Source organism: Sturnira hondurensis, unplaced genomic scaffold, assembly GCF_014824575.4.
Source record: "Sturnira hondurensis isolate 20B ecotype Veracruz unplaced genomic scaffold, ASM1482457v3 Scaffold0015596, whole genome shotgun sequence".
Classification (NCBI taxonomy): domain Eukaryota; kingdom Metazoa; phylum Chordata; class Mammalia; order Chiroptera; family Phyllostomidae; genus Sturnira; species Sturnira hondurensis.
In genome coordinates this window covers 22,025,635-22,097,723 of record NW_028088227.1, presented here as the reverse complement: position 1 = coordinate 22,097,723, position 72,089 = coordinate 22,025,635, and the positions used below count along the sequence as shown (strand labels likewise).

General features: G+C 42.0%; 1 protein-coding gene across 1 annotated transcript; it reads left to right on the top strand.

The window, feature by feature from the left end:
• The first annotated feature begins 15,947 nt into the window (after positions 1–15,947).
• On the top strand, positions 15,948–62,464 carry ADAMTS5 (ADAM metallopeptidase with thrombospondin type 1 motif 5). Its single transcript, XM_037065138.1, has 8 exons — positions 15,948–17,430; positions 28,694–28,826; positions 38,031–38,198; positions 46,570–46,853; positions 48,209–48,392; positions 48,758–48,933; positions 50,826–51,001; positions 55,782–62,464. Exons 1-8 carry the CDS (start codon positions 16,327–16,329, stop codon positions 56,347–56,349), a joined length of 2,793 nt encoding a protein of 930 aa, XP_036921033.1. The 5' UTR covers positions 15,948–16,326; the 3' UTR covers positions 56,350–62,464.
• The last annotated feature ends 9,625 nt before the right edge of the window (positions 62,465–72,089 follow it).

The window sequence follows — 72,089 nt, the reverse complement described above, 5'->3', positions numbered from 1 at the left end:
AAACTCAGGGAAAGAGTAAACTCTTTGATGCAAAATATGCAGTCCTCACCCCTGACTTGCAGCACTTTCTAGGAATTCCCTCTTCCCACATCCATATCTGGTCAGAGCATCTTCTCTAAGCTCCCTTTTTGGAGGAAACAGGGATCTGGGGCCCATGTGGCAAATCTACCTGCTATGGCCTCCCCTTCTTTACAATACTGTGCACGACTCTAAAAAACCAAAAGGAGCATTCTTTCCATTTAGCTTCATGCATGACCCTCCCTAGAACGCCTGTCTTAGCCGCTTAGTCTGAGATCTGGGCCGTGTAAACACCCTGGAACTTCAATTCCTTTTCCTAAACCAACGTACTATCACCATTCACAAAATCTGCTTTATTTCCTCTTTCCGTTCAGCTTTGCCTGGGCAATTTTCTCTTTTTAACATTAGAGTTAAATGCTACCTGGATATTGCCACACCTTTCCCGACAATCTTCTCTCTCTTCTGTCTTCACTATTAAAGTTTCACAGCTTCACTAGTTCTCTTTGTCCCTCCGCCGGGGCCCAAATCCACCTCACCTTCTCTCACTATTTTTTTGTATTTACATTTCTGTGTCACTGCAAAGCCTTCTGGGCTTCTTTAAAACTTCCCTTTCTTTCTTCTCCTCTCCAAGTTCTCGGCAACATGAGTCTCCCATTTTCCCAGTGTGATTTTCTCATGGTGCACTGAGGTTGTAGGCACCTGGGAGGAATACAATGGGTGTGAAAGACGAAATGTCGCTCTTCTCACGTGACATCACATCACATCAAGGGGACGCATTATGAACATGGCTTATCACTGGTGTCGTTAACCTTGATCACCTGGTAAGGTAGTGTTTGTAGAATTTCTCTACTATAGATGTATTTGCCCCCTTTCCAAACTCTATTCATTGTATGTAAATCGTTAAGTACAGCATATGTATAATCAAAGCATAAAGAGCTAAGCTTCATTTCCTTAAGGGAGAAATTACTTCATTTCCTTAAGAGAGAAACTGACACATTATCTGGAATTCTGTATGAAAAGTTGCCCCACTGTATTCATTTATTCAATTATATATTATTTATATCAGTATATACTCTTGGATAATTATTATATGCTTTGGGTTATAATCCAGTAGCACATTATTGATAGTGTTGCTCAAATTATCCCTTCTTTGGCCCCTGAGAGTTCTTTCAGGCTGGCTCTTCAGTTAAACTTCATAATAATCTCCCTTGTTTTATTATTTTAGATAAACACTTTAACCAGTAGCATGCAAAATGTTTTTTTATTTATGTTGAAATTCAAAATATTAATTAACATGTCTCATGGATCTTGCATTCATTATTTTATCTTGTATCTCATGCCTTTCCTCTGTGCTGACTTGCCTTCTTGCTAATTTTTATCTTTTCACAGTTTCTATATAAAGGCTTACTGGTTGATGGGGAAATTTCTTAGTCTTGGAGATTTTAAAAAATGTCTTTTTTACCTCATTCTGTAAAGTACTATAAAAGGAATAAAACTCAAGGCTTACAATGATTTTCCCTGAGTCTTTTAAATATATTAATGCACTATTTTCTGTTATATGTTTGTTTTGCTGACAAAAAATTTACAAAGTGTTTATCTGGTTTTGCCCCACTCTGGTGACCATTAAGATAAACTTCATGTTAGAAAGTTTCATTCTAATTTGTCTAAGTAGAAATTATTTCTGTTAGTTTATCTTGGTACTCAGAGTAAACTTGTGATCTGATGAATTCTGAAAATCTATGAAATATTTTCTCTCCCTGGACTTGTTCTCTACCAATCTCTCTGTTCCCCACTCTGTTGGACCCTTCCCGACTAGTGCTAATGTCACTTACCTGCTTTTTCAGTTTGCTGCTCTGTGATGCTGCTGGAGTCTGCAGGAAGGTGTCCTCCCCAAATCTGTACGTTACAGTCACAATGCTCCAGGTGATGGTATTAGGAGATGGGACCTTTGGGAGGTGATTAGGCCATGAGTGTGAAATCCTAATAAATGGGATGTGCCCTTATAAAGTGTCTCACAGTGCTTCCTAGCCCCTTTCACCATATGAGGACAACAGGAAGGTAATGAACCAGAAGAGCATGCTTATTCAACTTCACTGGCACCCTGATCTTGGGTGCTAACCTGCAGAACTGAGGGAAATAAATGCTTGGTGTTTATAAGCTACCCATTTACGGTCTTCTGTCATAGCACTAAGTACTATGTACTAAGTACTCCACATGTACTAAGACAGATACACTCCAAAGGAATGCTTCAGTGCTTTCTTCCAAACCACTGTTTTCAACGGTGTGCAGTTTGTTGAGTACATTGTCTACATTTTTTATTTTCTGCATATTATGATGTTTCGACATCTTAATAAACCATTCTGGTTGGAAAGAGACTGCTCCTCCTAGGGCCAGCCAGTTCTTAGAGATAGGAAGGGCTTCAGCTGGGGAGCAAGCCTGTGACAGGCAAACACACCAGCCCGAGGTCTCACCTCCTCTGTCTGGCCTGTGCATCACAGGTGGCAATACTCCTTTGCCTTATTCATTGCAGGGCTGGGTACCAGGCACCTAGGGACCACATCTGCGACCCTAAGTCCATCAGTATTATCCAAACTAGATAGTCCTAAACTGTTTACCCTGTACTGCCTTGTCCCTTTACTGTGAAAACCCCAATAAAAGCCATGACGTAAAGGCTCCCGGGCTTCTGCTCCCAGACTAACACCCACTACTCCTCCTGACGTCCTGTGAGGTTAGCTGTGACTGTCATTTCTAGGGGATCTGTGAGTGAGTGAATCAAATTTTTTTTCAATGCCATTGATCTTTCTGTGATATCACTCAGTCACCTCTACAAATTAAGACTTTAGCGTAGAACAACGGAATTCATTGAAATAGATATATGTTTTAAAAATAATTTGTTAAATCCGTAATAGTTCATTTCTAAAAAATATATTGCCTACATTAGCATGTAGAAGATTAATATTATTACTAAGTGAATAAATAAGTACTTCTTTGCTTGGGTTCTATTTGCTATTATGGCAGCTATCAACAGGTATGATCGCATTTTGAGGGCCCCCAGATAAACCAAATTTTTTTCTCATCCTCAATAATATTAAAGGAGTAAAGGGACCCTAAAATACTTGAGATTCACTGCTTTGTGGAGGGTGAAAGTTTATTTTTCCTGTTTCAGCAGAAACATGAAGAAGAAGTATAAAGCATTCTACCTTACCTAGGTGTCAAGAAAATATTGACAACCCACACATTTAAAAATATCATCTTAGTACAAAGTATTTGTGGACATTTTTGAAAGAAAAAAGGAATTTAACCACGTCTTATATTCTTGTTAACGGAATGTCAATAAACATTAATGGAGCTCTTATTCAAGTCCCTTAATGTTGGGAAACGACAGAACAGAAAAACAAGTGAGTCTTAATCCCAAAATATGTTCCGTTGCCACAAAAGTAGATGAGTCAGTTTGTCCTTGGCCTCCTTAAATCCTCGTGTTTGCTTACCCATCTCACGGATGAATGAATGTCCGGGAAGGTATTTTCTTCATTGAACATGTTATTGCTCTTCCACGAGCTTCTTTTCAAGGGAACACTTCGGAGCAATGAGTCCAGTGATGCCTGTGTTGACTTCCAATGTGTCAAAGAATAAAATGCTTCTGGAAGTTTCAAACCAACACTTACTCCAGGGAGCTTAGTCATCTGCCTGCCTCCTCTTGCCTTCAAAAATTGTAGAAAGGTTCACGGTGTTGACTTTCTTTTTGACCTAATTTTAACGGAAATTCACAGTCGGTGCTTTTGTGAATTTAACAACATAGCAACACATGTCATGGCCTCAAGATTCTTCCAAATCTTCATCTCTTTGGTGAGTAAACTATGCACCGCATGAATGAAGCACTTACGCCTCCATCCCTTTTCCCCCATTTTCTTAGACCTCTGGGTAGCAGAAGTGAGATTGTTCACCTGGTGGATCTGAGCCATCACTGAATTCCCTCTTCAAATACAGGAGATACCTAATTTATTTTCTGCCTTAAAATACAAATGGCATACACTCATTTACATTCTCTTTACTTCTCCCACCAACAAAATAGTTATCTCCTTTCAAGAAACATCCCTTTGGGGGAAAAAATAAACAAAAAGTGCTTTCGTTTTATGGGGTTTTGTTTTTGCCTTTTGGCTCAAAATAACAAAAATGTATTCTCTCATATCTTGAAGGCCAGAAGTCTAAAAGCCAAGTGTCGATAAGGTCACAGTCCTTCTAAGGGCATCAGGGAAGAATCCGTTCTTGTCTTCTAGCTTCTAGTGGCTGCCAGCAATCCTTGGCCTGCCTTGGTTTATAGCTGCTACACCACTCAGGTCTCCACCCTCACGTGGCCCTCTTCCCTCTGTGTGTGTGTGTCTTTATCTGTGTCTTGTAAGGTCACCATTCCCTGAATGTGGTGCCCACCCCAATGCTGTATGATCTCATCTTAACTAATTGTGTCCGAAACAACCCTCTTTCTAAATAAGGTCACATTCGTTGGTTTTGAATGGTATCTTTTAAAGCAACAAAGAATTGTGGTGTTGGTTTCTGTTGAACCTCTTGATCTTAGCTGCTTGCTATGTGATAATGAGTATGCAAAAGAAAACCAACAAAATCCAGAACCAGAAATGCCAAGTGATTGTACATGCTAACTGCATTATAAATTATGAATCGCTGTACACACCTAAGTGCTTCAGGAACCACCCACGATTGGAAGTGGGGATGTCATACTCACTATATTACATCGTGTGCTAGGGAAGATAAGAGTTATTGTGTTCCCTCAGGCACCAACAGCCACTATCTTATTGTCACTACTTGAATTCCCTTCTGGACACGGGCTCCAGACTGCAAAAGCCTCTATCAAACTGAGTTACCATCATGATTACTTTCATAAGCTAGAATTCCTCCTCTTTTTCTCCAACTAAGACCACCACAATCATAACAAATAAACAGAAATGGAGTGTGTTTGGCTTTGTCTCTCCTCACCCAACACTTCTGAAATTGGAGGAATTGATTTGATTGAAATTAATGTGTGCACATTTCTGTTGAGGGGCCATGAGGTCTGATGCTGTGCTAGAGAGGCACGGGGCACGTGCAGCTGCGGGTGGCAGTCCCCACACTCTGTGATGGCAGGAGGGAGGAAGACACGCACACAAATGACTCTAATTCTACCAGGGAGCATAAACACAAATGGAAGAGACACAGTGCTGTTTAACAGTCCTCTGTACAATTCTACCAGGGAGCATAAACACGAATGGAAGAGACACAGTGCTATTTAACAGGCCTCTGTGCAGTGCACACAGATGTCAGAGGTCATGATCATTAGCAGGTGCATCTCTCTCAGCCCTTTCGGAGCTTCTGCATCACCATCAGCCTTGCTTCCATCTTTAACACCTGGAATGTCTTAAACAGTTTGATTCTTCACAGCCATAGTGATTTTCTTTCAACGCCTCCTCTCAGAACAAAATCAGAGACACACTCTTTGAGCCAAAATATAAACGGGCATGCAGGAATTCAAACTAAATTCTCGACAGCTGAAGTGGAATCATCGTCATCATTGTGGTAATACATTTACTATATATTTACTGTGCACCAACCACTTCGCACATATTTGAACTGTTCATCGTCTGGGGCTGGGAGGCCAACTCTATTAACCTGATTAGTAAGGTATGTGTTACAATGGCCACACTTTAGCAGATGAGGAGATAGGTACCCAGAGAGTCTATGTAACTCCCCCAGGATCACAGATGCACGTAGGCTGGTATACAAACTTGGGTTTTATGGCTTTGTGGCTGCTGTTGTTCTTGGAGGAGTGTGGCCAATCAAACAGAAAGTTCGCACAAAGTACATCTTCTGCTACTCCCATGCCTCGCAATATGGTGGGGGTTTTGCTATAACGCTGGGCTCTGACAGTGCTCTAACCACTAAGAGCAGTGTGATCAGTGTCTGTCTGCACTGCAGGGGTAGGAACAGAGAGGGCGCTGACAAGCCACCTCTCTCTTCCCAGTACACACTGCAGGGGTGTTAGGTGTGCTTGTGTTCCAGAATTTCATGCACTGGTTTGAGATTAAACAGACTTGGAATAACAGAAATGCAACGGTGCCTCAGTGTTAACTAATCATAAATATAAATGCCTATAATTAGCGGATCAACCCAGGTAAAAGGTGTTGAACATTTTGATGCAGAGCAACACGAGACATGAACCAGTGAGCAACGCAGGATGGAACAGTGGAAAATGCAATAATTAAATAAATGGCGTGTATTTATTAGTTACTTGAGTAACTAATTTTCAGGAACAATGTATGATATAAGCTTGAGAGCTAGTTTCAGACCAACATATTAACGAGTATTTATTCTTATAATCTTTGATTCAAAAATTATTTAGACTGTCTACCACATACAAAGAATCCAGACATAACATGGAAAGCAAAACAGAGGTGCGTTCATCCAAATTCTATTTTAGGTAACAAAATTCCTGATAAACTAGCATAAACAAAAATAAGGATTTTATTGACAATGCTGGACTCAAGGGTTCTCATGGTATTATCTTTTCATTGTTTTTTCTTTTTTTTAAAGATTTTACTTATTTTTAGAGAGATGGAAAGGAGGGAGGAGGGCAGAGAGAGAAACATCGATGTGTGAGAGAAACGTTAATCCTTGCGCACTCCCCCAACTGGGGAGCAGGACCACAACCCGGGCATGTGTCCTGACCTGGAATCTGAGATGACCTTTTGTTTTGCAGGACAAAGCTCAACCCACTGAGGAACACCCATCAGGGCTGTTTGTTTGGGGGTTTTTTTCTTTCCTCTTTCTTACTTTCTCACTCACGTTCTCTTTCTCACCATTGTGTGGCTTTATTCTTAGTCTTTTGCTAGTTTGTGGCATCACTAAGATAAATGGCAAACAGCAGAGACTGAGTAGATGTTGTTTTTCCCCTTTCTTTTTGAGCTCACAGCTGCTCTATATTCCCCAGCTGCCCACGTCCACCTTATACCTGGATGGGGCCATACTGATTGTTTTGCCAACGGGCTGCAAGCAGAAATGAAGTATGCCACTTGTACACTGCAGCAACTAGAAGGTGACTTGTCTACCCTGTCTTTCTTCCCTTTCTAAGTCTGCCTTCAAGGTAACAGGTAGAGGATGGGGTAGCATCACAATGGAACAAGCCTGAATTCCTGATTGATTGCATAGACTGCTATCGACTACAAAGAACTGTGATATGAGCACAGAATAAAATTTGATCCTGTAAGACCACTGAGAATTTCAGGGTGTTCTTTTTTTTTCACAACCATCAAATAAACTTCACTTCCATGAGGTCACCGAGGATTTTGGGTGTTAGTTATAGCAGTAAGACTTCCATTTTAATATATAGTCTTTATATCAGCTGATCATGGAGTATAAGCACACTTGGCAAAGACTTGGGGAAATGTCCCAGGTGAGACTCCAGCGGGCAGAGCTTTTGGGGGGAACAACAGCTACAGCCAAGTGTATGGAGCGCTCGGAGCTGCCAGGTTGGTGTCAAATGCCCAGACCTGTGAGAAGGGGTCAGGAATGGAACCAGCTTTATTCAGACACATGGATTGGGTTTCCCCAGAAAGGTGTGGCTTTATTCTTAGAGGAAGAATGGTTACGAAGGGTGGCAGACAAATATCGATGAACTTTAAAATGAATTAACTTACATGCTTTGCCTTCTATATGTCAGCTGTTGCGGTGGAAACTGGAGTTACAAAGGTTGACAGAGACAAGTACGGTTCTGTTCTCAGGGAGCCTGCATTCTGGTGGGCAGGACAGACATAAAAAAAGAGGGAGGGAGGGTGAAGGGAAAGAGTGTAGAAAGAAGGAAGGGAAGGAGGCCAACGACAACTCTGAAGTGTTATTTTGAGCATGCCAAAAGTACTTGTGTAGGAGGGACCCAACCATTAGACTCGTCCATGGTCAATGGTCAAACCAAATCAAGGTTTATGATGGGGAGAGAGGAGGACACAAAAAAACTCGTCATCGTCTCAAGACGTTGTTTTGCATCTGGGGGAGGGGGAGTTGTTTGGCTGGGAGCTAGTAAAAGTCCATTGGGGATTGGTGGCCCCGTTATCCTCTGATCAGCAGCATTTTTTAAAAGTTCTTTTGGGACTCGGAAGATGCCGCCGAGTTTAGCTGTGATGTAGTGAGAGGCCATCTTTGTGTCGTGCTGCCCGGCTCCCTCTGCGGGTGCCTCCACCTTCTGCAGCATCTCCCTCGTTTGATTTTTTTTTTTTTTAGAGAAAGGGCATCGTATAAGCAGATAGAGGAATAAAATAATGACCGATCTGCTTCATGCTTTGGCATCAATAAGTCAGGATGTATTAAAAACAGGCTAAAGATGATAGAGTTCGTTGTGTTTAGTTATTCACAAGCAACTATCGGAGATTAACTCTAAAGTCATGAATCGAAAGAATTCTTTCAGATCTCATTCAGCAGTCACTTAAAACGTTGGGGCCCGGCTGGCTTGTGCCCTCGAGGCTCTGATTCCCTTTGTGGGCAGATGCCGTGAGGAAGGACACCTTTTAGAGGAGGATTTTGAACGTCAGTTTGAGTTTCAGGAGCAATACACAACCTCTGTTCTCAAAAGAAAGCGAAGCCACGCCCCCTTCCTATCCCATACCTGAACGAAAAGGAGACTCTTGTTTGATCGCTAACAAGGGTGTCGAAAAGAGAAAAAGAGAGGCATGAAATCAGTAACTGGGCTTAGGGGCAGAACCGAAGAAATTCTGGGTTATGATTAGTTCTTGGAACTGTAAATCAGTCAAGCCCCACTTTCTATTTGCTCCACTGCCTCAAGCTCATCTGTCCATGTCTTTAAAGATCAGAGGTGGCAACCCTGTTGGGACTCTGGGGCATGTTAGCCGGTGGTAAAAGGGGAGATTTCAGTCTGGCCAGCTGGCAAGGGAAAATGAGGCAGGGGTTCATTGTGATTGTCACATAGGGGCTCCTTCCTGAGATTTAGCACCTAATCTTCATTCATTCCATCGGTAAGGGGGCCTTCTCATTTGCTGTTTCCAAAGTGATTCAGGGGTTGGGAAGAGTGGCATCTCCTAAATAAGAGTGAAAACTGCAATGCCTTTACCCAAACCTCTGTCCTCATGTAGGATCATAACTTGAATGACTGCTTTCCTTCCTGCTAGTACCTGACTAGTAAGTTGTGTATTAGAAAGGTATGATATTCCATAGGCAGCCATGAATAAAAGGACACTATGTATCTTTATTAAACCATGCAAGCAACTTGCAGTGATCCCAGCATGGTGCACTGAGTAGGCCACTACTGTTTCTTATTGACTAGGCCACTACTGTTTCTCTTTTCTTACTGCCCGAGGTGAGTGAGGCAGTGACCAATGATGCTACTTTACCAATCAGAATAAGAGAGATACCATTCACAGGGAGAGATTGGATAGTTTCCAGGAAGACTGTGTTACTCCCGAGTTCAAAAGCCAATAGCAAGGCCATGGAACAGCTCTTACCTGATACAGTTACAACTAGAACGACCAGTCATCAGTAATCTGAAATCTTTCCTTGAATTTGCCATCACGTAGGAAAAAAATAAATACCTCAACTGTTTCAAATTACACTAAGCTGGAAATTCCTGATTTTCCATGTGTTTCCAGTAAGGTTTGATTTTGAGATGATTTCCGGAAAATAGGGGGAAAAGCAGGACTCGGGTAACTCATAAAAGCAGGTAATATGCGCATAATTGTGTAAGTAAAGCTAAAACAACATTTCACAGCTGGTCAACGTAAAACTGACTCATTGGTTTTACTCCACCAACAGCACCTGTACGTCTTAAATAATACACATGTACATTACTCATGTGAAGGCTTTTAGACAGTAGAAAATTCCCGTGTATATGAAAATGCAGCTTTTCCAAAAATTTATTTTCTTATAATACTAAGTAAAACTGATTCCGAAGCATATGTTATCCATCACCATGGATGGACTGATCTGTAATATGTCCTAAGCAGATAGCACGGAAAATGTTCTAGGTTTTATCAGGAATGCAAGAAATGTCCCTGAAAAAAAAAAATCTCCACGCTGCAGGTCCCAAGAAAACTTTTCTTTGCAAGGGGCAGGATGGGGTTGGTAAAACCCCCTCTCTTGTTACCTCGTGTGGGGGCAACTTTGCACACAAAGTCCCCCCATCCGCCAGGGATGAAAGTGAAACTACCAAGATATGATCTGCTTGGGGAGGAGAGGTGGCTGATCCCTCAAAGGAGAAGGGCCAAGAGTTCCTTCTTCAAGGGGTTTTTATTGGGTTTGTTTGCACAAGAATACAGGTAAGGATCAAACCATAGATAGCATTCAAAGAAGTATGAGGGCTTATTCTCAGTCAGGGTCAGATAGCTAAATAACCATAAGACTTTGAGGAACAAACTTTTTGCTTGGATCTTTATCATTTAAATGAGAGCATTCTAAACAAAGCAGGTTTCACAAGATTTTTACTTATTCTTCCTTATGCCTGATTTACCCCGATACCCGCCCTTTCCAGCACAGGGCTACACTGCCTCCTCCATCATAGGTTTTCAGGCCTAAGTGGATTAGAGCCAGGAAGTGCTTCTCCCGGAGGGAAATGGGGACTCGGGATATGTCACAATAGCCGGGGGACAAGGGTCCATCACTCCCTCTTTGTCACAGCTCCCCCCAGTCCTTCCATAATGGCCTCCCAAGTGATGGATCACGTCTGGCCTAGGTTGCCCCTCCCTGAGGGGCCATACCCGCCATGGACATCGACCATGCTTTGGGGGCAGGGCAAGAAGCAGAAGCAGCGCTTGCTGCCAGAGACGAGCTTTGTCTCCTGCGGCTCGCATTCTGGAGGTCGCTCACTTAGCCATGGGAGGCAGTTACAATTCCTAAAACCAGTCAGGGTGGTTCCCAACACCTTAGCTGTGACCAGGACTTTCTACCCACCAGTCAGGGTAATGTACAAGAGAAACTGAGTCAGGTGTGTGTGTGTGTGAGCACATGCACACTGATATGCCCTGTGTGTCTAATGTGTGTGAGACTGTGCATGTGTGCCAACACGTCAAGATGCATATTAGACCACTGTGGAACACAGAAGGAGACAGACAGAGAGGTACAGGGCTAGAAGAGGAGGGTAGGACTGTTCAGGCATCGTTATATCCTCTAAAAATTTAGAATTTATATCAAAGCTAGCATAGTTCATTCCTTTCCCTATTCCCAAAGTGTTATCTTGGGCTTTGTTTTGTGGTGAGAACATTTAACACGAAATCTACCCTCAGTCATGTTTGAAGTGTACAATACAGCATTGTTAACTGCAGGCATGGTGCTGTACAGAAGATCTCTACGAGTTAGTCTTCCAGCAAGATTGAGACGTTGGACTTATTCAACAACAGCTCCCCATTTCCCGGCCCCTAGCCAGGGCAACCATCCTTCTATCCTCTGCTTCTGTGAGTGTGACTGTTTTATGTGAGCTGACATGATGAACCTAAAAGATATTAGACTCTGTGAAATAAAGCCAGTCACAAAAAGAACAAATACTGCATATCGCATTTATACAAGGCAGCTGAAACAACCTTTGGCTTTAAAGAAAGTCTTAGGATAGTTAGAATTTGCAAAGCTAAGTGACGTTGGAGGGAAGGGCTGGCCCATGCTCCCTCAAGCAGCACACACGGCTCAAGTGGTAGCAGAGTGTTCGTCTCCCAGCATCCACCATCCTGCCATGGAGGAAGATGAGGTTCAGGGAGCTTCAAATACTGCGAGGCCAAAGGGAGAGATCTTGGTATGGGGAAGAAACACTACTACTGAGTCGAGAGCTGGAGATTCTCCTCCATGAGAGGTCAGGAGGACCTGTTTGTTTGAAGGACCTGTTTGTTTGTTTGTTTTACTGTCCTTTACTGCCTCGTTCTTACCATTCAAATCATCCATGGGGGAGAGGAAGGAACGACACTTTGGCAAATGGAAATTTGGGAAAAGACAACTGCAAGAATGCACAGATCCTATGGAGTGAAGCTGTGGTGGAAATACACATTTTGGAGAACGTGCAGTAGCTCTTCTCTTGCTTTTTTTGCTTCTATACTTGCATTTTCCAGCATGTACTCCAAGCATCTCTTAGTACTGTTGGCTCCATCTCCGAACTGTGAGCTTCTCTGAACATTAATCATGGCTTACTCGTCTTTATGTGCCTTCAGAGAACCTCACAGAGTACTTTGCCATGGCCCCTGGATGGGTATTTGTTAAACTGGTCAGATTTTAAGAGGTGTTGTAGATTGCATACCAATCAAGGGAGTAAAGGATTTCAGTTTTTCAGTTTGGGGAGAGCCGGCCACTCACTGGTGGACGTTTTAACCACAGGCAAGGTCACTTGGTCTCTATTCTGTTTCTCCTGAGTAGAGAGAAGGAGTTGCCTTAAATGACCTTTGAGATAACTTCGAACTGTAATAGTCTGCAGTAAACATCTCTCTTCCTTTTGGAAAATGCAAAATGTAAAATTGTATATCAGATGTGATCATACACTCTATAAGTGCAGTGGAAATTTCTCATTAAATATTCCCAAGTAAAACTTCTACTTGGAATGATGAAATAATAAAGTAGCAGCCAGTTTACCTAAACATGATTGCTAATATATTTTATCTTTCTACTGTAAAAAAATTTTTAAATAAAAACTACTTTCATTCAGTGCACATTTCTTCCTTGGATTGACAGTCATGAATTTTTTAGGAAAATAGAGGTTCATCTTAATCCACTAGGGTAATATTTTTAAAGTATCACCAAAGGTACTTTATAAAGTATCCAAATTACTTTCACAGAAATAGAAGCTATACCCAAGTAGAGATTTTCTGAATATGTAAAAATCTACTCACATGTTTAAGTAGTATCAATTCCTTTCCTTGTGAATATATGATTCTAATAAATATTTTGTACTTGATATTCACATTTGGAGTTCTGTTTCTCTCCTTTTCTCCAATGTATTTCTAAACATTGAAATAATTTATATGAGTATAAGTGTCCCTATTTAATTAAACTTAGAGTTAAGCATAAATTTCAGAGACATGATTTATGTGAGAAATATAGCATTTTAGAAAGAAGAGACAATTTTTTACTAAGAAGAATATTCGGTTGAAATTTCTTTTCATGCTAAATAAGAAATCTCTGGTCGGTGAATACAAATCATTGTAATCAATAACTTTAAAGTACTCCTCTAAAATCCCTATGAAAATGATCTTGAGATTAACAATTATGAAATGATTAAAAATACTGAATCAAGAGTGTTTTAGAGACAGTGTATAGTGCCAAATATTGGATTATTTTTCATTGAAATTGTTAGAGAAAAAAATGCTTTGTGTAGGCCCAAAGACCACGACACTTGAAGGCTATTGGGAAGGAGAAGACTGCTGGGACCCAGGTTCTCCCTTCTAGCCTGATCCTGAACACCTTTGGTCCTTCAAAATATTTAGCTGGCAGGAGTGAGGGTGAGCAACTAACCTACCACTGAGAGACTGAGGGGCTGGGGAATTAAAAGCCTTTAGCAGCAGCAACTTCCTCCCAGTCTGGACTCACTTCAGAATCCACTAGGGGCTGTTAGGTGGACCAGGACCCCAGGGACCACGTCCGTTATAAAAGTGAGCGAGATCTCAGGACGTGGGGTTTCACTCCCACGCCTCCCTGAGGACTCCAGGGCGTGCACCAGGCATAGGCAAAGGGAATCACTGCTGGGCAATTCTGGGATTTCTGCCTGGGGTTCATGATCCCTCTGAGGACCTCAAGTCAATCCAGGACCCTCCTGCCACCCCCTGGAAAAGTAATCAGATCTCTTAGCAAGGATCTGGGGAAAGCACCAGCAGCTTGGGGTCCACTGAGGCCTCCACATCCCTGTAAGTTAAACAAACACAGAAATACAGATTCATTGTTGTACCAGATTCTTTTTTTTCCCACTGATATATGCGTTAATTTGCCTAAAGACTAATGAGGGAGGAGGATGTTCCCGCCCCAACAGCAGACAAGACGTCCAGTCCCTGACCAGGTAATGCTTACAAAGTCAACAGGTTTTCTTTCGGATCCAATAAAGTTGTTGATTCGAACAACAGAGAAGGAGAAAACAAGGCACAGTGACAATGTCACTCAAATAAGCACAAACCTGCATCATCTTGTCCCTCACCCCAAATCTTGTTCTCCTAAACGGACATTCTGAGAATGATAGCAAGTCGGGGCCTGGGGAGGTGAGTGGTTGTTTTAAAAAAGATAAATACAAATACCAGTATCTATGATTTAATTATCACGTGGGCCGAAGGAAGAAAAGTGGGGACACAAATTTTTAGTATCTTCTTTAAAAAATGAATACAATTCCTTTCGAGAGTTAACTCCTTCAAGCCCAGCCTTCTTAAAGCAAAAGAAGTTCCAGTCATCCGGGATTAAGTGACAAATTGTGGGCGCCGATGCAAAGCCCTCTTCAGAAGGGACGGCGGGGGCGGGGCGGGGGGAGGGAGCGCGGCGGCGGCTCCCCCACAAAGGCTAGGAGTTCCCAGGCCGGGGACGGCTCAGCTGGGGGCACGACGGTGCTCCGGGCACAGTGACGCGCCAGGAAGCGCCTGCAGCCCTCTGGCCGCCCGGCCCCTCTGCTGGTGGCTGGGAGAAGTTAGTCACCGGGAGCCCTAACCCCGGGAGCATCGGAGCGCGCAAACCCGGGAATGGGGAGAGAGGAAACTCGGTACCGGGGCGGTTGGAAGGAGGCGAAAGGAGCGCGGGACCAGGGAGCGCCGAGGAAGCCGAAAGTGCTTTGCTGGTGCATGGAGTTGCTAGGTTTACGAGGCCGGCGAGCGCGGGTTTGGAGAGGGGAAAAACTTGCAGCAGGAACTTCCAACCGAGGGAAAGAAAAGCAGGAGAGGAGGAGGCAGGGAAAGACTTGAAATGTCTCAGTAACTTTAAAAACACACCAAACACCCCTTCAGAAGATGAGGTAAGCCGAGGTTGACCAACCCCGATTCGTTGTGAAATATCAAACAAATCCGGAGCGGCTGTGGCTTTAAATAGGCCAAGGAAATCTTCTGTTTTTCTTACCCAAATACTTTTTCCCCCTTGTCCTTACTCCCTCCCTCGTCCCTCCTTCCACCTCGCCGGGTCTTTTCCTCCTTCCCAGTCTCCTTTTCCTCGATCACCACCGCCCCCCCGCCCCCCCACACACACACCCCGCTCGCCCGCCCTCCCCCATCTGATTAGGCGCGGACTGCGAAGGGTGGGAGTGGTGGGGGAAGCTCTCCCTTTAAGAGGCAGCTTGCAGTGACGAATTGTTGAAATTGCCATTGCAGGATGGCATGCCGCTATAAATTCATTGTTCCACCTCCTCGCATCTTCACAGCGCTCGCGCTGCTCTCGGCGCTCGCAGCGGCTGACTGGGGATGACGGCCGGCAGGACGACGCTGCATCCGAAGGGACACGGACGCGCCGCTTCACTGGCTCGCTGCAGGCCGCCCCTTGCATTTTTGTTTTAATTTTTATGGCTTTTCTCTCCCTCTCTTTCCTCTCTTCCTCCTGGTTTCATCAGAGTTAAGGAAACCCACACAATAAAAAGAAAGTGGGCTCCGGAGCTTGGAATCCCCGCTGCCTAAGGGTCCCGGGCAGCGAGGGGGCGGGAGACAGCGCGCACTAGTTGCCCGCCTGGTGCGCGGCACCTTCCTTACTCTGCTTGGTGCAGCGATAGTGGCTGCATTTGGGAAGGATTTACTTTTTTCCCCCCCTTTTCTGGTATTTGCTGNGCATTTTTGTTTTAATTTTTATGGCTTTTCTCTCCCTCTCTTTCCTCTCTTCCTCCTGGTTTCATCAGAGTTAAGGAAACCCACACAATAAAAAGAAAGTGGGCTCCGGAGCTTGGAATCCCCGCCGCCTAAGGGTCCCGGGCAGCGAGGGGGCGGGAGACAGCGCGCACTAGTTGCCCGCCTGGTGCGCGGCACCTTCCTGACTCTGCTTGGTGCAGCGATAGTGGCTGCATTTGGGAAGGATTTACTTTTTTCCCCCCCTTTTCTGGTATTTGCTGAATCTCTCCAATCCGGCTCCTCTCTTTTTAATTTTTCCCCCTCTTTCCGGAGCACGAATCCAAACATTTTCCAAACCAACAAAGAAAAGTTCGCACGCTGGCACCGTGGCCCGGACAAGCTGGCGTTGCAGCTGGGTCCCCCTCCCTCCGACTCTTGACTCAACTTGCAAGCAAGTGTGTGTGTGTGTGTGTGTGTGTGTGTGCCCCTACCTCCCGCCCCGGTAACTTCCATAGCGAATAACAAATACCCATAAAGTCCCCGCAGCGCAGCCCCTCCCCGCGGGCAGCGCACTATGCTGCTCGGGTGGGCGTCCCTGCTGCTGTGCGCGCTCCGCCTGCCCCTGTTCGAGGCCGGCCCCGCCGCGGCACCTGCCCAGGATAAAGCCCGGCAGCCCCCGGCTGCCGCAGCGGCCGCCCAGCCCCACCGGCGGCGAGGGGAGGAGGTGCCGGAGCCGGCCGAGCCTCCTGGCCACCCGCACCCGCTGGCGCCGCAGCGCAAGAGCAGCGGTCTCGTGCGGAACATCGACCAGATCTACTCCGGTGGCGGCAAGGTGGGCTACCTCGTCTACGCGGGCGGCCGGAGGTTTCTCCTGGACCTGGAGAGGGATGATTTGGTGGGCGCCACTGGCTTTGTGCCCGCAGGAGGCGGGCCGAACGCGACCCGGCGCCACCGAGGCCACTGCTTCTACAGGGGGACGGTGGACGGCAGCCCCAGATCCCTGGCTGTCTTTGACCTCTGCGGCGGTCTGGACGGCTTCTTCGCCGTGAAGCACGCGCGCTACACCCTGAAGCCACTGCTGCGCGGGCCCTGGGCCGAGGCTGAGGCCGGGCGCGTGTACGGAGATGGATCCGCGAGGATCCTGCACGCCTACACCCGCGAGGGATTCACCTTTGAGGCCCTGCCACCGCGCACCAGCTGCGAGACCCCCGCATCCCCACCAGGGCCCCGCGAGCGCCACCCGCGACAGGGCAACCCTGACCGACGCTGGACGCTGGCTCCGCAGTTCCTGGACCAGTCGACTCCCTCCTCCGATGGGGCCCAGGGACCACAGACCTGGTGGCGGCGGCGGCGCCGCTCCATCTCCCGGGCCCGCCAGGTGGAGCTGCTCCTGGTGGCAGACACATCCATGGTGCAGATGTATGGCAGAGGCCTGCAGCATTACTTGCTGACCCTGGCCTCCATCGCCAACCGGTTGTACAGCCACGCAAGCATCGAGAATCACATACGCTTGGTCGTGGTGAAGGTGGTGGTGCTGGGGGACAAGGATAAGAGCCTGGAGGTGAGCAAGAACGCGGCCACCACACTCAAGAACTTTTGCAAGTGGCAGCACCAGCACAACCAGCTCGGGGATGACCATGAGGAGCACTATGATGCGGCCATCCTGTTTACTCGCGAGGTAGGTCCAGCCTGGACGGGTGGCGCGAACACTGATGGAGGCAGGTCAAGGGGACAGCTTTAATGACCTCCTTGTTTGTCCCGCAAACCGCCTGCCACTTTGGATGGGCTGAACTGCTTCTTGAAAGAAACCCAGTCAGTCTCCAACTCTGCTCTCCTCATGAGGGTAACCCCAGAAGCCAACTCTTGCCTTGAAGAGCCAGACCTGGTTAGATAATCAATCAATCAGGAAGCCAGGCAGGATGTCTTTGGTTGGAGATAATGGTGTCACAGACGCATATGACAGGAGGGGACTGAAATGCTTGGGGGGGATGTAGACAGCTAGGTGGGAAAAGGGGAAAGCAAGTTTGTCTTTGAAATCAGGGACCTGCTACTTTCCAGTGAACCCCAAACTAGAACTCTGCCCAACCCAATTGAATGGGCTTGATGGTTCATCCACGCGGTCACTTTTATCCATGGTCCTCCTTTGTAAGGCCCATCTACATTCGTAGATAAACCTTTTGCACATTAAGTTGAGGGAAGCACTCCCAAAGGAAGGACTCTTTTCCATCTGGTTTCCTAATGAAGTTCATACATGTCCCCCCTGGTGGAATTTCACTCCTGGGAAGGGAAGAATGTAGGAGGGTAAGAAGGATACAGAAACCCAATCCTGTGAGGTTCCTTAGAAACGCCTTTGCACTTGCCTGCTCCAGTGAAGGGTCACTTCCAGCTTACATTTTTGGGTTTTGGATGATGTTTCTGAAGCCCCAGTGTGAAATGATCTGGGCGAAGAGTCAAGACATGGGGAAGAATGCTTTCCCAGGATTCCCTCTTTTAAGGAAGACAGTTACAGGAAGGAAAAGAAATAGATCTTTACAGGCCCAGAGGTTCTGGGAAGAACACAATCTCTATTTGCACGGTCATTAGACCACCATGGCAGTGTGACATGCAGGCTCAAGTCTGGGCGCGTTTGGAGCCTGGGAGCTCTGAGTCTTAGTTTTCACAGCTTTACTCTGATTGGCAGTTATGCCTCTCAGATGACTGGTCAGAATCGCCTTCTAAAGCTCCTTCTTTAAGTGTCTGAGATGCAGGATAGATGAAAGATTAAGAACTCTGAAATATTATGCAAAACCATGGGATGAAGTGGCGCAACCAGAGCTAGGGTAGGAAATGCAATGATGGTTTGCAGGGGGTTTTAGACTCCACCACCAAATTCTTGGGTTTTTTTACGAAGGCACCCCCAATATGAAGGGAAAGTGTTGATAAATTTGGAGTGGAGAAATACTTGTGGTTTATGGGGTAGACATAGATGTAAACCACATGTAAACAAGAACAGCAGAGGGCAGTAGTTTAGGGGCAGCCCGGTGAGGACACCGCGCTATGCATGATGGAAAATCCTTCTCCTCCTTGCGTGATCTCCTGGAAATCGTCCTGTAGTTTCTCCGCACAACATTAATCTTTGGAGCGGAAGAACATTCGTTGTGTACGAGGTTCTCCTGTAAAACTATTTCTTTCTTGTTTCATTTCCAAGTTCTTTTTTTCCCCTTTGTGAGCAACTTTCCAGGTCTGGATTTCTTGCTTTGCTCCACCACATGAGGCTGCCAAGAAGGAGGCTTCACAGAGTTTGTGGAAGGAAGTCCTCTAAAGACAGAGGAAAAAAATACTTTTGTAGGCAAGCTGTTCCAAAGAGTAGGTCATTTTAGTGCTTTGCTTTCATTTTTTAATACACATGCACATTCTGTAATTTCCTAAATAAAAATTAATAGGCGACTTCATAACTTCTTACCACCTGCCTTACAACTTTCCTAATTGCTTCCCTGAAAAAGGGAGAACTCGTCAGTGATACTAAATGACCTGTCTGTTGCTTTTTCTGGATTTGTTTTCAGTTCGGGTAGCTACCATTTCCTATTTTCCAAGCTCTGAAACCTAGTAGCATACTTTAAGTAGATAAAAGCGAGGAAGAAATAAATCAGCAGTCTATGTTAATTTTAATAAGTATTATAATAATGTTTATTTCACAAACTAGGCTCTACCTGGGCTCTCCCTGGCCTTTTCACCAGGCAGGTGCACACTTTTAGGAAAGCAATTGTCACTGAGTTTGTGGCTAGCCTGCTGGTGTATACGTTGAACTCAGTGAGAACCAAATATTTGAAAAGCATGTGTGTTATGAATGCCTGCATTTAATTTAAAAGAGTGCTGTTAATTAGGGGACTGAAAAAATACTGTAAGACCCTTATGCAACTGGAGAGCAGTTCAGAAATGTAAAGTTAATCATCTCCACCTAATGTTTCAGAATATGGAGAACACTGCTAGACTGGAGGAGAAGTGATCTCAGCTCTCCTGTCCCATGGAAATCAGATATCTTAAGACCTAAAGAAAAATGTTCATGGCTATTACTTTTTCAATGAGAAATACCCAGAGTTGGCACCAGGATCCTACTTTTACAACTCTGTTTTGATGTCAGAAATCCGTTGCTTAGCAGCCAGACGCCAAGCCATGAAATCCATGTTTTGATGGGCTCTGAGCTCCGTTCAAATTGTGTGTCCAGATGTCTTCTCCTAAGTTACTTGTTTTCCAGGCATGAAGCAAATGTGTGAGGATGTGTTTTCCACCCCTGTTTACTAGTGGAGGCCACCTTGAGTGTTGTGTCTGGGAGTCAGCAGAACAGTGCTAGTAACTCATTTATCAAAGGAACACGCTTCCTTGTCAGGACTGGACCCTGGCACTCAGTACTGTTCTAATTAGGGAAACGTTCGCACCAGTCAGTTTTCTGGCATAAGCACCATTTTTTTTTCATTGTGGAATGGCACTTATGCTGGAATTCACACCACTTTTGCCACCAAACAGCAGAAATCCAGTCTCCCCAGGACTTAATGGTGCTTTCCAGAACCTTTTCCTTGCTCCTGGCTTCTTCTTTTAATGTAGTTTCCTTAAAGACAGACTTTTAAACCCATTTTGGAGACAATGAGCTCTACGTGGGAGCAAAAGCCTCGATAACAAAATTGACAACGTTTCGCATCCCCTAACTGATACAACACCAATGAAAGCCTCACTCGTTCGGGGATGGAAGACATTGGATGGAAACCAAACCAGCTACAAGACTAGGCAGTATAAACAATTCATTCACTTTCACTAATTATCAGTGGGGCAGTGAATGGGCAACTGTCTCTCCGCTAACACCTCTGTTTCTGTTCTGCCTTATGATACTGTGGTAGGGACTCCACAGGTAGCGTTTCTACACCACCATCTGGGGTCCTGTTAGGTTCAGACAATAGGGGCCCCTAGAGGGAGACTAGAAGCTTGGAGAAGGCAGAAGGGCGTGCTTTTTCTTGTTTGCTTGCTGGCTGGATTGACAAGATCAATCTCATATTTGAGTTCAAATCCCATTTAAAACCAAAAGGGAACCCTTAGCAAAGATTTATAGCCTATAAGTCAACCCCAATCAATAAAAGGCAAAATAACTAGGACATGGGAAGACCGGGGCAGATTAAGCAGCTCTGGTTGACATTTGCAAAATAAATGATGGACGAATTGAAAGTTGCTATGAGAGTAGACCTTGAGAGTTCTCACCACAAGAAAAACAACTGTAACTATGCCTGGTGGCGGATGTTAAGTAGACTTACTGTGTTCATCATTTCATGATATGCACATATATCAAATCACTATGTTGTACACTTGAAACTAATATAATGTTATATGTCAATTACATAAAAATTAAAAAGTAGATTGTGAAGAATACTCTGAGAAAACCTAAAATCCATTAGAGGTGATACAGCACAAAGCTCATAGCCCATTTTGTTGTTGTCTTGTGCCAGGAATGTTTTCTGTGGACGAGGCGTACTTTCAGCACCTGAAGGTGGCAAGATGGAAAATACTGGTCTCTCCCACCAGGGCCTATCCCTGGGGAGAGGGAACAGACACACAGATAGGTCACTCTAACGTTGGGGAAACCGATAAATACAACAACTAAGCCTTAAGCAAACCTGCAAAAGGAGAGCGGAGGGAATAATCTTTCTGCCTGTGGGTCTTTGTACAGGTTTCACTGCAAATGTAGGACTGAACTGACCCTGCAGGATGGTCAGATCTTATTTGGAATCAGAGAGCTTTAGGTAGCACTTTTTACATACTATCCATAATCATAAACACTTTTACAATTAATCCTTTCCACAGCCTACAAGCTTAGTATCATTGCTGTCATTTGGCAGGTAAGGACATTCACACAAAGAGATAGAGCTCATCTTTTCAGAGTTATAGCTGATGAATGACAGAGAAAGAAAGTAGTGTGGTCTACATCTAGTGCTCTCTAAACTAAAAATATTATAATTAATTTACTCAGATGTTTAATATGTTCCTAAGAGGCACAGAGGGACTCAGAGGCTTAAAAAGTGACCCCTTTCCTAAGAATCCATTTGAGGAAACAGACAAGGAAATGGGTCATTGTTGTACAACATGATGACTGTTCCAAAAGACGTGGTCATTAGAAATCATGCAAGTACATAAGAAGGTCACCTAGCCCATCTGGTTCAACTTGGAAGAAAGAATACACATTAGCCAGACTCATAAGGAGGAGACGGGTAATGCAGACACCCAGACTATCACGTGCCATGGTGGAGAGGCAGCATGGTGATCCTGTGAAATGGAGGGGTTTGGATATGATAAGACAGATACTATCAGAGTGGAAGGGGGGAGATTAATCTAGAGAAGGCAATACCAACCAAATTATAGAAGAAATTGTGTCATGTGTATTAGTCTGCTTGGGCTGCCGTAACAAAACAGTATAGACTGAGTGACTTAAACAACAGAGATATATTTGCTCATAGTTCTGGATGTTGGGAATCTCAATCAAGTTTTCAGACTGCTAGTGAGAGTTTCCTTCCTGGTTTGTAGACTGCTATCTTCTTGCTGTGTGTGTTCAAAGTCCTTGGATGGCTCTCCTCCAGGGACTCAGGGATGAGGGTGAAGGATGGATGGGGACAGAGAGAGAAAGAGGGAGAGATAGAGAAAGAGAATGAGAAAAAGAATTCTAATATCTCCTCCTTAAGGATACTAATCCTTATGGGCCCTGTCTCCAAATAAAGTTGCACTACGGCTCGAGGCTTCAACATAGGAATTTTTGGAGGGCACCCAAGTCAGTCCATAGCACTGGGCCCAAGAGTTTGAATTGGAAATGATATTCAAAGAATGTCTATAGAAGAAGACAGCACCCACCAGAGGTATGTTCTGGAGTGAGTCCTCTGGCCTGTGTAGTTGTGTGGATCTGGTGATCTTCAAGAGGACACTCAAGGTGGTCTACACCTTGGAAGCAGTGGCACCGGAAGTAGAGAAGTGGGGATCGAGGCAAGAAATGTTCAAATGAGGTGGATGTGATCTAATTCATCCTTTCTGGCAGAAGGAACATTGAGTCTGAGGTTGGGGCCAAAATGTTGATGAGATAACGCAGGATATAATGGACAAGGTGGACCATGAAGGCACAGTAGGGACTAACAGGAAGCTTGGGTTACACTGTGGTAAGTTGAATGGCAGGCAGGTTGTTGTGTCTTTTAAATGTTAGGGGAATGGAGGTCTCATAGGTCTGGGGCGTTTTTCATACAAGTACCACAATAGTTTAGCCACTCGTCTGTTGATGGGCACTGGGGTGCGTCCATATCTTGTCTGTGGTAAATAGCACTGCGATGAACACGGGGGTACATGTAGTCTTTGGAATTGGTGTTTTGGAAATATCGAGAGGGACATTTTGTAAAGTATATGATTGTCTAAGCACCATGCTGTATGTACACCTGAACTTACACAAAATAATATTGCGTGTAAACTGTACTGGAAAAATAAATTTCAATAAAAAAGGTCCAGGGTCCAAGAAGGTAACGCATTGCAGCATACAGGTAGGGATGTTCCAGGAAGCAATGGGACCAGCTTTGGGGGATGTCTAGTCAGGAAGAAATAGAGGGATGAATGAGAGAGAGAAGACAGCTACAGGAGACTTCTGGTGGCTGGAGAGAGTGACTTACAGTTACTGGTCAGATGTGGCAGGTGAGAGAGAGAGGCAATGTAATGATATCAGCGGCTTTCTTATCCAGCACTTTTGTGTTTTGTTTTCTGGAACATCTTTCTCAGTGCATTTCTTGTATTTAGGATGCCTCTGCATGATTGAGATTCACCAAACACACCATAAGGATAAAGACTATGCTGTGGGTTTTTTGTTGGAAACAAAAGGAATTTGCTTGACTGAGCACAATTTATCAGTGTAAAGGATAAGAGTAATATCGAGAATAACCTGTGTGATCATCTCATAGTACCACGACAAAATCAGCTCAGGAACTGGTGTTCAGTCACGGGTTTGAAGTTTAGCCGTGCTGGTCTCAAGCTTCCCACTCGGAATGCTTCTCGCCCCTGAGCTTTAATTTCTCCATCTATAAATTGGAGGGTTTTGATTTAACACCAACACCTGTATACCTGGAAAGCTATAGAGATCGCCTGGTCCAAATTTCTCACGTTAATGATTAAGGAACTTTGTCCCAAAGTGTATAAAAGACTTACGTAAGGATTCTTACTAATAGAGTTTGAATTAAAAAGGAATTTCCATTTGTTGTCTCTAGTCAGCGTTCCTTCCCGTTCTCCAAAATGACTGTTCAAGCGTCTACTCCCCTCAGACTCCAGCTTTCTCCATCCCTTCTTCCCCATCTTCTAACTGCACATTTATCAGAGAAAAGTTCCTGTCTTATAACCCTGGGCCCAGCCTATCTCTCCAGTTTCCCCTGTTGCCCTGCACTGGACAGTTGCCCTGCACCCAACAAACCCTGTGGACTCCAGCCCCAACAAACCTCTTTTCATTTCTGAAACAGACCCTGCCATTTACCAGCGCCTGATGGATCCACCACTCTTCCCTGCTTAGAGTGCCCTTCCTCCGAGACTGTCAGGCTTCTGCTCATCCCTCGAGATCCAATTACTTCCTTCCAGACACCATTATTGATTCCCCCCAAAAGCCGGTCGATTCCTCTGCTGCACACCCTCCACAATCTGTTCATAACAGCGCGTCACAATCTGTTCCCCTCATAGCATATCCGTGTCGCTCACGAGATCCTCATGTTTCTGAAAAGTCAGGATCAGCTTTTATTTTGGGTACCACAGTGTCAGCGCTTAGTACAGTGTCTGGCAGATTGTGGGCACACCATAACTGTTTGAGGAATACATGCACTTGGATCTCTTGGCCCCTAATCCAACCGTGCTCTGTGTGGTATGACTTGGTTGTATCCACAAGCATGGACAGAGATGGAATAACATGGATTATCGTAATGGTTAGACTAACAGACCCGATGCATGTAGTCTTGGCTGGGATCCAAATCAAGGCCTTTATCATTGGGGTAGCCAGAAAGCCAAATGACGCTTCCAGAATCGGATCCACAAGCACTGAGGATTGTGGTGTGTAAGGGTATAATACAATGACTAATACATGTTCCACCCCAGACTAATCCTTCTGTCACTAACCCCTCTTCACAGGAACTGGGTAGACAGGTGAATAGACATCGGAAGCTCGTTAGACCCTTTTCCATACCCTTCCCTTGAACTCCACACTTGCCCTTACCAGATGGTGATATCTATAGAAACAGACGCTGCTGTTATTTAACTCCAGAGTCTCTCATGCAAGGTAGCTTCCTTCATCCTCGCTGCTGTCACTGCAGTTGTGATGTACGGGCTCTGATCGGCGTGTGTTTTCTTTTAGCTCCTTTCCTTAGCACGTTTATGCTTCAGGAGAGACCTGTCTCCTGGGCAAGGCTAGAAATCCTACAACTTCGCACATTCACATCTCGGTGGATTTTCCCCAGCCAGCCCTGACCACTTCAAGTGGTACTATCTTCTCGGCACCTGCTTCTCAGGGTAGTACACTTTGCTGGCTCTCAGCTTGAACTGCAAGAATAGGTCTGGGGGAGCCTTAGTTCTTCTAAAATCAGTGATAAGTCACAGATCCTGCCGTATTCATAATGGTCATTCCTGCTGAATGGTTACTGTGCCTACGACCTCCCTGCCAAGCCTTCAGTGGTCTCGCTGATCATCTGGGTTGTATTTTTGAATTAGATACAATATCCCAGTCTTGTCTCCTTGCCAACACAACACCCCCAGCCCACTGGTTAAATTTCTGTGTACTCTTGCAAAACTCACTTTTCACCAGACCTCCCATGGCATCACTGTTTACACCACGATGATAAGATATTGACCCTGCATGAAAAGAACCATCTTTTACATAACTAAGGTATAGCTTACTTTCAGATCCGCACTAACCAGGCAAAAAACCCCTTGTCACCACTTTTAATTCATTTACCTCTTATGTGATTGCTGTATGTGACTCACATTTCTTCAGTATCCTCTGCCCCCAGATACAGATTAGGTAGGTAGGTAGGTAGGTAGATAGATAGATAGATAGATAGATAGATGCTATTGCCCCAATAGTATTATCACTCCTACTGTGAATAACAATAAAAATTCTTATAAATTTCAAATAAGGTTCTTACCTGTAAATATTGTTATAAATCACCACCAAAAAATAGGCATGAATGAAATGTGCCATATTCTTAACAATTTGATGCACAAGTTGAATTTTAGGACATTGGAATGAACATTGGATCACAAAGAAACACAGGCATCTATTGTAATCTTGCCCATAACTGGGCTTCCAAGGTTTGGGACTGTGTGAATGAAATGGAAAGTTTGCCAGTTTACATAACTATAGTTGCAGAAATATAGAGAGGGTGGCTATGTCATCAAGGGTTTCAAGCAGTGTGTGTTTTTTTTAAATAGCTGCTTCTGTTCATCATTTTGTCACATGCACACATTTCGATGGCAAAGGGCCAAATGCATCTAATGCCATTAAAGGATGACGAGGAGGACGGATGGCCTCTAATGAGCAACTGATGAGAAGATGTTAAGAAGCCCAGTGAAGACCTTGCTCAGAGCAGGAGGACCATGTCCCTTTGCTGTGGCTCCTTGAGCTTATTAATGAACTAGAATTGAGATGGGGAAATAATTCTTGGATTTGATTATTCTATTTGAAGATAGTGAACCCCGAATTGTGAAGATAGACATAAAGCTTGGTTTAAAAACCCATGTGTGTGCATACATGACTTGGAGTGTGTAGCAATTCACTTAAACCGTGAGCTGGAGCTTTGGTCTTCAAGTTACTAAACTGTTGGGGAAGGAATGGATTAAAAAATGTATTGTCCTGTATTATTATTGCAAAGACTGATTATTATGCAAAAGTGTGTTCCAATTTCAATTTTAAAAACTACTAATTTGTTCTCAACAGCTGTAATTTGAGGTCCCACAGAATGACATGTAAGGATACACAGGAAACTTTGGTAGGCTGTTGTTAGTTTGGTGACTTGATCCGCCAAGGCTGCTTGGCGGAGATTTCTCCTGAAACTATAATATAGTGTCAGCGACAGAGTGACCCCTCACAGCTGGGATCTCACAGTACACGGACCACAACCAGGACCTGAAAATGTACTAGAGAGATCATAGAATAACTTTTAACTATTTTTCACTTCTTTCACTTTGGTTGAATTTTTTAAGGTTTATATTTATTTATTTTTAGAGAGGAGCAGGGAAGGAGAAAGAGAGGGAGAGAAACATCAAGATGTGGTTACTTGTCGTGCGCCCCCTACTGGGTACCTGGTACCTGGGTACTGGGCATGTGCCCTGATTGGGAATTGAACCAGCGACCCTTTGGTTCACAGGCAGGTGCTCAATCCACTGAGTCACACCAGCCAGGGCTTGGTTGGATTTTTATGTAGCAAAATAGAGAAGAGTTAGAAGAATATGTTGACAATGGGCAGGTGGCATTAGTTATGTAGTATGAACACCCCATGCTGGCTTCTTGACAGCTGCTGAGGTCTTACTAGCATGCAGCATGTTAAGGTGTGTGAGGTCTACATTGCATCTGACTATACATCATTTCACTGTATTTAAACAAATGTTTGTTCAGTTCATATCATAATTCAGGCATTGTGGTAGTGGGGATACAAAGATGATAGCGGTGATAAAAACAGCACATTATTTAAACCAGTAAATTGTCATATTTCTTAGTAATTAGTACTTTTTAAGAAATCCTTTCATTCTACAGTTATTTACCTATGACACAGTAGGATACTATCTTGCTTTTTTGGGTGTAAACGTACACACTCTCAATTGATTTTTATTGAACACAGCAGTTAAGCACAAGAAATTCTAATGAACATTTTTAATGCATTTATTTTTTTCTGCATTTCCTCCACACCACTTCCCCTCAAGCCCAGCCACCCCCACCTCCCACCCCTGATCCCACCCGCCTTTGTTTTGTCCATGTGTCCTTTATAGATGTTCCTGAAAACCCTTCCACCCACCATTATCCCCTTCCATCTCCCCTCTAATGTCCATTTTATTCAAATGCATTTCAAGGGAAGTTTATCATGCTATATCATGTCAAAAATTCTGGCTTACATTTTCTCTTTCTGCTTCAAATTTTAATTTGTCTTCTTGCTGTCTCTTTCATCTAAATCTACAACTTGATAACCATTAGTGAGGGTATAGTCATGCTCCCATCTGAGAATCTGTTAAAGTACAGCTTCTCTCCAGAAAAATGCATACACTCACTTACATAAACACTACATTTAATGTGTATTTTCCCGAGGATTGATCAGCTTGAGAAACAGTACATTAAATACTATGAATAAGAGTGAACACTTTTCTGAAGACACAACCTGTGAAATTACAACTCCATTTTGAAACTGAGAAGATTTTTCAAGGTATTATGCCTTGGATTAAATTTAGTTTTCTACTTAAATTTCTGCTAAATATATATTTTGCCACAAAGATGTGGTTGCATTAGCACCTGTGATGGAAAATAAATTTTTTAGGCCAGGCGTCTGGTAACATTAGCATGCATTTAGATCAGAATGTTAGCCTCTCCTGAGTGTGACTGTGTGTAAAAGTGATCTGTGACCTGTGTCTGCATACATGGGGTACACCTTTATTAAGGCTCCAGCTGTTACTGTGATGGGTAAGCTACAATCCTCCAACATCGTTTTTAAATGTAGTTGTGTCCCCTCACTCCTTCTGTGCTTCTGATGCTCAGAAAAGCACAGAAAGAAGCTTAGAAAAGTCAATGTCATCAGTTTGTCTGGACCATTTCCTAAGCTGAACAGGTGACGCCATAAACAAACCCCAGTGGTGCCTTTTGCAGTGAGCAAGTGGCTCTCCAAGGTGGCTCCTTCTGGATGTAAATTGATTTTAATGATTTCTTTCTTTCTCCCGGGAAGGACTTATGTGGGCATCATTCATGCGACACCCTGGGAATGGCAGACGTTGGGACCATATGCTCCCCGGAGCGCAGCTGCGCTGTGATTGAAGACGATGGCCTCCACGCAGCTTTCACTGTGGCTCACGAAATTGGTATGCGGTGCCTTTTCTCTTCCCTCGCCAAATCAAACACTTGTAACAGCTGCAACAGGAACTGAAATGCTCCGCAATTAATTCCAGATTTCTCCTGGTTTGGATGTGCCCTTGGGGATTCCATGTGTTTATATTTGCACTTTTAGGGTTAACTAATAGGGGAGAGGGGAAGGCAAAGTCAGGCACACAGTAAATGTTTCCCGTCTGACAGTGTCATTTAAAAGCGGAAGAGAAATTTGCTACTGCTCCTGTCTTTTAAGCATCCTTAAGAGACTCTTAGGAGAAATTTGTCACAGCGGACTGTGGAATGTAGAGACGTTCCTCTCTGAAGTTACTCAAGACTCTCTTGGCAGTTTGCAGATGCATTTTCCTATGTTCTTCCATTGTGATGATAGTAGTCTGGTCCTGTCAACGGTAATTAATACCTGTTTCGCTTTACACAGCAGAGCAAACCAATCCAAGTTCAACAGTCAACTTCGTTTGTTTTACAATCTCACTTAACTGATTTGTTTGTCATGAGAAACACATCTAAATCCTAAAACCAGAAGTGTAGGACTGAGTTCATTGTTGAAAAATAGCCCAGCGATTAGGAATGGGTGGTTCCTAACACTGACCCAGGCTCCTAGGTATATGAGAGTCTAGTTTAGTACTCAGGATTCTGTGTTAGACTTAGACACATCCGTGCTTCAGTCTTGCTAAAGTGCCCTCTATCTGTGTCTTGTTATTTATATTCTCTAAGCTTCAGTTTTTATATCTGAAACAAATGAATAACAGTGCCTATTTCATGGAGTTATTCTCAGAACCAAACTGGGTGGATTACAGATACCATCTCTTAATTGACAGCCACATAGACATCTGCTTTGCTTTTTAGTTAAATAGCTCATTTACATTTTTTAAATGTATATGTCACCTTTTAGCATCATTTTTGGCAAGGGCAAAGTATGGTTGGATAATTATTGTAATTTTGCTATATTTTATTAAAGAGATCTGTTTTTTAAGCTAAAACATAATTTTTAAATAGACATTAACACTTTTGTCACATTGCTAGTAAACAGAGAATATTCCACAAGGTGTCAATTCCGAATGGCTATGTATTCTCTGGGGAGTTAAAATAACTTGAGATCAAGGGTGTAATTGCATGTTGGTGGATTGGAGAGTAAAATGGAGACCAGTAGTTAAATTTCAATTCTTATGTATAATCATGGCATGAATTTTCCTGGCAGCCTTCTTATCATCTAAGCAAAAAGAAGTATTTATTGCCTAAATAACCATTCAGGAGCACCACTGATAATAATTCTACATAACACCCCATGAACTGAGCCTCTTTAGCTCGAGGAGCCAAAGGTCCGTGATGGAATCTCAGCCTTGTTCTCTGTTTTATGCCAGGCCAGTGACGTAGACTCTCTGAAAATCCTTTCTTCCCTTACGAGGCTACTGATCACGGGTTGTGGCTCTGTGAGGCGCTGGACTGCAAGAGCTGAAAGAATTTTTAACATCCATACGCCATTTGAACTTCAGGGCTGAAATTGTGTCTTCGCCTGTCTCTCACTCATGCCTATTAAAGTAACCAGTTAAAGATACAGCCTCATATAGATCCTTACTCAATGCTCACGATGTCTCCATGTGTTCCTGAGTGAATAAGCAGAAGAAATACGTGAGAGCTGCCCAGGAATTGCCAGCCATTCAGTTCTGCATCAGAACCTCAAAGAGGTTAGGCCAAATGCTCCAGAGGATTCTAATTGAACAGAGAATATTTTTAAAGAGCACCAGTCATTAATCACTGCTCTTCAGATGAGAGAAGTCCCATAGGAAAGATTCTCAATCTTGGGGAAGGCAGAGGCTGGAGCTCCTCAGACTGGGTGGAGGGACAGCGAGGAGCAAGGAATAGAGTTGATTTGCGGCATCACCCTCCCATCAGCTTATGAGTCCAATTCTGTTCTTCCCAAGAAGAGGTTACACATTCCCTGAAGGAAGGGCTGTTTCTTCCTTCAGTCCAATAGTGACCCCCATTCACACATGGACAGCGTCTGGGAGTCTCCCCTGTAAGGAACCTGGGTCATGAATGCATCTTCTCTCGGGCTGCATTGACTCGAGCCACCTGGGCTGGAGGGAAGGACCTTCCAACATCACCTTTCCATGCACCTTTCCCTGGATTCCTACACCAGAGGTCTTGGGTCACACGGGCAGCTACAGTAGTCTGAGAGGCAAGAAGCCAGATACTGATGAGAACAAATGTTTTATTAAAACTAAATATGTACACTACAAACTTTTCTTAATAGTACAAGAATATCAGGCATAGTTTTACGAGTCAACAATGTAGGAGAAATGTAGGCTTCTATGTGAAGAATAGAACCTGAATCTTTGACATATGACTGCACCCTTGAGTCCCCTTTAATTTCTTGGTCGCATCACCTCTGTTTACTTCTTTAGAATTCTCTGTAATTCATTCTCCAATCAAACTCTGCCTACTTAATTTCCTTTTTTGGCATTACATATGGCCCATCAAGGGATCTGGCTTTCATTCATTTTCTTAATTGCTTGATTATTCTTCAATTTCACTTTTTGCCTAAAAATTGTGAACATGTGTTGTAAAATGTGAGCCTTACAAAATTTAGAGAAGATAACTTTACAAAATATTTCCTAATCATCTGTGTGTGATTACAGTCTTGCTTCTGTACCCAATGTGTTCTTGGGTAAAAGCACTCCCGGGTCTGTTTCCAGAGCTTTATTTTTAGGTTGTTGCATGAAGTCTTGCGACAAGCTATCCATGCCCTGGATTCTAATTCTACTCCATTCGTCTCCTGTAATTTCCTCCCTTCCCTTTTACTAGACATATACTATGTTCCAGAGTTGGAGGTTAAAGATACACGCTACATGTGGTAATGAAAGTGACCTTGGGAAACCTTGGTTTTGCTGGAGTGTTTTGAATTAACTTGAGCCTGTCTCAAAATGTGCTATTTGCTTCATGCAGAGAGGCTGGAAATATGTTACTATGTCCAAAACATAGGCGGTAGAGAAAATATCCAGGCTCTTTTCATATTTTTTCTTCTTTAATTCTTCTAGAATCTGTGAAGGATATATTTGGTAAAGAACAACACTCTCAATAACTGACCCAAAATTTTTCATAGAGTGCCCCACTTCATCCCCTCTTTATACGCAGTGGTTTAGACTACAAAGTCATTGTACTTGAATCAAACTTTTCCTTGTTACTTTACCTCCTCCACCTGAAAAAAACTGTGTTGAGAAATAACATATAAGATCATGGAGGCCTGAAGTCCTTTCTGGCACCTTTCAATCCATGGCGTTAGAGGCGGAATGAAGTGAATTAAGTGAACAATTTGGAAAATGACTCTTTTCATGTCCCGCATGTTAAGTAGGATGCTTCCCTTTTCCTGCTAATTCTTTCTAAGAAAGAGCTAGATTTTGGAGGTACAGACTCAACTAAGGCCAATGCAGGCTTCTGGAACATGGATTTTAACGATCTTAGCCTCTCCACAGACGGTAATTTTTGCCTTCCTCCTTTCTATGTTATGTGCGTGTAAACATCGACTAAATTGTTGGGACATTTATAAAATTCGCTTTAAACTCTCAGGAGCACAGTCCCCATCCCTGTTCCTTAGTGGAGGAAAGAATGTGGCTCCAGCCATTTTACAATCCAAATGTGAACTATAGAAAGTTTCAAGTGAATGTAAGCTTATATTTTGAGTTTATATTTTCAAGTTGTCAAACTTTTATTATTGGCTTGTAATAATAAAGATTTCACCTGCTGCACACATGGTTCTGCAACATAATAATTTTATTGATGTCGGGCCAGCTTCTAATACAGCAGGGGGAACCATCTGATTTCATTTAGACGGATAAAACCCATGATTTGCAAACTGGCCGAAGCTTTGCTTCATGGTCGTTAATTATAAAATACGCTAAGTGAATCTCTTCACCGTGAAAGATTCCAAAATGCTGCCTAAGCTCAAAGCAGGCAACTGCAAAACCTGAAGTCAAATATTCAGCTGGAAGTTCAGGAAGTGGTGGAGTCACAACAGCATGGCTGCCTGCGTGCTGCTGTGGTTGGAGTGAGTTCTCTGGTCGTGTTGATCTGCACATGACTGCGCTCCCATCGATCATTAGATTAAACAAACCTGTGTTTTGAAAAGCTTCAGAGGCCCTTGAAACACCCGAGACCAAAGCCAAGGACACAGAATCAGATGTCAGAACTGTCTGTGAGAAGGGCAGTGAAAGGAAGCTGGATTAAACTTGGTATTGACCCCCAAACCCATCGCTTTAATCAACACCAACTGAGCGTGTTTTCTGACCAGTTTGGAAGAGTGCCACACTGTGTCTTTCCTGGCCCCCAGATGAAAGGTGGGAATAGGTCTTTGCTACATGTCTGGCAGCATTGAGAGATTTAGTGTTTAGTGTCAATTTTTTAAATCAAATTCTAATTCATATTTCTTTAGGGGAGGCCTGTAGATTTTCTGCCACGTGTGGAAACCCAAGCAGCCGAAGGTGGCCGAAAAATAAAATACGTCACACACTTGATGTGTGACGTCTCTCTTTTCTTATGATTAGTAATGCCACCTTCCCTCCCAAATCAAGACTGTCCAGTCATGTCAAAATATATCAAAGCTACTGAATAACGGCAATACTCATAAGCAAAAGCAGAAAAAAGCCAAGGGATCAGTGAGAGCAACAAAGTAGTTAACAATCACCGGGCATCGGATGTTTGTGACGCCTATACTCTAGGCTCTTGGAATCTTTTATATCATTGAATCCCCACAAAATGTCCTAAGTACTTCCAATGTGTCACCCAAGAGAGGGAAAAACCAACACACAGAGAAATTCCTAAATGTGCCGAAGATCAACAACTAGTATACTGTTAAAATTCAAACCCATTTCATCTTGTCCCGGGTCCCAAGATGTTGATAGTATCTTTGATGGTTTCTTGGTGTTTATGTGGAAGGAGACAGTCCTGGATTTGATTCAAAAGGATATTGACACAGCTAGTTATAAAGTGAAATAGACAGTGTTCTTCCTTCCAACAATGCAACAATTACTACTTATGTTTAATGTTTTGGAACGGGAGTTTAAGAGTTGTATTATTTTTTACACGAGACTCTGCATTTGAGTAAACATGTGCCGTCCAGTTATTGGAGCTGTTGGCTCTCTTCTTCAGGGATTCTAGATTCAGACCCCATGTGAGCTATTGACTCACTTTTCAACCCTTGGCAAGACCTTCCTGCACCTCAATAATCCCAGCTGGAAAATTAGGTAAAATAAAAACATGATTTCATTAAGAGACAGATGCTTCAGCTGAGCAGTACTTTCTTAAGTAAACACATTACAGAGCTTCTTGTGACATTTTTAGGATGTGGCGCTGTGTCCCCCTGTCCATTGGTCAGTCTGGGGTCAGGAGACAAGAACTTGAAATCCTGTTTAATTGGCAGGCCAAAGTTTAGAAAAACAACCATTTCCTTCCCAAGGTTAATGTTATAAGGCAGCCCTGGTTGTACAGTAATACCTGAGTTGAACAAGAAGCTGAACTAACATTTTCCTTTAAAGTAACAGGTCTTCACCCAGGTGAACATTATCTCATATTTCCTAACACCAGGTTCACTTGTGAATTTAGGAAGGGAAGATGACTTTACAACTCTGTATTTGGGATATTAGAGATGAAATCTTTTTTACTAAAAATGACACTTTTGCCCATTAAAAAAACAGTGATCATACTAGAAAAGTATAAAGTGACTGTTTGCTATCTGAACTAACAATATAACTCGGACTCTTACCCTAATCTCTCCTTTTACCCTACAAAATTGCTTCGAGACCTTTGACCTTTCTTTTCTTACACTTTAACTTGAGAAAGATAGATCTCTCTCTCTTTGCAAGCGTAACAGTGGCTTTTCTGTGAGTTTCTGGAATCCATTCCCATGCTTCCTCCAACATCTCCCCCCTCAAATAACTTTGCTTGCATCGTTCTAAAAACTTACCATAAAATACACTTTTTTGGTGAAAAAAGACCATGAATCACTTTAGGAGTTGTAAACATGTCCCGCAACATTTTTTTTACATTCTTCGTGGGCTTATTCTCTGGGGCACATGTGACTCCCAGCCATGCCAAGCCTGCCGGAAGCAGCTCCTCAGAGAAAGGCTTAATGTCCCATCCACATCTGCAGTTTTAAATATCTCTGAGAGTGATTTATGAGCAAACTATCCCTAGAAAAATGTGATGTCCTAGGCAGTCCACAACATCATGATAAATTCTGATTCCCCTTCACAACATGTACTTGAAGATATTGTTGGCAGCTGGGACATCACATTTTAAATTTCCTAGATTCTGGATCTTTCTCTGTTATTCAGCTCTCAGTATTCTAGTGTGTGGTCTTTACTGGGCATCTCCCTTTAAAGTAGCATATGCATTTCTGTGCACCTTGCCATTTGAGGGCTCAAAGGCAACGGTAGCCTGCATGCCTCACATTAGACGTCTTCGTGTCGTGATTCGGGGGATTGCATTTGCAAATCGCCACGGCTCTTTCTGCTCACAGTCATCAGTATGTGTGTCACGTCCTTCCTGAAGAGCATCCAAGCCCCCCTCACTTTGACCTTCCATTTTTATTCCTGTCGGGCTCCTGCAGGGAAGTCACATGGGTCTCTCTCACTGTGCCCTGGCTCCAGCTACTGTGGACCGGGCTGCACGTTTCTTGGGGAGTTTAAATGTTCTTCAGTTTGCCACGGCCCTCGTTGCACTTGGGAGAACACGCCTGTCCCAACCAGCCAACACACGTTTTCACCAAGGACAGAAGATCCGTCTGCCCTCCGAAGCATCCGTCTCTCTCCATGGATGCTCATGCAGTCTGCTTCGGACTGACTCTTGGAGATCTCACGAAATTCACATCTCCTTTTAGCTCTTGCTGAAGTGGAACCAAGATTTGTTCATGCTCAGAATGGCAATCTTCTCTCATGGGCACATAAGAATTTCTTATATATATTTTCAGCGGAAATGAGGTTGCATTGATAAATTAGTAAATTTAGGGAACATAAAATCCGCAATATTATGCCAAATGGCATGCCAAAATATTCATAAAATTATACCAAAATCTATTTTTATAAACTGCTCTGCTCATATCATTGAAATCTTTTACCAGTTGCCACTCTGTAAAAGAAAAAAATCTCAGGCCCCTCAAAGTGAATTTGGTGTTTGCCAGGTGGCCTGCATTTTAAATCAGACATCAAAAACCTTCCCTCCGAATGAAGTGACAGGCCTTTAATGCAATAATAAAAATGCATTTGCTTGTATCATTTATTTAAGTAAATTTGGAGAAAAAAGGCTATTTATCCATCAAGTAAACATGACTATCTCATAAAGTAGAATTCAAAAATCACACTTTTTAAAATATAAAACCTAGACTTAAATAAATGTCATGTTGCAGAGGTCACCTAAGGCCACTTTCTGTCTCTTCTATGCCAGGGACAAATAATCAGGTGTGAATTTCCCCACACATCCCAAGGTCACTGATGAAGATTCTCCCTTAGAAACATTCAGGAAGCTGAGAGTGCATTCTCAACCTGCGTTTTATGTACTAAGTAACTTTAAGCCATTTAAAATTGGACATGAATGAAAGGTTCTGGTTTTCTGCAAGCCGCAGGTTCCCTGAAAAATTCAGCATGCAGTCCCGAAACTGAATGAGCCCCCTAATCTTCTCTCGCATGTTATCTGGGGTGTACTTTGCAGACCGTGATGCACTTCTGTGCTACTTACCAAATACATAAAAATGTGACTGCCGGTGGGAGGTTTTCCCAAAGAAAACTTGCTCGCCTGGCGAATGCTATTGAAGTAAATAACTGCCTAAGTAGCATAAAAATGTTGAGCCTCAGAAGGTCACCAAACCGTAGCCACTTAATTTTAGCCACAACAGCAAGCAGCTGCTTGGTGGACAACTTTGTTATGAGGTGTTTGTGATTTAACAAGTTGGCCAAAAGTCGTTGGAATGCAGTGTGAAAGATTTCATCTCTGTTGGGCTTTTACTGGTGCACACTGGACTTTCTTGGTGGAACGACCCAAGGTCTTGCCTTTGGCATTCAGAACCCCACAGAAAAATGTGGTGATCATTTTTCTATAGGATTTTCTACATTCTTGCGTAGTGATTTGCATATGATTCTATAAACTTTGGCAAAAATGCTACTAAGATAGCTGTTCTCTACTTCTCAGAGTTTCCACACTGCTGTCCCAGATTTATTTTTAACAGCATTTTAGATTTACTGGACCAAATATCTTTTTACCCTTAGACTACTTAAAATTTAAACTTATGTAATAAAAGCCAATTTAGTTGGATTACAAGGACGTGGTTATGAACTCTGGGATATAGTATCTACCTTGTACAATAGAGACGGCAGTAACTGGGAGCCCAGATGGCGAATGTGGTCGAGAGGCATAAACAACCGTACTACCTCACCGAGTGGTTTGGGATAATCACTTACCTTCCCAATGTTGTTTTTCTCTTTGAGCTCTAATCCTCCATGATGGGCACATTGATATTTTAGGAATTTCTTAAATGCAAATTAAAGTATGTCATTTATTTGTGAAACTAGTAAACATTCACAACTGACTAAATAACCTAAAGAAATGAAAGGGTGAAACGGGCTTACGTTTTCGTGGAACCGGAAGGTGACTAATTTCACTTTTCTTTCATTCCCACCCCACTCACAGTCACCTCTTACATATCTACCTATTTGCTCAGCTACCTGTTTCTTTTACTAAGTTTACAACATGCAGAAAACTGAGCAAAGTAGAGGGGGCTCAGTGGTGGGGGGGAAAGTTCTCTGATCTCCTGGGGATTATGGCTGATCAGAGAAGCTGGAAAATGAGACAAATAATCATAATACTATTTTGTGTGAGCTATGACATCATTGCACAGTTGCTTTGCAAATTCTTAATTCCAAATAAGGCTGCCTTTCTACGTATCACTGAGCATGTGTGATCCAGATGGATTATGGGAACATCTACTCCTTAGCGTAGTGTTTCAGATTTCCTCTAAGCGCTGCTAACGACATGCAGCTTTAATTTCCCTAGGGGTCCAGTCTCTGCATGAGAAGGTAGTAAAAAATGAGCTCATGCACCATTGGTGGGAAAATCAAGGGCTAGCATACTTGTCCCAGAGAAGTACAAATGCAAAATCACCCTGCCTGCACTTCCTGTGCTCTTCCCCTTAGGGCATCTGCTTGGCCTCTCCCATGATGATTCCAAATTCTGCGAAGAGAACTTTGGTTCCACAGAAGATAAACGCTTGATGTCTTCCATCCTAACCAGCATCGATGCATCCAAGCCCTGGTCCAAATGCGCCTCAGCCACCATCACGGAATTCCTGGATGACGGTCACGGTATGTATTGTCAAGGACAACAGAGGCTCAACAACAAAACGTGGGATTGTTATGAGTTTTATTTCATTAGGTCCCCATGACATTCATCTTGCCCTCTAAGACAATGGTTGTTTAGATAGTGTCAAAAAAAAAAAAAGAAAGAAAGAAGCAAGAGGATTGTCTGTTGGTGCATAATGCCAGCGTCCTTGGTGGCACTATAGCAATGATATTTTTGTGTTTGAATTGAAAAGTTCAAAAGAGAAGCAGTGTGGGCGACCACACAGAAGGCTTAGCTAGTGCCCTGAAATCCTGGCTTTTATTCCTTCTCTCACCACGAGCTTCCTGTGAGAATGCTGGCAGACATCTTGCATCCCTGCTATTAATATGACTCGCACAATTATTTGTTACATGCCTATTACACGGGTGTGGTTAAGAAGTGGGTGACAGTTCTGTCGGATTCTTTTTACGGCAGCAGAAAGCCAGGAAAGGATTTAGATTTGCATTCACTGGAAGAATTTGGTGTCATCCTGACAGCAGATTCTCCTGAAAGCAGAGTAAACACTGAGGACCAGAAATAGAAAATCAGTCTGAACAATGAGAAAATACTCTAAGAACTTCAAAAGAAAATCTTTGGCTTTCTCATCTAGATACAGTTCAACAACACAGCATGCTTTATTAAATTCTGTAAATCTAGGATTCGTGGATTATAGTGAAGTACTAAGAAAGTCACCGTTTTAAGAAATAATAAGTTCTGACCCCTAAGTAATATTTGAAGCTGGTGGTTACAAATTTCCTAGCACTTCCTATTATTTAAAAATACTAGAGACACTGGAGAATAGACTCAGACTTGAAAAAGATCTTCAGAGGCCACTTAGTTCATTCAAGGTTCTCGTTTTACAGAAATAGGCATATTCTCATCTCTTGGGTTTTTGTCTCTTAAAATTTGTCTCTTTGTAAAACTGGTGGTTGAATTGAATATGACAGAAAATCTTGAGTATTAATCGTCTGTAAATTTAATTCATGATGTGTGAGTCAAAGGTGGGTAAAGAGAATCTGTGATAACTGATTTTCCCCAGTTCCACAAAGTTTCTGGCTCCATAATCTCAAAAGGATTAAAAATTCAGTTTGTCTCAGACAAAAAGAAATTCTGCCACATAGTTCTTTTGTATCTTATAGGCAAAATCTGTTCATTAACTCATTTTTTGCTCTGTTAGTGGCAATGTTTATCCTTGGGACTTTTAAAATTGCCCATTTGTAAATATAATCCATGCACAGCTTGCTTTGAAATTTTCCTCAATAAAAAAAATGCATGTTTTTTGTTGATTGAAAGGACATCGCAATATCTCAAATTTAGGAACACCACCAAGAATTCATGAACTAGACCTTTGCTTTCAACTACGGTAAAGTGGTAATTTTCTGTTTAGCTCAGTTTACAATGTTGATTAAGTATTGATAAAGTCCCTAAATCAATGTTTACGTACTTATCTGCTTATCTAGATGATCGATTTGATCAAGTCAGTATCTAATGAAGTCCCTCCTAGGTAGAATCTTACTCTCCGCTCTTGATATCACTTTTGCTGGGGGCTTTTCTCGGGCTTTCTAAAAATGAAATCGAATTAAGATTTTATTTCAGCATCACACGTTACACATTCCAAAAGGCTGAGCTAAACTTTGAATCACTAAATGAATGGATTTAGTTGCTAAGGCAGCAAATACTTATGGCTAAAAGGGGACCAAACTTTTTCCTGTGCAAGTATTAGGTCAGTTAATTACAATGCTGTCCAGATTTTGTTTCTATTGCCATAATTTTGGAGTGATTCATTTATTTCATATTTGTGGCATCCGTGATCTTACTTTCTGTGCAGTAAATATGCTTTAGTATTACCTTTTTTTCAAACATTGTTTCTGTGTTTAAAAGAGCCCATGTTGAGATTTGTTAAGCTTTTGAAACAAATTTATACATTTTATATATCTCTCCAGGTTCGTTCCAAAGGACCTCATGGTCTATAACAAGCAATAACATACTTTTAGTAGAAATAGATCTAATTCACTTGCAATGATAAAATCTTACCTGAATTTCTCCTATACATATTAAATTAATTAATTTAATTATCCAAATTCTTTGGACAACAAATTCCCTTAGGGGATGTAGTGATTCATTTCATCAAACCTAGGCTCTCATTTTCAAATAGATTGGTTAGGCATTCTTGTGTTTTAACAACGGCAATAGAGAAAGACCTTTATCAATAGCCTATAATGAATAAAGCAATTTCAGAAGAAGGAAAACCGAAGAGAGGCCCCACGACGCAACGGCAAAGCTCAACTGTGCTCATTTTAAAAAGCATGCACAGCAGTGCTCTTTGTAGCATTCTCATTTAATGTGAATTCCAGTAATATAATAACTTTTAAATTACAACCAGAAAGACTGACTTAAGTGACAGTGTGGCAGTAGGAACAAATAAATGCAATTTCCAGATGTTGAGGGTCTGACGTCTTCACTCCAGAGCTTTGGAAAGAACCAAGAAGAAAGTCAAAGTCCTAGACGATGGAGAAGCAAACAAACAAACAAAAACACAAATGTTTTGTCGGATGGTTGAACTGGTATCATGAAAACATATCATAAAACCCTTTTTATTTTACTCACAGGGAATTACTCAGTCTTCCCGGTGGAGCCCATTTATTCATATTTAATAGAAATAATCTACTTTTGTTTTTTCTCTAATTTTCTGGGCCACCAACAATTTTAAGCAATGATATAATCGTGGTGGGGGCGGGTGAATTTCAGAGGAGGTAAACCGGGGGACAAGCAATTACGTCATTTGACAGTGAGGGAGAAACCAGAAAAGCTGTTGAGGTTCACCTTAAAACAGTAAAAGCTTAGAGGTCTGGTGTCATTTTCCAAAAGGTCAAAGACCCAATCCCACCAGCGTGATCCATGATGGTACCTCTATACTTCAGCATGATACAAAACTCAATATGTGGATAAAAGTGATTTTCCTTTATTTAGGAAGATTAAATTGTGACACCAGTGTCAAGGCAGCAAGGCAATTGCTGTTTTTAAATAGATGCTTTCATAAAATTTACACAATTGGTAGAGATGGTACCTAAAGAATTCAGTATCTGGAAAAATCTATTTTTGGATAAATTTATTTATGGGTAAAAAAATAGCTCATCCATCTCCCTCCTACCTCCAGCAATGATGGAGAAATAGGGTCTTAGAGTATAATTAAATTCAAACCATTTGATTTGTTTTTAAAATTATTAGCCATAAGGAGGTGGACATTTATAGCACTCAACCACTGCCAAATTTAAATTCATTAATACTGAGTGTTTCCTGATTTAGTTCCAACAAGAAATATGTAGCAATTAGGTTATGGTTGAAAAGTTAGTATGCACACACTAAAATAACTGTGCCTGCAGATTTGTGATTCAGAAAAAGAGAAGCCATGTCTCATGGGGACCCCCAGCCCCTGCCAGCCTGGCCAAGATACTTGCAGACATTCTGTGGTGTTTATACAAGTTAGCTCCAGGCAAGCTGGCCAGAAGTGTGATCCTCAAAAATAAGTAGAATCACTGGCAGAGAAATTGTGCAGTGAAAGCAGGTTATTGAATTTCCTTTCTTAAATGCTGAATAACCTTGAAGCCAAAAATGACAGCTGTGCCCCCACTGTATCCCTAAGCCGCAGGACCAGGTGATGAGAAGGCCACCACCTAGGTAGAAAGAGTTCAAGTGCACCCATGACACAGGCTGCTGAGGAAAGTCTACAAACAGCTTTGAAAAATTAACTTGGAGCATATTTAAAGGTCTAAGTTTACAGCCACTTACTGGACACAGAATTTTGGAGATAAAATGGTTTTTGAAAATCAATTCTCAAAATCGTGTCTAAATATAGACTATAAAGCTAGTAATATGACATTAACATTCAATTTCTTTTCATCATGATCAAAATTTATTGGCATAAAGTTGTTTATAACATCCTTATTGTATTTTTAATATTTAGTGCAGTACTTATAGCCTGTTATTTGTTTAAACATTTTAGGTTTTTTTTAAATTTAAGTTTAGTTGGTATACAATATTATGTTATTGCAGATATACGATATAATGATTCAACATTCATACACTTTAATACGTGATCACCCCACTAAGTCTAGCAGACTTAACATTCAGTTTTTAAGGTAGTCCTCATCAATTCAAAGCCCATTATGATAGTATCTTAATTTTCACCATAAATGTGCCCTTTACTAGAGTCTGCAAATAAGACATATATTTTAAGTCCATGGTGACGTACATGGTTAGAAAGCCAGGCCTCATCCTTTTACGTGCAGAACTTCTCACGTGATTTCACTGGCATCGTATCCGTTAAAGAGCGTTCCTACAGCTCCTGGCAGTTTCACAAACAGACCTTTGAGGTGTTTCTGGTCAGTGACAACTGTCTGTGCTTCCTCACTGCCCTCAGTAGTTCACCTGTCACGGGGCCGATACTGCACCAGCTTCTCTTTGGATGTCGCACATTCAAATAAAGACTGAAAGAAGAGCAGCCAGGCCAGGGCGATGGTGGGGGATTCCCAGGGACGTCAGCTCCTTTTGAGTGAGTTTCACTGGGAATGCTAATTGATGTCTCCCGGGCGATGGATATTTGGGCCAACACTTAATTTCACACCTCTGTAGTGCAAAGGAAAACAAAATAACCACAGTGTTAGAGACAGTGAAGAAAAATGAAAAGAATGAGGAGCAACAACCTTAGTCCAATAATTTCCATTATGAAAGACACACAGTAGTGGAAATCAGATGCGTACATATATATTGACTTCCTTACGTTTGTATATAAGGTTTTTTCTGTTGCATGTCCTGGAGGCCTGGCGCAACCCCCCAGCCCCGTAGTGCCCCTGTGATGTGGGAAGACCATTCTTTCCTTCAACTGCCCATCACTGCATTTACTTTTTAATTTTTCCCCTACTCTTGGCATGTAACTTAATATGTACAAACAAATGTACAATATGCACACGTTTCTGTTGTCTTTCTTTTAGAGACCAGCCATTTATACATATCAAATATTAAAATAAAAGGAAGGAAGGAGGGAGAAGGAAAAGGCAACTCTGCCGTTTGTGGAACACAACAAACAGACAAACATTGGCAGCAAAGCCCAGATAGGATTTCAGACAGGGGTGAATTAAAAGAACACATGAAGTAGATGTGAAGATGTGGCTGAGAATAAAAATAAAACAGGTCAAAAAAAGTCAGCACTAGACTGCAGGCTTTTAGAGGTCGATGCGGATGATACTAAAAGATTGATCAGTTTCCTCTTTCACCCCTCCCTGAAAATGTACACAGTTATTAAAAATTCTTTAAAAATCTGCATGTAATCCACTATTACGGAGATTTTAAATAGTTTATACTGAAAGATTTACAATAAGGTTTTTTTGATTCTTATTGCTCTGTGGCACAAGTCTACCATTTGGTAGAGATGCCCGCACCCACTTTATAGCAAAAGGACATAATTCGACATCTAGATGAAATTGGTAGATTGCATATTTCAGAGTAACAAGAAGCGAAGGCAGCAACAAAGCTTACTGTTGAAAACACTGGAGTAACGTATTAGTGGCAATTCTGAAATGAGTCATTTTAAGCAAGAAAAGGCCATCTCCAGGGGACCTCTCTGGGGAAGCCATGCAGCTGAGATACCAAACTTTTAAGGGTAAAGCAAATGTGTTATTCATTTATAAAACTCATACTTTGATATTAAGTTTCACACAGCGATGCCACCTTTGGAGCTGGCCTTTTGTAAGCTGAGTTCAAATTGTTTGCATGATCCATTTCTTTTCACTCACCATCCGCTAGTGAGGTAGGCAGGACGTCAGTGGCTGTAGACAGGCCCACAGAGAGGTGCTGAGTTACCTTGGCTGGAGACATACCAGGTAGGCCCCTGCCACATGCACCCTCACATGTGATGACTTCCCAGCTAACAGTTAGCTGCCGAGTCTTACGATCTGTGCTTTTTAGTAAAGGGGGAGAGTCTTTTAAAATGGTGCTTTTGAAGGCTTGGAAAGCATTCTTGCTGCCTCAGAGATGTGGTGATAGTCTGGTAACACCAGCGGTCCGCTCCGCGTGCCCTGGTTTATTTCCCCACAATGCGTTTTCATGCGGCGGTGAGATAAAGCCCTGCCGGGAGCCCCGCAGTGCCCCGTCTCCCTCTGTCTTCCAGAGCTTAGTGAGGCTTTCCTATCACTCTTTCCTATTGACTTGATGTTGATGTTTTTCTTCGGACTTGATGTTTTTCTCCCAAAGTTCTCTTTGGCTGGGTTCTTATTTTTAATGCTTTTTCTGGCTGGCCTTAAGAAGCTTTACCTCTTCAAACGTTCTGGCTCAGAAGTTAAATAGGAACTTTGCTCTTTATTCATTTTCATATAATTCCTCCATCACAGATTGACAAATTCTAAGGTATTCGCTTTGAAGAAAGTTGAATACAGAAGTTGTGAAAACACGTGCAGTATATTTAAAATGTGCTGAATGGTTCCTTTTGGGGTAGAAAGTAGGATTTAAATGTGATGTTCTTTCTTTGACTAGAAAGAATAACTCAAAACACCTTTAAGTGGTCGTTAAGTATGCTGGGCATTGTCGTGTATTTTTCTGGCAGCCTCTTATAACTTCCTTAGCTAATTTTCCCTTTTCACTATCACAAAGACAATAGAAGCGTTTCACAGAGCTTGAAAATAAATTAGGGAGAGGTTAACTACCTTGGCCAAGAACACAGAGCCCTTTTAGTATTTTGCCAGAATCAGACTTTAGACTGGGTGTTTCTACCATCAGACGTGATACCCACCATTTCAACAATCCCTACACATCTTGCTCTCCAGCAATAAAACAAGAGATCAGTCCCATGCTAAGCAGAGGTGGAGATGGTAAATGGTGAGGAGGGCAGGCACTGAGCTTAAAACTCTCATGGCTATGTGACCTTGAGTAAGTGATCTATCTTTGTGGTCTTCAGTTTCCTTCTGTGTAAAATGAAGAAAACAATAGAATCTGTTCAGGAGCCTTCACATGAGGATTAAATAAACTAGTACATTTCAGTAACTGAGCATAGGGTAAGTATGCAAGAAATATTGGTTACTTTTAATTCTCTTAATGATCAGCGGGTAAATCCTGAATCAGATGAACAAACAAAAACAAAACAGGGTGTTGGGTGGTATATGCTTCCATACACAATGGGAGAAAATTAGTGGTATTAGCTCACTGAGCAGGGACTCTTCGGGAAGCTTTTTGTGGAGAGGCAAGGCACGTCTCAGCTTCTGGGACTGCATCACTTCTGTGAGGTGCCAGCTTCTCTCGCTCACTTATATACTCCTCACATTACCCGTCAATGAGGACACCAGCTCGTTGTGGGCAGACACACTCCAAACACCCAACAGATAATAATTACAGTAAAAAATGGGCAATGGGCCCTGGCTGGTGTAGCTTAGTGGATTGAGTGCGGGCTTGCGAACCACACCATCGAGGTTCGATTCCCAGTCAGGGCACATGCCTGGGTTGCAGGCCAGTTCCCAGCAGGGGACTCATGAGAGGCAACCATACATTGATATTTCTCTCCCTCTCTCCTTCCCTTCACCTCTAAAGATAAATAAATAAAATTTTAAAAATGGACAATGGGGTGAAAAAGGAGAAGAGTAAAAAGATGAGCCTTGGCCCAAAGATTCTCTTCTTCTACTCCACCTTTGTTCTGTGACTCTTGAGAGCTATTTGTTAAAGACTCTTACCAGTCTGGGAGAAATACCTTATTCAGTCTATTTCTTGCACTCTGTTGGGAGGCCTTGGGGGACAGATTTGGGCAATGTTTTTGTTTTCCCAACATTGAGTATGTTTGCTAGCACGTTGTAGGTGCTAACCAAATGTGTGGGCATCATATCCACTATCGTCACTGCCAGTGAGTTGCAAGAATAAGTGAGGTATCACCTTGTAAGTAGGAAGTGGAAAACGGGCTATAAATAGAGTGCCAAGGAAAAACACTGTGTCTCAGGGTGGTAAATGCTTTATATATTATGTCTGTTGTTCATATTACGTCCATTATTTTACTTCCTGTAGGTCTGTCCCAATTTCTTTTAGTCCCTCAGCGCAACTAATCGTCACAAAATGCTTTCCAAAGTCATACCACTGCCATCATCGTAGGGACCCCTGAGCTCATGGGGTACCCGTGAAAACCTTGGGGGGTGTGGGTGAGCTCCCGGAGGCAGCCAGCCTCACCTCTCCCTGCCAGACTCCCCTCGCTGGGGCCTCACACTGCAGATCTGTGGGTGCATCTTGTTCCAACACCAGCTGGAGGGCTTCACTTGAACATCCACGATTTTAGTGGTTTGCAACCTGCGCACCGAACAGTGGTCAATCTTGTCACTCTTTCAGGTAACTGTTTGCTGGACCTGCCTCGCAAGCAGATCCTGGGCCCGGAGGAACTCCCGGGACAGACCTACGATGCTACCCAGCAGTGCAACCTGACCTTCGGTCCCGAGTACTCCGTGTGCCCCGGCATGGACGTCTGCGCCCGCCTGTGGTGCGCCGTGGTGCGCCAGGGCCAGATGGTGTGTCTGACCAAGAAGCTGCCGGCTGTGGAGGGGACGCCCTGTGGGAAAGGGAGGATTTGCCTGCAGGGCAAGTGCGTGGACAAAACCAAGAAAAAGTACTATTCGGTAAGTGATTTTCCTGTCCCACGATGCCTGGAGGCCTGAGACCTGAAGTGCATTCCTGTGACATGTGGGGACAGTCACCTGAAGGCTTTGCTTTCTACTTCAAGCATTTTTTCTTGAGAGATCTATTTACTGTCTCCTCCCTTGACCAGAGGAGCCATTTCCAGTCCTCAAACCATGGAGGAAATGCAGACCCTAGGAACTCTTCCCAGAGTCTATGTACTTGAGACTCCAAGTAGGGCCCGCTTCTTGGACGTTTTCTTTCAAGTTTGTCTTGGCAGAGCTAACAGGACCCATTGTTTGCATTCATTAAGGAAACAGCAGTAGACCTGACACATGGTTCTCATACATGCTCAGTGAGCTCCACAGCGGTCACGTTTCCCGCCGCATAGCAAGTTCATCTAGCCTTGGGAGCTGAAGGGAAACACCTCCACCCCCCTCCGATACTCCACTTCCATGTCCTCAACTACCACCTTACTTTTCGTGGCCCACGCAAAGCTTGTGTTTATTTTTACTCACAAGATTTTCAAAGTCCCTAGAAAGATGTTGCCTTATGCACATTGCCTGTATCTTCAAAGGCTGGCAGGTTCTCGGGCAGCCTGACACAGGCAGCCTGCCAACGTTCTGCACACGTCACCTTGGCAAAGGAGTTCACAGCGTTCTTGCTCTCGGAGTCTTAGCTGCCTGCTGCAATGTTTGCAGAGGGATAGACATGGGGTGTCAAAGCAGGGTGCTTGGCATGTGTGCCTGCGGTGTGGGTGCACCTCAGTATCTGTTACATTTTCTCTCTAGGGGCTGAGACCCTAATCTAATTAGAAATGAAACTAACCTCAGGTCAGATACGTATAGGCAGGTGGCAGAGGGCGTCGTGCAGATAGGATGTGTGACGTCAACAAAGGCCCCCGCAGAACTTTCGTGCTTCTAAGTGGGACAAATGATACAAGCACACGATGAACTGATGCCTGGTATCATGCAAAACCTTCAGCATCGTACGTTAAAGATGGAAGATCAGAGTGAACCAAAAGTTGACCAGGGTTCAGTGATGATTAACAGAAGGGTGCAATATCAGAAATCGTAAGTGAAAATGGCCCAGAGAAACCAGGAGGCAATCCTCATTTCGGGTGAAGCGTGCAGGACCTCTAGTGCAGGGGAGAGGGGAAGAGGAAGAGATGAATTGTTGAGAATCAGAAACACATCGTAATTCCAGAACATGCAATACCTATGGCCCGGCTAAATTCACTGACAACTTGACTTTGTGATGAAGTTTCCATGGTCACTGAAGGCACGTGATTTCCGGGTGTGCATTTTCTACGTTTTCCTCCCATCCGAGTTGAAATTTCTTCTGTTTTCCATTTCAGACCTCAAGCCATGGCAACTGGGGGTCCTGGGGGTCCTGGGGACAGTGTTCTCGCTCCTGTGGAGGGGGAGTGCAGTTTGCCTATCGTCACTGCAATAACCCGGCTCCCAGAAACAGCGGCCGCTACTGTACAGGGAAGAGGGCCATCTACCGTTCCTGCAGCGTGACGCCCTGCCCCACTCACGGTGCGCTGCCCCTCCCACCCCGCGTGCCTGCAAACACCGTGTACTCTCTATGCCAGCAGCCACAAATCAGGCAGGCTGTAGAAGGAGCTTGTTAATCTTACACTGCATAGTTCTACCAGTGTGAAAATCAAGAACACACACATGAGTGATTTTTAAATTATTATTATAAACAATTGAGTATTCAGGGCATGGGAAGAAAATAATTGATGTTGTCAACTCTGTAAATCAATAAAAATTCTTCAACACTGGTGTTTAAAGAGGCTGTCAAAGAAAAGGCTGAGCACCTTAAAATTATGTAAATGCACAAGAATATGTGTGAGTTTCCCAACCGTAGACTAACAACGTGACATGTTTGGTTTTTTTAGGCAAGTCTTTTCGTCATGAGCAGTGTGAGGCCAAAAATGGATATCAGTCTGATGCAAAAGGAGTCAAAACATTTGTGGAGTGGGTCCCCAAATACGCTGGTGTCCTACCAGGGGACGTGTGCAAACTGACCTGCAGAGCCAAGGGCACTGGCTACTACGTGGTGTTTTCTCCCAAGGTAACGCACCACGCGCTGTGTGCCAGATGCAGCCGGAGCCCTCGGTGGGGTGGGGTGGTACACGGACGCCTACGGACACCAGAGAAAACAGTCATTATTTTGGGGGTGGCTACATTTTGAAGGGTTTTATTTTCGTCTCTATAATTTCTATCTTTGCAAACTTTATACAATGAATAATTTTTTTTTGTAAACAGAACAAGTAAATGTTTTAAAAGCTATTTTTGAAAAGTGTAACTGTCAAGTCAGGTGAGATGTGACCTTAACTTCAAAATAGCCCTGAAAACAACTGGTATTTCCAAGGCACACTTTTAAAGAGGACTAAAAGTAAGGAAGCCTTCCTTTTTCATATCACTTACTTAAGAATTTTGCTAGTGATTCATGAAGACAGATTTCAAGATCATCGTCTGTGACCTAGATTTTTAAATGCCTTGCGCCCTCAGTACAAATCAATCAATGAGCTTGTACTTGTACACATAATATACGCCTGTGAAATTATCCCTTATTTTTCAGAGAACATTTTCTAACTCACTTCAGCTTTACTTCTCACAGCCAATATCATGCAGCAATTTATGTAATATCATTTATCTAAAATGCAAAAAGGTGCTACTTCATTTATTTATTCATTTATTTTTCCGCTTACAGTTTGCATTCAATGTTATTTTGCATTAGTTTCAGGTGTACAGCACAATGGTTAGACAAACATACACTTTACAGAGTGTTTCCCCGGGTATTGAGGGGGAATACCGATATTCCCCTGATATTCCCCTGATATATCAATATCTGAGTATTCCCCAGATATTGATATCTGATGCTATACGTAGTTATTGTAATATTATTGACTATATTCCATGTCCTGCACTTGACATCCTCATGGCTATTTTGTAACAACCTTCACAACAGGTGCTATACTTAAAACCACCTCCGTAACTGGCCTGCAGATATTTCTGACACATTACTGAAAAATAAGCTCATATCCAACTAATATAATCTACAAAATACTTTATCTTTGTATTGAAAAAGAGCACATTTTTATTTTAAAAAGTAGTAGAAAGGAATAAAAACAAAAATGTCACCTGGAAATATAACCATCTGGAGAGCTGTTTACCTGTCGAAGTATACCCTACTTCAAGTTATACACACTCACATACACACACACAGGGTTTTACATATACACAAAATAAACACAAATACATAAACACAAAATACATCTGTTTATATATGGCATGTTATTTATATACAGTGACATGCACAAGCCACAAGTAGTCCATATACATCCTGTTTTATAACTAGCTTTATAAAATACATTCATTCTTTTATTCAAATATTTTGATTGTCTTCCCATAAGTAGTTCTCTCTGACTTCCCCAGACTCCTTTTCCTACACTAATTTGTGTGTCTCGATTTTAGCATCTGCCAGTTTGACTCAACAGGGAAGGGTTAGGGTTAGATTTCCCAATATATCGCTGTAACAACAGTTATGCAACAAAGAAAGATATTCTGTGATCTTACAAGGCCGGCCCATATTCTGATCGTGACGCATGGGACAGGCAATCCCACAGGCTAAGTGAAAGGATCGTTTCCTTCGATGCCCTAAGGCGGCAGTGTGCAGTGGGAATCTGCGTGCACACGGAATGCAGAGGGATACCTTGGGTGTCCCGACACATTCGGAGTTAAGCTCAGGAGAGAAAGTGCATAACCAAGATCTGTCCCAGGTTTTCCAACATGTTAAGTATTTTTCCGTTGAAAACTATAATTTTTTTGGTTCCTTATATCTCAGTTGACTCTCGATTCCAGCCACACTCAAAACTCACAAATTAGAACGTGCTCTTTTACCAAAGAAACCAAGTGCCTGGCCCAAGTACTGTCCACAGCTAATGCGTCTCTCACATTCAGGTGACCGATGGAACCGAATGCAGGCCCTACAGTAATTCTGTCTGCGTCCAGGGGAAGTGTGTGCGCACTGGCTGTGATGGCATCATTGGCTCAAAGCTGCAGTATGACAAGTGTGGTGTGTGTGGCGGGGACAACTCCAGTTGCACCAAGATTGTTGGAACCTTCAATAAAAAAAGGTAACGGGATAGGACAATTGCCTGTATGTGAACTGAATGAAGCTTTGAACTCTTGCAAAATTGATAAAGGAGGACTCATGTTACAACAGAAGCTATCTGTGAGAGGAGGGCTAGCAGGGCCCCTTTAATGCATCATGAATATGAGAAGGGAAAGAGAGGAGACGAAATAAGCTCTGGTTGCCAAGTGGGAACACGTGGCATCTCTGGAAGCAGGGGAGCTATGGTGGCCGTGAGGTCACAGCCTTGCAGTATGAACACCGAGAAAAAAAGGCAGAGATATTGCATTTGAGCTAAATCTTGCAGATCCATCATTCCTGATACAGAATTTAGAAAGGATGGCTGGTTACCATCTTACTACGTACTTTGTTTTTTCCCTTCTTACAAACAAACTCCCACTGGGCTGCATGATTCTTGAGAAAACATTTCTCCATGAAAGCTCTAAGGTAATTGCTGTGGTCTGGACAACAGTCCCCTTTTCACTATCCTGGTTGAAACCCACTCTATAAAGAGTAATGTCTTCCCTGCCTCTTTTCATGATCGTAGATTACACTCTTGCTTTAACCATGGAAGTGTTTAAGGTACCAATTCCTTGCATAGAACATGACGCTCTCAGTGAGGATGTCTGACTCGACTGAAGAGTCTGCCAGATGCAGGGTTGGTGTCCTTGCTCACCAGGCCACACTCGTGCTGAGTGTTATCGGTGAAGCACACCTGTTGTCCTCACATCTGGGCCATGTTGTCTCTGACTGGAGAGGGACAGACACACCACAGTGATGATGAGGATTTACTTTTAAAATTGCCTGCCATGGCAATGTAGAAAATTACCTTTGACCTGATGAATATGTGTATTGTTGCCGAATTTACTCTGAATTAAAATGTCCATAGCTAGTCCTGCATGCTGGGGATATAATAATTATCCATCTAATTGTGTTTGGTCGTCTAAGTAGAATACCCTGCAAGTCCAATTATGTCCTGCATTTTTTTGTACTTCGAAGGTGCAAGACACCTTAAAAATGATCAATTCTAACTTGTTTTACAAATGGGGGAACTGGGTCTCTGAAAATTTAGCGTTTACCCAATTTTACATGGCTGGTGAATGCCAGTTATGTAAAACTTAACTTAGGGTCATAGGATGCACAGACCATTTTTTAAAAAAGAAAGAAAAAAGGACCTGGCTGGCATGGCTCAGAGGATTGAGCGAGGGCCTGCAAACCAAAGGATCACGGTTCAATTACCAGTCAGGGCACAAACCTGAGTTGCAGGCCAGTTCCCAGCACGGGACGCACGAGAGGCAACCGCACATTGATATTTCTCTCCTACTTTCCTTCCCTTCCTCTCTAAAGATAAATAAATAAATAAATTTTAAAAATTAAAAAATTAATAAATAAAAAGAAAGAAAAAAGGAAGGAAGGAAGGAAGGAAGGAAGGAAGGAAGGAAGGAAGGAAGGAAGGAAGGAAGGAAAGAAGGAAAGAAGGAAAGAAGGAAGGAAGGAAGGAAGGAGATTCAGGAACCAAATGAGAAGTAAAATTATTTTTATAAGATAATAACTTACATATTATATGTTACATATTTTCCCAAATAAACTTATACACTACTTTCGAATGCTAAGTTTAGCATTTTAAGGTTTTTGTATTGACAACCAATATCTGAATATTCACATCACACAAGAAAAATGAGCTTCGTGATGTCAACAAGCGGAAAGCAGCGTCACCACTCGCAGGTTGATTTGACCCGCATTCTATTATGCGATACAAATGGCCTGTTTAAGGACCCAAATAAGTCGCTGTGGCTTAGTGTGCTTTATAAAGAGGAACATTTTCCATCAAGCTCTGGCTCAGTAATTCAAGAACCATTCCCTCTTGAACAGTCACTGAATTTCTTTACTATCAGAATTCTTGAGAGTAGAATGATGATGATAGGAATTAATCTTTAAAATTAATATTGCTTTGAGAATCAAGTGAGGTAATGCATATTAAAATATTTCATCAGGTTCAGACCTCTTCAGAAATAAGACCCTACTCTTAATTTACTCCTCTCTCAATTTTCCTCATGTCAGTAAATGTCAATTCAGTCCTTCCACTGTGTAAGTCCAAAAGGTTGAAGTCACCTTTACTCCTCGTTTTCTCTCACATTTTTTTCCGTCAGCATGTCTGTCTCATTGCCAACAAATTTTCAGCATTTGGCTGCCCCTTACCACCACCAAGATCACTACAGCCCCGGCCCAGTGAGCATCCCCTCTTACCAGGACCAACCCAGCAGTCTTCCCAAAGGTCTCCAGGACCTTGCCCTCCAAGCCTCCTTTGCAGAGCAGGGAGAGCCGTCATTTGCTACCTCTCAGAGATCATGACATTCCCTGGCTCAACAGCCTCCATCTCACTGTTTCGTAACCTATAAGGTGCTCAAAGCTTTGGACCCTGCCATGTTTTGTGTCTCTTTGGTACCATCCTCTTCTCTGTCTCTGCTCCACCCATACTGGGCTTCCGAAGACTCTTAAATGTGGCAACCCAGTGCACGTGCACTGTGTCCTCTGCCTGGAACCCACTTTCCCAATGAATAGCCATGCTACTTCCAGAAGTCCTTCCAGTGACTACCAGGTATTACGGCTCAAGGTAGTGGCGACCCCGAAGGAAAACCCCCATCCCGATCATTACTCTCCATCTGCTTATGCTGTTCTGTGTTTCTTCACAGCTCTTATCAGCAGATACTGTCACATATTTGACTGAGGGGGAGGAGCCAGGGATCTGACATCCCCCCACCAGAATGACATCATGCTTCCTATTCAGGAATGAATGAATGTATTCCACCCATGACAGGCACTGATAGTGCTGTGGACGTACCTCTGAACCAAACAGGAGCCCCGTATCCTGCCAGCCATAATTCCAAATAGTTATATGAAAATAACTGTATTCATTCACAGTAGCCAGAGGAGCAGAGGAGTCAGGGGGCCTGGTTTCTAAGCCCGGCACTACCATTATATCAGTGCTGGGGCGGATTTGTTCAAACATTTTAATATACCCCCACCATGTGTGACTTTTATGGAAGGCAAGAAATCATCCCAACATCCCTTCTGGCTTTCTTTGAAGCCAATGTAGGACTGCATATTATCTCTTGATAGCAGATACTTCAAAAGAAAGCCCTGCGATGTAGTGTAACCCAAAGCGTATCACAGCAGTAAAAACAGTGGAAAAGGATGGATCGAGTTGAATGGATCAACAACATTGTCAGCATTGCATCTAGGGTCTTCCACACAGTAGGAAGCTCCAACACCTGTCAGGCAATCAGGGTAGACCAGACACCCAATAAAACAGGGCTCCCATGGGTAGGGGAGCCTCCTCTCCAATTCAGGGAAAAGGCCTGAGTGAGCGAAACACAGGTGAATTTTTCGTGTATGAATCCATTGCTCCAAACCTCTAAACTTGTGTATGAATTGGAAAGTAAGTAATTAAATTATACATACATCAGTCAAACTGCACACTTTACTTATTTCTATTTAAATAATTAAGAAAGTAAAACAAAAGGATTCCTTACTATGAAATTACTTATAGAGGCAAAGACTTTTGGCCATACATGACTACTTCTCTCTGGTATAGTCCCTTGCTGCTTAATTACCTTTTCTTTCTTAGTGTTTGCCACAGGCTTATGAATATCAGAGAAATTTAGGCCTTTGCCCATTTTCCTCAGCCAGTGATGGATCTTTATTTTTTTAATTATATTTAATTCATTATGCTATTACTATTACAGTTGTCCTGATTTTCCCCCTTTGCCCCCCTCCACCCAGCACCCCCACTCTCTCAGGCAACCCCCCCACCCTGGTTCCTGTCCATGGGCCATGCGTGTAAGTCATCTGGCTAGAGACCTATCTTACTTGTCACCCACATTAAAGCCTCACTCAATCTATCATAATGTTACATAGACACTAAGCATTTGGGGAAATCTGCTAAGGCATTAAAGATTCTTCTTTTTTTTTTCTTTTGTTGATACTGGTAAAGGCTGGTTACCCAGCTACAGAATTTTGTGTTCCGTTTTGTGTCCTGTCCAGGAAATCCAGAGTTCTAGTAGACATGGAAGCGTACAATAGACTCTACTGTCTCTAGTTCACCAAAGTAATTAAGTCTGTGGTTCCCTAATGAATCTGCACATTTGGAACAATGAGGAGCGCTGGGAGCATCGCTGTCTACACCCCGTCCTGAAAGTCAGGGATTTAAACCCCTGGGCTGGGGCCTGGGGATTCAAACTTTTACAAGTTCTCTATTGAGAATTTGTAATAGGCAATTCTAATAGGCAAACGAGTTTGAGAAACATGAATTTAAAAATGTCTATGAGATTGAGGACAGATTTCTGTTGTTTGTGTTTATGTTTATGCCAGTTTGTGCCAGGTGAACATAGCTTTGTAAAGATAATAGGATTTAATAAGGATGAATAATGTTTTGTAAGTCTTTAAATGAAGTCAGTAGAAATTTTTAAAACAAAGGCAGGTTGCTAACATTATCCTGATTATGAACATCATAATAAAAATGCATATAATATGTTAGTCTAACTGCAGTTTTATTTTAAGAAAATGAATTTTTAAAGCCAATTTTAAGCTAATCTCTTAAATACACTAAAACTTGGTGTTACAATCAAGTAAGACTTTTAGAGAATTTTTATTGGTTTATCGAGTAATTAAGTGTTTACTTCTTTTTCTCTCTCCCTCTCCTCTCTCTCTTTCTCTCTCTCTCTCTCTCTCTCTATATATATATATATTTTTTTTTTTTCCTCCGTGGACATTCCCGCTTCCAGTAAGGGTTACACTGATGTTGTGAGAATCCCAGAAGGGGCAACCCACATAAAAGTCCGACAGTTCAAAGCCAAAGACCAGACTAGATTCACTGCCTACTTAGCCTTGAAGAAGAAAAATGGTGAGTACCTTATCAATGGAAAGTACATGATCTCCACTTCAGAAACGATCGTTGACATCAACGGAACAGTCATGAACTATAGCGGCTGGAGCCATAGAGATGACTTCCTGCATGGGATGGGCTACTCCGCCACAAAAGAAATTCTAATAGTGCAGATCCTTGCAACAGACCCGACTAAAGCACTAGATGTCCGTTACAGCTTTTTTGTTCCCAAGAAGTCCACTCAGAAAGTAAACTCAGTCACCAGCCATGGCAGCAATAAAGTGGGATCGCACACCACACAGCTGCAGTGGGTGACAGGCCCGTGGCTTGCCTGCTCCAGGTCCTGTGACACAGGCTGGCACACCCGGACCGTTCAGTGCCAGGACGGGAACCGGAAGTTGGCCAAGGGATGTCTTCTCTCTCAGAGGCCTTCTGCCTTTAAGCAATGTTTGCTAAAGAAATGTTAGCCTGTGGTTATGCTCTGATGCAGAGGTAACTGGATGATTGATCACAATCAGTCGTGCTGAACACGAGGTCCACCTACAGCACAGAAAGTCACCCTTCGGTGGCATTGTCAACAGGAGTCCGATTATGGGCAGAATCTGCTCTCTGCGACCAAATGAAGAAGTGCACTATTCCATGTGACAGTGGTGACCCTGGAATCTAGAAGAACCTGGGAGTTTGCAAACATCCCCTGGGCCTTCAAGAATGGAAAACACTGATGAATGTAGAGTCAGGCACCATCTGACAACGGAAGAACAACCTTCTCCTTCTTGTCACCTACCTCTTACAGAATGTCTTCAAAGGCACTGTAACCATTTTCACCCACAATACACAGTAGCTTCTTTTTACTGTTTGTAAATACATTCTCCCTTGGTATGTCACTTTATATCACTTGGTTCTATTAAAAATATATGTGTGTACATATATATATATTTCTATAAAAAAAGTGTTTGACCAAAGTAGGTCTGCAGCTATTCTAACTCCTTCCAGTTTCTGGAAAGAGCTGTGGATGTTTTACTGGAAATTAAGATCTTGCTGCTGTTTTAATAAGACTTAGTAAACTTTCAGACAACAGGAGATAAGATTTTAGTCAAAAACCATTTTGACAGCACGCATCTTCTGAGAAGTTTTAAAAAGTAAAAGGATCCCAGTGTATCTCATTTAAATACATACACGGGTCTGGAGCATATGACAGCCTGCATTTTCTCAGGCAGCCTGCCAAATTAATGCGTAACTAGGTCGTAGAATTGGTGTGTATGTTGTTGGCATTCAAAGTCTAACCATTGGTGTCCTTGTGCTGAAATGTAAAAGGAAAAAAACATACTTCCCTGCATTTTCCACTTCTGTTTCCCCAGTTGCTTTCCCTCCCTATGACTCTCCTCTGATATCTCACAACATGTAATATACACACAGCAAAGAGTTTTCCGATCACATTCAATGCTCTAAATACTGGTACTCCTCTTACCAGCAAGCCTTGAAAATGTGTTTGTGTTTGCTTGTTTGTTTGTTTGTTTTGTTAAAGGGGTCTGTAAGACCTACAAGGTTTTCTACATCTTGTTGACTTAGTGTAATGGGAGGATTAGAGCTCATTTGGTAGTTAGCCACTTCTAGAAGTGATTATTGTTAATGTGGTTAGTGCAGAAAAAAAAGGCTACTCATAAGACTGTTTCCACACCATACAGGCAATAATTCCTTGCATTAAAAAAACAATCCAAGTACACTGACACTGCACTTCAGGTTTTTCCCAAGTAGAGAGCATTTGGTTGCACCAGTAAGTGTTTGAGTGATGAAATATGATGATTTCTGAGAAGTTTGTTACTTTTGTTTCCATAGCCTAAGTAGGTTGTAGGTCTGAATAGATAGGCATAGAAATTTTGTGCAATTACATGCCTAAAAATTTCTTTTAGACAGTGAACTGTATGCCTTCACCCCACAGTTTAAAAAATGGAAGGTGTTTTGTTTCATTGGAATTTCTTTTCCTTTGTGAAACATCACAAAGCTAATTGTTTTTATAAAATTGTATAATAATCATACCAAATGTGCCTATTGTAAAGATTTGCATATAAGAATGTTAGGGGACCATTGTTTGAGTTCCCTTAAGCTCATGAGAGTTTATTTTTATTATGAGATATTTTTAATATAAAAGAACTATGTAATTCATCTTGCTATATCACATTCATTTCAGTGGGCCAGGAAAATGGATGTCTCACTGTTTTAAGTATTTTCTTAAGAAATTATTTGGTAAAACAAATAGTTATTTTATGAAACTGATAATCATCTTTTGGATTTTTATACACTGACTTTGCTGGAGAGGTGGTCATTTTTTTTTCTTAATAAATTATCAGTTAGCAAAATGAGGTCTTTACAAGACTGGCAACCTACTCTCGATGGAGGTGAACCAGGTATCAGGGCTGGGGACAGAGCTATGCAAATTGGTCAGGAAAAGAATTAAAATTACAACTGATCATTTGACTATGCAGAGAGAACTATTAGAGAGGCCAATGTTATCTTTTCCAATCTTCAAAATAATTTTATCAAGTAACCCAACTATGACCAAGTTTTATTTTATCTTTTGTGGATATATTGAAGGCACCATTAAAAGATAATTAAAGAGCAAACACAATTGTCTCCTATTCTTCTCAATGCTTGATTCATAGATTTTTAATATGATTTATTAAAGATTCATTTTCCCCCAAATCATGAAGTTTTATCCTTTTCATTGGAACAATCCTAGAGAGCTTATAATGAATAAACCACTATTACATGCTTTTAAAGAATTTTCTTTAGTTTTTTGGTGTTTTTTTATTTTTGTATGAGTATCAATAGATTGACTAAAGAATGTATATCTAAACTCCTGAGAAAAAAGAATACAGACTGGAAACTGAAATTCAGAGAAACTGATAATAGATATAAAGAATGATAAGCAAAGGGAAAATCCTCTATAACACAATCAATCTAATTCAGTCCAGCTTGACTTTGGACTATTCCTTCTATCTATGTAGTTGCACCTCAAATAAAAAGTCTAGGATTCATGATGTTAGGGGCTACTTCCTCAAAAAAAGAGTTTGTCTAAAAGTGCTCAGGTTAGTAAGAATTTAACCTCACAAAACACTCCAGGTTAAGTTTAATTAAATACAGTGGAAGCCCCCCAAAATAGGACTTACTTCTTCTAGAAGAGAAAAGGTCAAATTAAGCCCTGTTTGGTTGTTTAGGGATTTAGGGGCATTGTAATTTATTCAACAAATTCAACTTACTTTGCCTTCCTGTGGAAACAGTTTTATTCCATTAAACTAAGAATTAAGGGATTAATCACAAACAAAAAGTTGCAGCACTGAAAAAATAATTTATTGTTTTTTGCAACTGGTATGTGAATTTGTGTGATAAAATTATTTATTCTTATTTAACAAAAATATGTGCAAATTCTATATTTAAAATGTTTTGCTGTTGTCCTACTTTTTAATTTATGCTTCATGTTTGTGGATAAAGTACACTTTGTAAGTTTACATGATATATAGCACTGTTTGCTTTTGTATTTTTTTTACAAAAAGCTTTCTGTGTGAAGCAGGCATACATGTGTATATTTCTCATGGATCCTTGTTCTGATACTGTAGTTTTCCTTTCTGAGCAAGTGTTAAGCTTAATCTTTCATGACTATTAGTATCCATTAATTCTAATTTTTTCAAGTCACAGATAAGAAAAACACTTATTCAAACAACTGTGGTCCAAGTTTCAAACCTGGGCACAAAGAGAGCCTGGCAGCCCCCTGAAGCTAAGGCACAGTGAGAGTCAGCTCTACTCATGTCACTGATACTCTTGGACAAAGAGCTGTTGATGGATTATGTGAAAACTGCAAGTGATATCAATTATAATAAAACCAAATATTGTCTTTGGCTGCTTTAGAAACACTCCTTGAAAATTAATATCACTTAGTCTCTGGTATCTGCAGGATTCTATAGATGAAAGCAAACAAATTGGGTGTAAGTGATTCCAGTGTCAGTTGTCATGGCTGTTTCTACCAACATGGGGTCTCCATTGATGAAAGGTGACTTCTTACTTCTACCAATGTCTCTCATGGACTGATAACAGGACCAGTGACGCGGAGGGACTCCTCTGATCACACTAGCCTGCCCCTGACCACGATTTCACCATCTGGTCGCAGCAATAAAGCAAAGCACCCTTAGACACACGACTGACCAGATTAACCTCTGACTCGAATGTTTTCTCCATGGACTCCTTCCTTATTATCAAAGTCATTGTCATAGCTTCTAAGACAACAGCCAGATTCAAAGAGGCCCAGGACTTGTGCTATGACTTCGAGTTCACCATTTGTGAACTAAAATTGAGTGTAACAATGACCAAATTTAGTTAATAGTTCATGGCTGAGGGTGAAATCTCATTGGCTTGAATGGTAAATATTACCACTCTATAATTAAATTTGAGACCATAAAAATACCATACATTTTTTGAAATTTCAAAGCTACATTCAAATAAATGAATAACCATGAGTACAGAAATGGTCACCCAAAGCTGTAATAGAACCAAGTCCAATGTCAAGGTGGTCTATCATTTAGATGTACAGAAAAGGAACTTGGATGTTTTCTCTATCATTTTTCTCATTTGCCAAAACCGGTAGGTTTAGACTGTTTAACAGATAGATCAATCTAACTCACTAGTTCACTGAGGGAAAGAAAGCAATCTTCCTAATAGTTTTCTGCTAAAAGGAACTACAGAAATGACTCTTCAAGTGATACAATCATGAAATACATCAATCTATAATGCATAATTGTGTTCTGGTCAATTAACATGTGGAGACATATTGAAGTAAAACCCATGCATCAGTGAAAGAAAAGAAATGGAGATAGACATGTGCCCAGACCAGAAAAGTATTTAATCTGGTAAATGTGTTTCCGATGCCACAATACCATAACTCTCAATGAAGGTGGAAAAAAATAGTGGAATACATTGTCAGAAGATGCTGTTTTCAAGAGAGAATAGGAGTACATGTTAGCTAACCCAGTTAAATGCACAGTCCTAATACTCTAGCAAAACTTTACCAATAAGTTTGCTTTCTGTGGTCCTTGTCCCATAGCTCCAACTGGTCCATATGGACCATCATAGGTCAAATGAAAAAGCAAATAATGGCCCATCATTCTATAAGGCACCGTCACATGGAAGTGATCTAGATCTAACACTGTGAGAAAAACTGACTTATGAATAACACAGGGCATTCTCTTTTTCCCCCATTTTCCTTTGACACATCCAATGAACAATTATACTTTTATTCCTGAGATGCTAACATCTTCAGCGATCAACAGTCAAACGTAGTATTTCTGAGTCACTATTTTATTCTATGTGACTTTTCCATTGTCAAGAAAGAACTAAGTTTGGTTTTTGTTTTGCTTTTTGGTTTTTGGGTTTTTTCTGTTTTTGTTTTTCTGTCAAGGCTGGGCACAACTTGATACTCAAAGTAGGGAGATTGCATCTGACGGTCATTTCGTTTAGCAGGGTTCAGTGACACACGACACGTACCTCGAAGATGTTTCAGGAGACATCAAAACTCGAAGAGCGGCAGGCTGGGGCAGCAGACTTTGAGATGTGTCATGTCTCATCACTTACTCAGACATCGGCGTTCTTGTCAAACATTCCTTTTAAACAGACTCGTTTGGTTCTTATGCACACACAAACTCCTGTTTATATTTTGCCTGACTTTAAGCTTTGCCACATTTTATGCCCATCGTAAACACTGGGCTAGCTTAGCTCAGTCTTCCTTCGCTTTAACAATTCACGACATATTCGAACCACTTCACCCCACACTGAGAGCGTATTGAGAATAGTAGTGTGTTGACTTAGTGAGGCCAGACTTTGGATTAGGAAACAGCTATCGTCTCGGGGTGATGTTTTTGCATTGTACACTCAGGCATGATGCAAAGGCAGGAGTTGACAGACACTGCTTACATTTGAGTCCCATATTTGTCAGAAAATCGTGCACATGTCTTGTAAATAGACTCCAGATAACTAAGCAGAACTATTGCAGAACTAAGTTCAAAGTCATGGGAGCAGTGACACCAAGAGTTGATCTCTGTATTAGAGTCTGTGAGTAAACTCAGGTAATAGACCTAAGCAGGTAGAAGCAAGATTTTGAAATCTTGAATGGTGCTTTCAAGACATAGTAAAACTTTGAAGATTTGCATATTATCTATAAGTAGTAAAATACAAGCTGCGTATTAGCCCAGATTGTCAGAAGCGATGGCACCGTTCAGTAAATGCAAACCACTTGAAGAAACACTTTGGGGAAAACTAAAATGGGTCTCATGTAAATGTCTCTTCAGCCTTGGCAAGTTTCAAACTGAAATCAACTACTGAAAGCATTACTGTGTCTCACAGCCTGCATTCCAGGAAGCTCTGTTATTCAGGGGAATCGCTTGAACCGAGTCATTTGGGGCCTGTACTGTAACATTTTTCATGGAGGAACAATATCCTACTTTGTAAAGCATTTCCCTCTGTGTGACTTTAAACTGTAAAATTAAACATCGGCTTTGTGGTTTCAGTGAGCATAATAAATGTAAACTGTAAACTAGGTCAAAGTATGTACTGCATGTAATGTTGTAGAGTTGGAAACTATTGTCCATTTAATTTATATATTCTCATAACAGCAATAGAACCCAGCCAGGTCTTAGTTTCTTAGAGGAAACTTCAGGCTCTCTGTAATTTCTACCATCTCTCCTTCACTGTGGCACAGACAAGGAATACTTTCTCTGTCTTAAAGGACTATGGAGCTATTGCTTCAAGTCTTCTTACCACCCCCTAAGTCTGTCCGGCATCCACATTTTGCTATTAAATTAGAGCAAGCAACATAATCTACCTGGTTCATCTATTTTTTCAAAGATAAACTTTTACTACACGTAAAACTAAAGAGTGNTTGTCCATTTAATTTATATATTCTCATAACAGCAATAGAACCCAGCCAGGTCTTAGTTTCTTAGAGGAAACTTCAGGCTCTCTGTAATTTCTACCATCTCTCCTTCACTGTGGCACAGACAAGGAACACTTTCTCTGTCTTAAAGGACTATGGAGCTATTGCTTCAAGTCTTCTTACCACCCCCTAAGTCTGTCTGGCATCCACATTTTGCTATTAAATTAGAGCAAGCAACATAATCTACCTGGTTCATCTATTTTTCAAAGATAAACTTTTACTACACGTAAAACTAAAGAGTGTAAAGGGTTAGGCATACATGGAAATTCAAAAACAATTGACATTCATGAGCAAAAGCCTATTTTTCACTAACACAATTATGGCACTATCGTTCCTAAGGATACCAATTCCTTCTAAACCTGAAATCATCACTGTTTAGCATGCACTGCAAACATTGAATTTCTCTCTCATATCAAATGACATTTCAGAATTGTGAACTTTATTTTTTCTTTTAGTAGGATGCTTGCTTTTTAAGAAAGAATGTAAAACACATATACTTTTAAAACATCATGCACAAACAGCCATCCTACGTGGCTAAGAGTTGTTGAACATCTCTTTAGGACAGGCACTGTGCTAAACACCTTACCAACTTTCTCCCACGTGTTCCGCTCCCTGACCCTCTTGACCTTGGCCTTGGATTCCAATATTACGGATGACCACCGCATCATAATAACTGTTCATGGTTGTCTAGCTGTTGCCAAGTGCCAAGCACTGTTATAAGCACTTTGGATATCTATTTTCAATTAATGGCATTTTAAAACATTGAGCGTCTCCAATCCTTATGGACTGTGAGTCTGATAAAGGGATTTCAAGGGCAGGTAGAAGACTATGTGAGTTTGGAGAAATGAGGGGAAGTGTTTAGATGCCCTGATGTGTGTAAAAGCAAGGTGGTCCTAAAATTCCAATAAAAATGCCAAGGAAACTCTGGAGAATCGGGCAAGCAGCAGGACTAGAGGCAAGAGCTCAGGGTGTACAAAGGACCGTTGTTTAAGGAAAGACAATTTGATTTAGAAAACTAGTAAATTGCTCGGAAGGATTTAAAAAAAAACTATGGTATTTAACCTTACAAACTCATTCACAGTTAATAATGCGGTGGTTCAGACAAGGTCAGAGGCATAAAAATGGTCCAGGGGGTAGATTTTAGATTAGGAGTAGAATGAACAAAGAAGTTTAGAAATACAGCTACAGATGTTTGAAAAGTCAAAACTGTCTTTAATTCCTAGATTTAGTAGGGTGTTCCTTGATTATTGTTTTATCTGTTCAGTGTTTTTGCACAGAAGAAAAGATTATTGGTTTTAACGTAGACACGAACAAAGGGGTGTAGCTCCGCTTTCCTCAGTTTCCCTCCATGGCCCGTTCATGGCTAATAGAATCAAATCCCCAAAGGATTAATCCTCTGGGACAGTTCCCAGGGATGAAAGAAGACAGGAAGCTGTCAAAGACCTCACTCTGACAGGAAGTCATTTATGTATTTGCTGTAACACAGATTTCCCTTTCCACTGCTAGATGCCTACAGCATTTTGTCTTTCTATTTCAGCTTTCATTGGGGTTTGACTGTAATTGTAGTTGCAGACCTTTTGTTATAGTTGCTATTTGTTATTAAAAGCATCTAAATACCAGAGAGCAGGAAAACATCTTTCTTAACTGCTTGTAAGTAGACTCCACAAAACAGTGGCTGAACTAGTCTGAAGTTAAAAAAAATTCTGTTTTTGCAAAAGTGTTGGGAACCATTAACTTACTCACGTTCCGAGGAAGTGTAGTGCCTACTCGACGTTGCAGAGAATGTATCCAGATTGTTCCTTTGCTCTCCAGCCTCTTTGCTATGTTTTTGCCAAAACGCCAAAGACGTTTTCTCTTGCTCCTTGCATCTCAGTCGCATTGTAGGCATTTTGAGATGAGAGCTCAGACGTAAGAACTGGATGAGATACAATAGACAGAGCCTATGTAAGTGAAGATGTGGCTGGAGCCGTGACCCACTGTAGGTATGTCAGACGGAACAGGCACGTCTTAGCTCTTCCACAGCTACCTCTCTCCAAGCCACCACCTCCCCACTCTGAACGAGAAATGCCTCCACACAGGGCCTCCTGTTTCCTGCAGCAGCCAGACCGGTCAGTAAAATGTCAGATCATTTAACTTCTTTGCAAAAATGTATCTCATGTCTTCTTAATGTAGAATAACAAGGGTTACTTTCCACGACCTTCAAAGCCCCCTGGGGACAGGTTTCCTCCTCTCTGACTTCCTCTCCTATTCCCCCTGTCCCCACTCCAACGCCCCAGCTGCTGTCTCTGTTGTCAGTCTACTAAGCATGAAATCTGTCCAGAGAGTTTAGCCTAGAACATTCTCCCCCAGTTAGAGGCTTGTTACTTCTCTCCCTGCAAGTCTCTGCTTCAGTGTTATCTCTCAGAGAGGCCATCCCTGAAGATTTCCACCTTCATCATTCCTCATGGCACTTATTCACACTTGAAATTTTATTATATACTTATGTGTACATATCTGATGTCCTATCTATATAAATATATTAAAGCAAGTGTACATATCAAAACTTCGAGGGCACACCCTCTGAGTTTTTTTTCATTGCCTTATTGCTAGGTGCCTGGCGTACGATAAGTACCCAATAAGAAGTTTTACAATGAATGAATGGACGAAGGAATAGATGGCACTCCAGGCAGATAATCATTATTAAGAGGGTTCAGGAAATGGCCCATGATATTTCTGCAAGTAGACCAAATAAAATAATGGAACTATGTTAAACACGTAACATGGATATTTTAAACAGAAAGCAGGCCAGGGTGAGCTGAGGAGAGTGGGGAAGCCAGGACAGGTGGGTGGTGGCAAGAACTCGGCTCCTTGATGTGGAAACAGGTCTTCAGTTTGTGAGATGACGTGTTGTAGAAGGCAGAGTCCAAAGATGTTCCTCCAGAATTTCCATCCCTTCCCTATCCAATCAAACGCTAATATTGTTGTGAAAGTATTTTTGCAGATGGGATTCATACCACTAACCAACAAACCTCAAAATGGAAAGGTTATCCTAGATTAACCAGGGAGGGCTAGGGAAAAATGTAATCATCTGAACTCTTCAGAGCAGAAGAGAAAGGCAGAAGTCAGAGAACTCCAAAGCCTGCAAAGGATTTTGAACTTGATTGCTGTGAAACTGAACCACAAGTGAAGAAATGCAGGTAGTGCCTAAAAGCTGAGAAACAGCTGGCAGGGACACAGGGATCTCAGGTCTTCAACTGCAAGGAGCTAGATTGAAGCAACAACATGAAGGTGCTTGGAATCAGATTCATCCTCAGAGCCTCCAGGAAGGAATGCAGCCCTGAATCCAACCTGGTGATGCTCAGAGCAGAGACCGGCTGGGCCAGGCTGAGCCCAGACATCCACAGCCCTGTGAGGTAATAAATCGGTGTCAGGAAGCTGCTAAATGTGTGGCAATTTGTTATACTTACAGAAAATGAAAACAAGGAAGGACCTCAATGTACAGAGGAATATTAGAAAGGCTATCACGTTAGATCCTTAAGTAGAATAATCAGGTTAAGACTGCATTTTTGAAGCCACACACAGTACAAGGGGTACCATAAAGAAAACACAGAATCGGCGTTACTAGACCTGGCACAATGTCTTGGAATAAGACCATCGAAACTGAATTTGACAGAGAGTCACTCGGGCTGCTAGACAAGAGGTTAATATAAACACCATGAGTCAAAGCCACCATTAGCTGAAAAGCTTGGTCGGAAGCAAGAACCTGCAGCCACAGTGATAAGAATAAGCAAAACACAAGGTTGAAAATGGGGGCAACAGGAATAGGAGTTTATGGATGGGGGAATCTGTTGCCTGGAACAATGTTTTCCAAACTGCAGCTAAGAAATCTTTTGTGGGCAATAAATAAGTGAATAAAAGTTCTCAATCAATTAAATTACAATTTTATCAAAGGTGCCCTGGTTATATATTGCCCTTAACAAATCATCCTACAATTTAGATGTTTAGGATGACAGCTTATTGATTTCATGAATCAAGGCTCAGTTGGACCACATGCCTGCCCTTGACATTGCCTGGTGTCTGTTGGTGAGACTCATCTGGGGGTTGGCCTGGATGGCAGGATCCAAGACAGGTTCACTCACATGCCTGGTGTCCTAGCAGGGATGGCTACAAGGTCAGTCTCAGCTACACCCCTCCCTTTTCATGAGGTCTCAAGCCTTTTCCTTCGGTCTCTTCAGCAGAATGTGGTTAGTCTTCTAGCAGGTGGCTCAGGGTTCCGAGAGTAGGAGGTTCCAGAGTACTGAGTCAGATCTGCAAGGTGTCTTACGGCGGAGACTTTGCTGTGTGAATCAGCAACACTCAAAGTCCCTTCCTTGATTCTTCCACAAGGTAAAAGATTATATAACATGAGATTCTGTATAGTTTGGTTATCAACATTTTCAAGTTCATTTCTCTTTGCGAATGTCTTTTCTACATACAAATCAATAACAACTTTCATTTTAAAAACAACATTTTTAAAGACACAATAGTTAACAATAAAGTGGAAATCATTACCCTCAATATTCATTTGAGTACAAAACAAGCAAGCTACAACAATAAGTCATAAAGTCCTCATTCAATTGGTGCACCAGCCCTGACTCCAAGGAATCTTCCTTAGGTGGGGAAGATGAATTGATTTTTATCACTGTTAACTTTTTTTTGTTTTTCATGTCTGCAAGTATTTCCCTGAAAAGAACATTTTAACGCATGTGGATCAGGAGTGTCTGACTTCAGGCGGCTTCCAATCAAAGATTGCAAAGAAAGTTTTTGCTGTCAGTTGTACATGTGGAGTTGGACATCTTTATTTTCCAAAATTTATTAAGTAAGACACATACAAAAACAATAAATTGTTTAGTCGTCTGCAGGACATTTCTTGAGCAGCTAAAGCCCCTCTAATCAGGATTCTGAACACAGGAAATGTGCTCTGTAGCAAACATGTCTGGCTCCTTAACTTGGCTTTCTTTAATGTGGCATGATCAAGTGCCTGCTCCTTTAAGGTGACAGACCTCACTCCTACATACAACCAGTGTCCCTACCACGGGTCCTACAGTCGGCCGCATATTCAATGTATCCATAGAATCCATCCACACAAGTATTTAAAAGGCATTTTGTGAAAATGGGTCTAGGGCCTGTAGAAAGTCAATTACATGTTTATCCTATTTATAGAATAAAACCATTTTAATATTGGTAGTGCTTCCGGTGCCTATTATATTGATGACCATAATCCAATTGAGATTAGACTCTTAAACCTTTTCTAGATTATGGCCTTGAATAGTCTCCATTGTGCGACAGAATTTGACAGGAAACCCAGGGTTGCCATTGAAGATGCTTTTATTTATTCATTTTTAACTTGGGATCATAGAAAAAAAACAGAAATTTTTCCAAAATAGGCTTTTTCTAGTCATCCAATTTTCCTGAGCCCCTGTCTCCTCTCAGAATATTGTCCCTTTGATCCCTCATTTATCATTTTTTGAAAAATCTATATTGCATGAGATCTTAACATTTCTTGAGCCAAATTTCTTAAGAACCTGATTAAAGCCATGGTTCACTTCATAAATGTACACAAACGCTATATAAATTTTCTAAAGAACTCATGGGCCTCCAGAAGCTAAACAAAGAATTTCAGTGTGCAAAATCAAAAATAAATATGTTTTAAACAAAAAATTCTAATAAACAACTTCTTACAAGTGAAAATTTCACTTCTGAAGTTAGAACATATTGATATACATTGGTAATTTTTTTAATGTTTTATTTATTTTCAGATTGAGGGGAAGGGAAGGAGATAAAGAGAGAGAGAAACATCAATGTGGGGTTGCCTCTTATGTGTCTCCCACTGGGGACCTGGCCCACAACCCAGGCATGTGCCCTGACTGGGAATAGAACCGGTGACCCTTTGCTTCACAGGCCCATGCTCAATCCACTGAGCTACACCAGCCAGGGCTACATTGTTAATATTAAAAATACTTTTAGTGATTACTTATGTATATAGGCTATAATAATATTAGAGTGCAACAGCAAATAACACATGGTTCCAGTAACCAAGGATCTAAAACCAGGGAGAGACAAACTACATGGTAGTGGAATAGTAATTATGATACTATTCCAAAGAAGCAACTAGGCTTTTCAAGTGCATTGTCACAGGTACATACATGCACACTGCACACAGACAGTGGTTCCCTTCCTGTGTTGCATTGGTAACATGTGTTGCAGTCGCTGTCAATGCTCATATCCTGGCTGCCCTCCCTTTTTGCTCTATGTTAACAATGGTGGGACTGGTGATCAGCGACAGATGGGGTCCTGGAGCAGCTGAGCTCATGCCAGCCGTCAGCCATCTTTGAAATTCTTATTTTGCGAGCACATTTTTAAAGGTTTAAATTCCTACTGGACTTTTTCTTGCAGACAAAAGCATTTCTGACTGACTCAAGTTCCCATTCCTATCCTGGGAATCATCATTTAAGAACAGTATCAACAGACTGAAGCTCCATTAGGGGAAAGGAATTAGAAAGATGAAGGAACTTAAAGCTATCTCCTATTTTTCCAAAAATGTTGGAAAGGGACTTTAGAATGACAGAGTAGATGTTTTCGAATATATGATGGATTCTCATGGGGAAGACAAATTATAATTGTTTTACAGAACCAGAGGGGTTCAATTAAAACCAATTAGGTTGTAATAGGGACCAATGAGGAAAAAAGTTGCTACCCTTCACTTTTCTCCCAAACACAGGTGCTTCGGAAATGCAATAACCGTGGAGGTTTGTTTTTACCAAGCCCCTTCCCGGGGAGAACTTTTCTAAAAGTGTCAGTCTATGCTTGGTGGTATCCATATGACCTTTAAATATGTTTAATAAACGTGTGTCTTATTATTCCCTTCTATGCTATGTACTGCTCAAGATCATGCATTCAGTGTGCAACACTGCCCCGTTATGAAGGCTTGGTTGCCACGTCCAATGCTAACCAGGTCGGCTGACACAGTCACGGCTTGGGGACAAAGGCTTCACAGAAGTGTTTTCCAGCAGGATGGACGTGTCATTAGTGGATATATGGTGTTGCTTTTATTCTTACTATTTCTTAGTATTCTAACCTTTGCATTTCTGATAATTTGGAATCTCCTAGAATTAATGACCACTCTCAGAGAAAAAACAACAGTTGGCTCAAGTCCTAAGCAATATCTCCCTGGCTGAATTAAGGCATTGTACTTTACTTATTTGTTCCTGTGAAAGCCACCCAAGAAAGAACAGTTCAGGGAAAAATATGTATTCCCACAGAACTGCCTCATAGAATAGCAAAAACCCCTTTAGAAAATAGCCCCTGATTGTTAAAGAGTTGTTAGAGTAACAGCCCCTCCTTTACCTTGAATAGGAATATATATCAATTAGAATTAGACAGGCATAAAAACAGAAGAAGCTGGTTAGCTATTACAAACTAAGCACTTAGAAACTACTACCAAGGAGTTAGAGTCCTCAGTATACAAAAAACATTTTAGACAGCAAGATAGATAGCTAAGTTAGATATTACAAAGGCTTATAATGAATTTCCTAACCTCTGCTCGGTCTAAGCATACCTGTTGCCCATGACAATTTCTGAGAACTTTAATAAACAATAAGACATTTAAACTATATACATAGAACTATTTCAAATTGTCTGATTAGTGGTTTTCCTGGTCAAAATAACTTTTGTTTAACATAATTGAAACCATGGGAACTTTCGTACTTTTCCTGGTTACCTTTGTATTGATTTTTTCTGCTTAACTGATCATGCTATGCACCTGTAATGTTAATCTATGCCAAAAATGAAAATATAAAAAATCAGCTTATACTTGCAATAAATGGAACAGTGCTTCACCTGCCTTTGAGCTGTGTAGTGGCCTGTTACCCAGCGCCAACACCTACTCTCACTTGAGGGACCCTTAGATGAGCTGCGGCTGGACCGCGGCACTTGGTGTCACTTCCCCTCCATACAGTAGCTCCCATGCAGGGTAATTTCAACCCCCGAGGAGACATATGGCAATGTTTGGGGATATTTTTGACTGTCACAATGCAGGGAGGGGGTGCTGCTGGCATCCAGTGGGTAGAATCAGAGGACGCTGCAGTGCAAAGGACAGCCTCTACCACAAAGGCCCACCCCTTCCAACGGGGCCATAGTGTTGAGGTTGAAGAACCCCGCCCTGGTAGACCACTCCTGGCCTGCCCTCCTGTGTGGGGCACATTCTCAGGGGATGTATTTCTCACCTTCCACTTAGCTGTGAGTCAACACGCCTGAGGCTCTCTTCTCCTTGCTGTTATGGAAGTTGGAGCAGCAGGCGCTGAGGGCCAGGCCTTCATTCTCGGAACACTGGCACTTGGTGTGTGCTTCCTTACACAAGAACCAAACAGCCTCAGAGAGGTTACGAGAGCTGGGCATTGTTGGGACAGTTGATGGATTATGCAGGTGAGCATGGCATAGACTGATGACAGGCAATTACTGTAAATCACCACTAGTCCGCCAGCCACGTGCAGCTGATTGCAAGAAGTGCACGGGAACCAGCCCTGGTCCATCCAGTTTATAAAATTAATACTGTGCCCAAGGCCAGGTTTGCACATTTTCTGAATGAGCTAAGCGGAATGTTTTCCATGGAGCCAAGTGAGGAAATGGAGAAGAATGAAAGTTTTGTTCCTTCAAGGGCACTTTTTATAGATTTTTATTTATTATTTATTTTTAGAGAGAGGGGAAGGGAAGGAGAAAGAGAGGAGAGCAACATCTACTGGTTGCCTCTTACGTGTCCCCAGTCAGGGACCTGGTCCACAACCCAGGCACATGCCCTGACTGGGAATTGAACTGGTGACCTTTCACTCTGCAGGACAACGCCCAACACACCGAGCCACGCCATCCAGCACTCAGGGGCATTTTTAAAAAACATTTTGTTTAAAGGGAAAACAGCACTTGTTTTTAAATTGTAAGCACCATAAGTTAACATGTTTCAGTTTTTAGGGAATTCCAGAAATACAAAAACTGGGAAATTCAAACGCACAATCATACAATAGACAGTTTCCAGTTCAGTTTGTACACTAACTATAGACATTGGAATGTTTTTTGCTTGGTTTGGAGTAAACATCTTTTTTTCAAGAATAAAAGTTATATAAAGCCTATTTCTATAGCCAAATTACACATTCTTAAATTTGGTAATTCAGAACAACGCCAATTTTATTCGAATTGACTAAAGAGAAAGTTTTTTTTCTT

Coding starts and splice junctions, on each gene's coding strand:
- ADAMTS5 (XM_037065138.1), top strand. CDS start 16,327: ATGCTGCTCGGGTGGGCGTCCCTGCTGCTGTGCGCGCTCCGCCTGCCC. Junction 28,827..38,030: donor CACTGTGGCTCACGAAATTG/GTATGCGGTGCC, acceptor TCTTCCCCTTAG/GGCATCTGCTTGGCCTCTCC. Junction 51,002..55,781: donor GGAACCTTCAATAAAAAAAG/GTAACGGGATAG, acceptor TCCCGCTTCCAG/TAAGGGTTACACTGATGTTG.